Source organism: Ylistrum balloti, unplaced genomic scaffold (genome assembly GCF_031769215.1).
Source record: "Ylistrum balloti isolate Yb309-2 unplaced genomic scaffold, AGI_CSIRO_Ybal_v1 Utg370312, whole genome shotgun sequence".
Classification (NCBI taxonomy): Eukaryota; Metazoa; Mollusca; class Bivalvia; order Pectinida; family Pectinidae; genus Ylistrum; species Ylistrum balloti.
Genome location: NW_026782231.1, coordinates 898,299 through 953,979, shown reverse-complemented (window position 1 = coordinate 953,979; position 55,681 = coordinate 898,299). Strand labels below are relative to the sequence as shown.

At 34.9% G+C, this 55,681-nt stretch overlaps 3 protein-coding genes across 3 annotated transcripts; all 3 read left to right on the top strand.

Annotated features, from left to right (window-relative positions):
• Positions 1-6,743: 6,743 nt before the first annotated feature.
• On the top strand, positions 6,744-24,169 carry LOC132553211 (ralA-binding protein 1-like). Its single transcript, XM_060217442.1, has 13 exons — positions 6,744-6,798; positions 8,012-8,159; positions 8,411-8,533; positions 9,293-9,496; positions 10,609-10,727; positions 11,495-11,625; positions 12,404-12,602; positions 13,113-13,542; positions 14,246-14,560; positions 14,954-15,235; positions 18,577-18,651; positions 21,674-21,876; positions 22,485-24,169. Exons 1-13 carry the CDS (start codon positions 6,751-6,753, stop codon positions 22,632-22,634), a joined length of 2,427 nt encoding a protein of 808 aa, XP_060073425.1. The 5' UTR covers positions 6,744-6,750; the 3' UTR covers positions 22,635-24,169.
• Positions 24,170-25,736: 1,567 nt separating this feature from the next.
• On the top strand, positions 25,737-35,366 carry LOC132553236 (uncharacterized). Its single transcript, XM_060217465.1, has 12 exons — positions 25,737-25,744; positions 27,897-27,967; positions 28,543-28,575; positions 30,090-30,169; positions 30,820-30,885; positions 31,008-31,059; positions 32,481-32,573; positions 33,058-33,140; positions 33,571-33,642; positions 34,072-34,207; positions 34,390-34,545; positions 35,167-35,366. Exons 1-12 carry the CDS (start codon positions 25,737-25,739, stop codon positions 35,364-35,366), a joined length of 1,050 nt encoding a protein of 349 aa, XP_060073448.1.
• Positions 35,367-38,147: 2,781 nt separating this feature from the next.
• Positions 38,148-51,623, top strand: LOC132553235 (uncharacterized). The gene is made up of 13 exons (XM_060217464.1): positions 38,148-38,184; positions 40,254-40,336; positions 41,009-41,080; positions 42,284-42,377; positions 42,618-42,700; positions 43,403-43,474; positions 43,704-43,854; positions 44,561-44,716; positions 45,291-45,326; positions 49,041-49,151; positions 50,029-50,046; positions 51,011-51,194; positions 51,572-51,623. The coding sequence occupies exons 1-13, from the start codon at positions 38,148-38,150 to the stop codon at positions 51,621-51,623; spliced, it is 1,149 nt and encodes a 382-aa protein (XP_060073447.1).
• The last annotated feature ends 4,058 nt before the right edge of the window (positions 51,624-55,681 follow it).

Genomic DNA, 55,681 nt, shown 5'->3' with positions numbered 1-55,681 from the left:
TGTGTCACACAGTTTCACATTGATACAGTAAATAGAGGGTAACACACTGATACAAAACACTGATACAGTAACACAAGTCAGGTGGCAGAAATAATGGAATGAATTCTGATACAGTAAATAGAGGGTAACACACTGATACAGTAAATAGAGAGTAACACACTGATACAGTAAATAGAGGGTAACACACTGATACAGTAAATAGAGGGTAACACACAGATACAGTAAATAGAGGGTAACACATTGATACAGTAAATAGAGGGTAACACACTGATACAGTAAATAGAGGGTAACACACTGATACAGTAAATAGAGGGTAACACACTGATACAGTAAATAGAGCTAACCTGAAGGCATTGCAAAATAGATAGTCTGTAGATTAAAAATAGTAACAGGGGATTTCCATGATATGAGGTTATTGTAGAAAATTGATAACTCAGACTAAAAATAAACTGATTGTTAGTAATTATGTGAACATCTTAAATGTCATGTGATCTAACAAAACAGTTATCTATTTTTTTAAAATTAGTTTGCTGTCTCAGGGAATACGACCCTTTTCAGGTAGACAGATATATCCTTTCAGTAACGTACAAAAAAAGGCAATAATTGTATAGGATTGCCTCTACAACTCTATGTTTGTGTTCATGTAAATGTCAAATTACATTGTACAGATAAAATTAACATACTTTTTAAAATAAAGTGAAATTTATTTTTAAAATAGTTTACATTAAATTTAAATATGTAATAGAAAAAAAGTATATAGTTTAGTATAAATAAAAAAGATGGAGATGTATGGAAGAATAGTATAATGTATATTCAAAATTGAATTTAAATTTATGTGAAGTGATGTGTGATGTTTAAACGCCACAACAGGAAGACCCTGTTGTGTACAGCTATATGAAGTACACCAGCTGTTGGTCGTGAAACATCTGTTACCAGTCAGTTAAAAGTCTAGTCGTCTTAACACTTCTTGTATGTTTACACTTATATTACTTCAGAATGTTATAATCAAATACTAAATTTACATAGATCTAGTATTAATTTTAATTATTATCACTTGTCAAAAATTAACAATGCATTTCTAGAAAATTGTAAGACACATATTGGTTGTTATGATTTATATTAGATTAAATTTCAGGTTAAGCTGACAAATCTTTGTATTACTGAGATATTGAGTACACTATTAGTTTTGTCAGTTTGTGTATAAATTAAAACATGTCACTAGAGCTGGCCTTCTCTGGTTGTATATTATTCAGACTATCAGTGAGTATACAATGCTAGTTTGTTGATATATTTGATTATATTTGATTTTTATCCATGTTTTCATTTACCCGGTACATGACGTTTTTATGATTTTTGTTTTACATCAGTCCTGATCAACATAGCTAATCAGTATCACATAGTGAGTAGTTCGATGTAAAATCTGTATCTCAGTATTAGGGGCAAGTCAGTTAGAAAATAGGAAAACCAGGTTAATTTATTTACATCCAGATGTGTTTATATGGAACTATATGTGCTGTGTAATATATGTGACACTATACAGATAAAGTCGTACAGATATTTGTAAGGAAGCATGGTGTATAGTGTATATATCTTAATATCCTGTATCACATGTCAATCAGGTATATAAATCAGAAAAAATAAGTTTATCTCAAACCTCGACTTATTTGTCCGATATGATTATGTCAGACACTGTTATTAGATAGTAGCCCTAATTGTTGTGGATAACGTTACTGACTACAATACACACAGACTGCTTTGTCACAGTATTAGTGTGTTTCAGGATAAAAGGGTTATTATACTGAAATCAAAGTACTGAAAGTACTAAGAGGCTAAACGTATTGAAAAATGTTCACAAATAACCGCTAAGCTATATTACTTTCACCATACTCCTACATTTTGGAATGCAAAAATTACTAAAATAAGAGAACCAGAGGCTATTTTTCTTAATTTTAAGCGATTTTATATCTTCTTTAATTCTTATTTCAAATTTGACGACAGTGATGTGAACAAATCAAAATAGGTAAAAAAAAAAACAACAAAATACACACAACCATATATTTATCGCCAACAAGCCAAATGATAAATAGCTCTATGATGAAGTTGACTAAATAAAACATTTGAAATACCCAAGATGTTGCAATTACTATCCTATCAATATGAGGATTTAGACAAATCGAAAGGACTTTATACCTACTTCTTTATTTTTAATGTATTGCAAGGTAATAGTTCTTACTTATTATAATTATATTTGTTGTTGAAGAAAGTAGATAAGGTATACACAGTATTTCAGATAGATTAAAGTGTAAGTAATTACATTAAATGTATTTACATGCCTATCTTCCTTGAAGTATCATGGTTAGAGTTTTCTTCCAGTAATTATATCTATAAAGACATAGTTCTATGAGATTAAACCAGACTTCCATATATATACAAAATTTACAATATTTTCACTATAGCTACTACTATTTCTGATCTCCAATGCATTAGATAATGTCACCATGACATGCAAAATGAATAAATATGTTATGGAAATATATTTTGTTATAGTTAACTGATGATTATAAACATGAATATTTTGGGAATTTTTTTATACGCACTTTGTTTGAAGGAATATTTTCATTTCAAGGAACTCTGATACACATTAACAAACATAGAGAAATCAGCACAATCAACCTTCATCAAATAAAACTAAAAGACAACAAAGTCAACATCGTGATCAGTACAGTATTAAAAATATATCATTCATAAATCATGAGCACCAAATGTACCTTGCCTACGAAGCGCAAACTCTTTATCTTCAAAAACTTGAAAAAGTGTCTTAGCGGTGGGTGTGAAAATCCTGAAAATGTGCGCGTAGGACGTACAGTGCAATTTTGTGACGTCTAATGAGGTAAAGTGATGTTATATATTAAGACGATCTTGCCACAACGACAAGGATTAAAGCAAAATTGATGTTCTGTTTGTAAGTTTTGTTTGTTTATAAGTGTTGTTAGTTGATAATTCAAACCAAGCCCCAAACTAGTTTCTTATCAACTCGCATGTACAGTGTTCTGTATGCTTACGTCATGTCGAGAATTCCGTAAAATATATTGTTCAAAATTTATCAATAGTTCAACCACACTGTGCTTCTATTTTTATATCTATAGTAATCGTATTGTTATAAAAAAAATAAACTAATTTTGGATGCTTTTAAAATAGCGATTTGAAAAATCGCGATATTATTTACGCAGAAAATTGCCACTAGAGGCTCTAAGTCTTTTCGATATTTCAGCCAATGAGAAGGCCAGGATCGGTAAATTTTGTCTGAAAGGCCGTTGCTATGCGTACTGAGTATGTTTAGCCTAAAAACCGTCTGATCTGTAAAAACATTTTGTATCAAGTCAGTGTTAAATTGGATGGTAGGTATAGAGTGTATGTAGGAACTTAATTTAGCATTAATGTCAGAGAGTAAAAGTCCACTGGAAAAATCATAACACAAGCTTTATAGGAAATCAAAAGGAAGGATTTCATAAAGTTAGTATATAAACATTTGAAACACTTTAACAAAAAAAATGAGAACAAACGCTCAGTGGAATATCTTCTAAAAGTGGTGGACGTCTTCCATGGATTCCAATAGATGTTGTCTGGTCATATCTACTGTTAACTTAGATGTTGTCTGGTCATATCTACCGTTAACTTAGATGTTGTCTGGTCATATCTACAGTTAACTTAGATGTTGTCTGGTCATATCTACTGTTAACTTAGATGTTGTCTGGTCATATCTACCGTTAACTTCTATGTTGTCTGGTCATATCTACTGTTAACTTCTATGTTGTTTGGTCATATCTACCGTTAACTTAGATGTTGTCTGGTCATATCTACTGTTAACTTCTATGTTGTCTGGTCATATCTACTGTTAACTTCTATGTTGTCTGGTCATATCTACCGTTAACTTAGATGTTGTCTGGTCATATCTACTGTTAACTTAGATGTTGTCTGGTCATATCTACTGTTAACTTAGATGTTGTCTGGTCATATCTACTGTTAACTTAGATGTTGTCTGGTCATATCTACTGTTAACTTCTATGTTGTCTGGTCATATCTACCGTTAACTTCTATGTTGTCTGGTCATATCTACCGTTAACTTCTATGTTGTCTGGTCATATCTACTGTTAACTTCTATGTTGTCTGGTCATATCTACCGTTAACTTCTATGTTGTCTGGTCATATCTACCGTTAACTTCTATGTTGTCTGGTCATATCTACCGTTAACTTAGATGTTGTCTGGTCATATCTACTGTTAACTTCTATGTTGTCTGGTCATATCTACCGTTAACTTCTATGTTGTCTGGTCATATCTACTGTTAACTTAGATGTTGTCTGGTCATATCTACTGTTAACTTAGATGTTGTCTGGTCATATCTACTGTTAACTTAGATGTTGTCTGGTCATATCTACTGTTAACTTAGATGTTGTCTGGTCATATCTACTGTTAACTTAGATGTTGTCTGGTCATATCTACTGTTAACTTCTATGTTGTCTGGTCATATCTACCGTTAACTTCTATGTTGTCTGGTCATATCTACTGTTAACTTAGATGTAGTCTGGTCATATCTACTGTTAACTTCTATGTTGTCTGGTCATATCTACCATTAACTTCTATGTTGTCTGGTCATATCTACTGTTAACTTAGATGTAGTCTGGTCATATCTACTGTTAACCTAGATGTTGTCTGTTCATATCTACTGTTAACTTCTATGTTGTCTGGTCATATCTACTGTTAACTTAGATGTTGTCTGGTCATATCTACCGTTAACTTAGATGTTGTCTGGTCATATCTACTGTTAACTTAGATGTTGTCTGGTCATATCTACTGTTAACTTAGATGTTGTCTGGTCATATCTACTGTTAACTTAGATGTTGTCTGGTCATATCTACCGTTAACTTCTATGTTGTCTGGTCATATCTACCGTTAACTTCTATGTTGTCTGGTCATATCTACCGTTAACTTCTATGTTGTCTGGTCATATCTACTGTTAACTTCTATGTTGTCTGGTCATATCTACCGTTAACTTCTATGTTGTCTGGTCATATCTACTGTTAACTTCTATGTTGTCTGGTCATATCTACTGTTAACTTAGATGCAGTCTGGTCATATCTACTGTTAACTTAGATGTTGTCTGGTCATATCTACTGTTAACTTAGATGGTGTCTGGTCATATCTACTGTTAACTTAGATGTTGTCTGTTCATATCTACTCTTAACTTCTATGTTGTCTGGTCATATCTACTGTTAACTTAGATGTTGTCTGGTCATATCTACTGTTAACTTCTATGTTGTCTGGTCATATCTACTGTTAACTTAGATGTTGTCTGGTCATATCTACCGTTAACTTAGATGTTACACACTTTTGTTACATATTTCCACTAGGTGTTAACTAATACCTCACTAATAGCTTTTTGAGAGACTTATAGAATTAAAAATAGTATAAATCACAAGATTTTTAATTAAAGATTACACACTGAAAGAATTTGATGAAACATTTTTTGAAATGTTGACAAATTATTTGTGTGATATTCACGTAAATAAATTATACATTTTTTAATCTCTCCTAAACAATTTCAAGGAAATGTTTGATGATTTTTTTTATCAAGATTGATGTAATAAAATGTTTTTGACTCCATTCATAAACTGAAGTAGATACGACATAATAATAGTTAGTAATCTCTGACTGTATTTTGTTCTCCTCAGTGATGGTACATCATTCTTTGTGTTAGAAGTCCTATTTCCTGTACCAGACACACACATGTACATTGATCTCTGTATCCTGTATGTCTATATTTCTTTTCTCTGGATATCAAAATTCTGTGAGGAATCAGGAAAAAATTCAGGATAAATTCTACAATTATGACAGATTACAACTATTTTATTCACAGGTATATACAAGTAGTTATCATATATTTAACATTTGGTTTTCTGTGGATGAAGCATTATATTTTAGGGATTCTGAAGTGATTCCAAACAAGGAAAACTTGACACTTAAAATAGTAAAGGACTGTTATATATTTTCACCACAAAATAGTGAGGTCTATTGGTTGGTTTACATAATTATTCTGATGATTGACAAGAAACATCATTGGATTTTTATAAGTATGTATTTTTTCTAATTAGAGAATGATGGGTTTTTATTCATAATTAGGAAAGCAAGGCTTGTTTGAACTAGGAATAGATTTGTTCAGTGATTGACCAATGTTGTAAAGTTTTGTATAAATCCTGAATCCTGTAAAAGACAACAAAGGTCGTGTGTGGAATGTTTCTACGTATTTAGGCAGAGGATTAACATTCTATGTTATTTTGTTATTGACTTGACCATTCTGTTAATACAAAGTATATGTGAAACAGTATAGAATGATTGTAGTGACCACATAACTCAGTCTCTTGACATATGAAGCCACAGGCGGAGGTCTGAGCTGCCTTGTATTATGATCTTCTCGCAGAGGTTTGTGTTTCTCAGGAAGCTGTGAAATGGTCTGGTTTGTGCTAATGTTGTTGTGTCCTTGGACAAGAAACTTTAACTGCTCACAAGAGCATGTGACGGACCTCCTGTATGTTGTTCAGTGAGGTAGTCACCAGCTGTTACAAGGTGACACCACCTAAAAGTGGCCCGTGGCTATTCAAGAAGAGACATCTAACAAACAATTATGATACAAAGAGTTGCCGTACATACATCGATCTTCTATATTTCACTTTTTTTCCAGAAGTCCATCTAAAATGAAAAAGAGTAAAGCGTTCCGATTTTCTGCAAAGAAGAAAGAAAAGGTAAGATATACTACCTTGGGAAGAATCAGCATGACTCCAATACATTTTCCTGTAAAGAGAGAAGGAACCTGAAACATCTCTTACACAAGTCCTGGGACGGGTTTACTACAGGATGATGGAATAGTGTTGTTTTTATGCTAAGAGCATTTTCAATGCTCTTCAGCATGTTGTTTAATCTTACTAAACAGAAATAAATATGAATTAGCTTGTTACTGATCTATTGAGGAATGTCTATAGCTCCACAGTTATGAGTGACATCTACTCCTGTTCCCCCATAGTCCCACCTCAAATCTTTAAAGTATTAAGGCACCAACTCCTGTTCCCCCATAGTCCCACCTCAATCTTTAAAGTATTAAGGCACCAACTCCTGTTCCCCCATAGTCCCACCTCAATCTTTAAAGTATTAAGGCACCAATACCTGTTCCCCATAGCCCCACCTCAAATCTTCAAAGTATTAAGGCACCAATACCTGTTCCCCCATAGTCCCACCTCAATCTTTAAAGTATGAAGGCACCAACTCCTGTTTCCCCATAGTCCTACCTCAATCTTTAAAGTATTAAGGCACCAACTCCTTTTCCCCCAGAGTCCCACCCCAAATCTTTAAAGTATTAAGGCACCAATACCTGTTCCCCCAGAGTCCCACCTCAAATCTTTAAAGTATTAAGGCACCAATACCTGTTCCCCCAGAGCCCCACCTCAAATCTTCAAAGTATTAAGGCACCAATACCTGTTCCCCCAGAGTCCCACCTCAAATCTTTAAAGTATTAAGGCACCAATACCTGTTCCTCCAGAGTCCCACCTCAAATCTTTAAAGTACTAAGGCACCTACACCTGCTCACACTGAGTCCCACCCCAAATCTTTAAAATATTAGGCACCTACACCTGTTACCCCAGAGTCCCACCTCAAATCTTTAAGGTTAAGTACACACCTGGGCCACACCCCACCTATTTTGTACACTTAGTTATAATTTGTAGTGGCTGCTGGTTGTAAGGTTTTGGGTTGTGTATTGCAGTTGTATTAAGCAATGATGACAGCAGTGACTTTGACAATACAGATAAATATTATGCCTTTTGTACTCCTAACTCTGTGTTGACTTTTATCAGACTGTATAATGTTTGAGCACAAAGTATTGGTGGAACCAACTGGTTTTAGAAATATAGACACTTGTATGAATCTAAGTGGATGCAGAAAGGTCATTGTTTTGTGTTTCAGGATGAAAAGAAAGAAAAAGAACCGAAAAAAGATGAAAGAGATAAAGAAAAAAAGAAAGACGATAAAGAAGGGAAAAAATTAAAATTGAAAACGAAGAAGAAATCAAAGCATTTACATGTACACGAGGAGCCAACAAAGGAAGCTGCTAGTAAAGATCATTAATTACTGCACATGTATAATGTATGATTGAAAGATTTAAGATAAAAGACACTAACTCGCTACAAGGTTATTGACACGCACTAAATATAGCTTAACTAAAATTTCATATTAAGGTCATTGTTCAATTATATCAACAAAATGATTTGAAAATTTAAAACTGAAACTGAAATATTTTTGGAAAAACTGTTTTTGTTATCTTAAAATGAACCTAATTGTATGACGTTATTTTGTGATTTCTAGTGGAAGTTGAGAAGCCCATATTTGGTGTTCCACTTGCGGTTGCTGTGGAGAGGAACCGTAGCCATGATGGTATAGAGCTGCCAGCTCTATTTAGAGACTGTGTAGATTATATAGAGGAGCATGGTAAGTAATTTCAATTTTAGAAAACTTCAGGAAAAATCCTCGGAAAGAACTTCCAATTCTGCTACATTAAACATATATAGTTGTATATAGACTCTATTTGATCTCCCTCAGTGCAGGCCTCCTGTGTGAGGGTATATACAGGATATCTGGTGTGAAGTCTAATGTATATAGTGACTGATTATATATTTATTTTTTCCCCGTTGCAGGCCTCCTGTGTGAGGGTATATACAGGATATCTGGTGTGTAAGTCTAATGTATATCTTACCTGATTGTATATTTTGTTTTTTTTTCCCGTTGCAGGCCTCCTGTGTGAGGATATATACAGGATATCTGGTGTGAAATCTGATGTATATCTTACCTGATTGTATATTTTATTTTTTTCCCCGTTGCAGGCCTCCTGTGTGAGGATATATACAGGATATCTGGTGTGAAATCTAATGTATATCTTACCAGATTGTATATTTTGTTTTTTTTCCCCGTTGCAGGCCTCCTGTGTGAGGATATATATCTGGTGTGAAATCTAATGTATATCTTACCAGATTGTATATTTTGTTTTTTTTTCCCCGTTGCAGGCCTCCTGTGTGAGGGTATATACAGGATATCTGGTGTGAAATCTAATGTATATCTTACCAGATTGTATATTTTGTTTTTTTTTCCCCATTGCAGGCCTCCTGTGTGAGGGTATATACAGGATATCTGGTGTGAAATCTAATGTATATCTTACCTGATTGTATATTTTGTTTTTTTTCCCCGTTGCAGGCCTCCTGTGTGAGGGTATATACAGGATATCTGGTGTGAAGTCTAAGGTTCAGATGCTGAAGGACTGTTATAACAGACAGAACCCTGTATACCTGGAGGAACATGAACCTAACATTGTAGCGAGCTTACTAAAGACATTCCTACGTGAACTCCCTGAGCCTGTCCTCACCACCAGTCTGATGCCAAAGTTTGAGGAAGCTTCAGGTCAGTTTGTACTCTAAGTGTACAAGTTATACACAGTTTTATGTCTCTATCCAATACAACAGGATTATTTTAGAGAGAACATTTGTCTGGCAGTCCATCTGATAGTCTGTATGTTAGTCTGTCCATTTTGGTTAGATTTTGCATTTAAGTTAAATTCTCAAAAATTTAAATTGTACCATTCATAGATTAAAATCTGCCCATGTTCGACCATATACACTGTAAAGGTTTTGTTTTGATTAAGAAAGACTTGTTTTGACCTAATGTTACCATCATATTTTTTAGGTGTTGACTCAATCTTGATGATAAATTTGGTTTTCCCTCGTAGAAAAAATTTGTGTAACACCACCTTGTCAATTAGACAGGAGAGTCTTGAGGTAGAGATATAGCAGTACATTTGTGTAACACCACCTTGTCAATTAGGCAGGAGAGTCTTGAGGTAGAGATATAGCAGTACATTTAGGTAACACCACCTTGTCAATTAGACAGGAAAGTCTTGAGGTATGGATATAGCAGTACATTTGTGTAACACCACCTTGTCAATTAGACAGGAAAGTCTTGAGGTAGGGATATAGCAGTACATTTGTGTAAACCACCCTGTCAATTAGACAGGAAAGTCTTGAGGTAGGGATATAGCAGTACATTTGTGTAACACCACCTTGTCAATTAGACAGGAAAGTCTTGAGATAGAGGTATAGCAGTACATTTTTGAGAATAAACTATGACTTATAAAACATTTTCCAAGATTACAACTGATGATAGAGATAATTTCCTTAATATTCAATTTGTACTTTACTTAATTGTCCATCAATTTTACCAATTTTTCTGTATTTCTGATCACAATATAGCTTACAATACTGTATACCGGGATATTTTCACCCCTTTACCAGGAACAGAAACAATTTCACCACCTAAAGATTATATAAGAATTGTATACTAAATTTACACTCTTTTCATGTAAAAAAAAAAAAAAAAAACAGGCAAAAATTTAATGAGGGTTAAAGTTTTGTCAATATACAATAATGATACATGTATTTTCATTGTTGCAGCTTCAATTATTAAAAGCTTAAATTTATCAAAATACCTACAGAGATAACATGCTGGTATTGTTACAGTTATAAAGAATGAGCGTCGTCGCCTGGAACAGTTCAGTAAACTGGTATCTGATCTCCCTACATGTAATAGACTCCTCCTATCCTGGGTCATAGTTCACATGATGCATGTCATAGAGCGGGTAAGTAGGTTATTCATAAAACAACCCAAGTAAGAACCTTTCATGAAAAAAGAACATATTGTAGAAAATTAAACATATTTCAAATATCTCCCACGAAAATGGTTCAATCTGATCATTATACACTATGTTATAAAAATCTGACAGTGGCCGGTAAAGGGTCATGTTCAGATGACCTAATTGCTTACAATACATTGGCATATTTTCAGCCAATCAAAACTTGTCTCTCATATGCCTGTTGAGCAGATGTGAGTAATATTTTTAGCCAATCAAAATTTGTCTCTCATATGCCTGTTGAGCAGATGTGAGTAATATTTTCAGCTAATCAAAATTTGTCTCTCATATGCCTGTTGAGCAGATGTGAGCAATATTTTTAGCCAATCAAAATTTGTCTCTCATATGCCTGTTGAGCAGATGTGAGTAATATTTTCAGAGATGTGTCTCTCATATGCCTGTTGAGCATATTTTTAGCCAATCAAAATTTGTCTCTCTCATATGCCTGTTGAGCAGATGTGTGAGCTCTCATATGCCTGTTGAGCAGATGTGAGTAATATTTTTAGCCAATCAAAATTTGTCTCTCATATGCCTGTTGAGCAGGTGTGAGCAGATTGGAGGAAAAACATGAACCAGTGGAATAGGCAATAGGTTTAATGTTGACAATATTTGAAGTGTCATTTTATTAAGATATTTCTCTGTTTAATTGTGTGCTCTTTATACACAGCTTTGTATTCAATTTCCTCCACATTATAAAGATGATGTTGTTATTTCAGCAAAAGGAGAATAAGATGACACTACAGAACGTCTCCATCGTCCTCAGTCCCACCATGCAGATTAGTCATCGAGTTCTCAATGTCCTCTTTTCTCTTGCTAAACAACTCTTCAAGGATGTGCAACTCAAACGGTAGGCAAAGGCAAATTTTCGTATTCTTTTTTTTTATATCCAACATGAAATGCAGCTAAATTTGAATTTTTCAATAACTGCCCTGATTGCTGACTTTAAAATTCAGACTTGTGCAGCCTAAGGGATTTGTATGAACCTGTCGGCAGTAGTTACAGAAGATTTACAATGATTTCACACTCATGATTACTCACCTGTAGCGAAATGACAACTCAGATTGTGAATGTGATATCTGATTTAGTTAAAAGTTTGACTACTGTTTACAAGGGCAGCACATTTCAGTGAACCATTTCCAAATATCAGTCAGAAATATTAACTCCTATATCAAAACTCCTTTCCTCAGTTGTTAGTGCCATCTTTAGGAAGATTATCTGAGGACACAAAGATTATTCTCCAGTCTAATCAGGAGCAAATACAAAATATGTTAAAAGTGTTGTCTGATTACAATATTCTCCACCTACTTGTTTCATTCACATAGAAGAAAGGTGACACACAGTAAATTCTGTTGATGTGACTAGTTCTCCTCAAACTGCTACCTAAACATTACACAGCTAACCTTTTATTGTTTCTCGCGTAGAGCTCATGAAAAGTCGATATATTCTGAAATTTCTGCATTCGGCTCCTACTCTTGATTGTGATTTTAATTTTCAAAAATAATTTAAATAGACATAATTTGAATCAAATATTTGTCCCTTCTTCCTGGTGCCCTACATGTCATCCCCAGTTATCTCCCCTTAACAACTTTGCTGGAAAATATTTTACCAATATTCCTTCCAACTAGGTATAAACCTCCTTTGCGCCCGACAACATCAAAATGGTCGCTGGAACTCCCTGACAACCCTGCTGGTCTGGAAGAAGAGCTAGCTAAACAAGAGTCACTTCTGAATGCCCTTCACCAAGAGGTCGCTGGGGTCAAGGATGCAGACAAAGAGGAACAACTCTGGGAGGTACAACGTGTTGTCACAGAACTGAAAAGAAAGGTAAGAGAGACCTGAGAAGGGAAAGTCAAGGCTATAACAGGTAACAGTAGTTAAACACATGGAAGTTTGAACATTGACATGTTGTGGATTGTACCTCAGCTTAGAGGATGTATAGTAATCTTTTTATGTCTTTGAATAAAAAAGGGTAGTGTACATATTTACTACACCATATACTTAAAATTGAAAACCTGATATTTTAAAATAAAATCATCATTGTCTTTTTAGTGTGCCCAATCATGTATTTGAAATCTTCAGGGTGATAATTAAATACCATATTTACCTGCCATAAGCACAAGACGGATAATAAGCTTACATACCTAGATTGAAGTTAAAGTTGGAAAATGCCAATAATGCTGTATTATTGTCTAGAAGTAGGTCTTTATCAGGTATGTTGAGTTCAGGTTTAACATGTTGGTCAAATGGGCTAATTTCAGCATAACAAAGTTAATACATTGACAAAAATTAACGTAAAAACATTTTTTCATTTAATTAGTGTTTGTGTCTCTGTAGATCAAATTTGCCAAGAAAGCTGTAGATTCTGAGAAGAGAAGACGAGAAAAAGAAGAGTTCAGAAGATCTCACACTGAAAATGATGACATGGTTTTAAGACTGGAACTGAGGGAGGCTCCTGTAAAGAAACAAGCCCCACTTCCTCCAAATGGTGACACAACCAATGAAAATCCTCCATCTGTTGAATCAGCCAGTGAAACGGCTCATGTACCTAAGGGAGAAATCCAGATTTGTCCATCACCGCCTACAGCAGAGAAAACTACCAATAAAAAAGGAGAAAACCAGGAAAAAGATGGACAAACTGTGGTCAGTGATGAGTCTGGTGCCACATTAGAGAGCGGAGCCCCACAGGATACCAAACCTAAGGAAGAGGAGGAGGAAGGCGATGGCTGTGTTACACCAGTCAATGTTATTGATACACCACAAACAGGTATTATATATACTGTAATCTTTAAATTGGACATAGTGTCTCACAGTCTGTGGCATTCTGGGGTATGGTTAACACACAGAAATACCACATACTGGGGGCTGTCATATCTCAGTGTCATACTACCACATACTGGGGGCTGTCATATCTCAGTGTCATACTACCACATACTGGGGACTGTCATATCTCAGTGTCATTCATGGATATGGTTTACACACAGAACTACCACATACTGGGGGTGTCGTATCTCAGTGTCATACTATCACATACTGGGGGCTGTCATATCTTAGTGTCATACTACCCCATACTGGGGGCTGTCATATCTCAGTGTCTTACTACCCCATACTGGGGGCTGTCATATCTTAGTGTCATACTACCATATACTGGGGACCGTCATATCTCAGTGTCATGCTACCACATACTGGGGACTGTCATATCTCAGTGTCATTCTGGGATATGGTTTACACACAGAACTACAACATATTGGAGGCTGTCATAGCTCAGATGCAAGCCTGGTTCATTCCTTACCTGGGACAGTTTTCAAAGACCTCCAGCATGGTATTCACAGTGGTAGATACCAGGTGCTACCTGATCTTTCGGTCACTATTCACACACTCTACTGCTTGATTAAGATCTAAAAATCTTATTTTGTGTGTGCCCTATAAAAGTTTGGTATTAGTAAGTAAGTTATTTATTTTGATAACAGATACAGGTGTGACTGCAACACAGGAGAGTAACACCAAGGGAGACAACTTTCCTTCAGTTTCTGCAGAGGTTGAACATCATGAAGATGAAGATACTTTTGAACAACAAGTAGAAGACATTTTAGAACGGGAAAAGGGAGAAACGGATAAAGGTTCCAGTGATGAAGAAATGACATCATTAAAACAAACAAGTGACATTGTTAAAACTTCTGAGGTCTCAGGTCATGAGGGCACTGTTGGTAATGTTGAGGATCAGAATAAAATAGATTCAAGGGATGGAGATCAAAAGGTCTCCGACGCTGATGTTGATGACACAGGTAAGGGTACAATAAATGTATTCTGTAACAGTCTTCCTCTCTACCAATCAAGCTATATATTAAAACCTGCAACACTTTACCCTTAACACCACATCAACCATAGTTCTTTAGCTCACAGAAAATCCTTTCAGTCTCCTCTTGCATGTACTTTGATAGTCTATAGGTCCAAATGTTTCAGGAAATTAGTAGTTTGTCTCTGCAGGGGGTGAAAGACTCAAATCAATAATCATCGTAGATTTAAAAAATGAATAAGAATAAAAACTAAACAGATGATTGTGGAAAATCTTTTAGGTAGGAATATCTAGTTGTCATACATACAAGACAGTAATTTATACATGGACAGCCTTTACCTATGTGAAATATTATCATAGTTATACAAACTATCCATAACAGGTATGGAGGATTCAGGTGTACTGACCCCAACAATGCACGAAGAAAAAGATATGGAAGTAGAAGATGACAAAAGTAAAGGTGTGATAACGAGGACAGGTGAGGATGTCCTGGAGGAGAATAGAACAATGACTGAACCTATTACTGCAACAAAGACTCGGGAAGAGATTGAAAGAGAGGCTGCTGCTCTAGAGGAGGAAATCATAAACCGATGTAAAGAGGATGTTGCAGAATTTGAACAACCAAGGGAGGTAATCCTTTTGGAAGAGGATGTTCTAAGTGAAGGTTTGTGTTGACGATGTAATGTCTACTTCAGGCACTTTCCATCCAATATTATCCCGACTATCCTTTGAATGAGTTATAGTTGAATTAAAAACGTAAAGGTCACTGCTCTATTTATAGAAATTTATTAACTTATTGATGATCTATTTAATGATACAATACACATGACAGCAGTACATTCTTGTAGCTCTATTAATGATACAATACACATGACAGCAGTACATTCTTGTTTATTGACATAATTGATCATGTAATGTATCAATATTGTTATTGTTATGTAAAGTTATACAAGAAAAAATATTTGGATGAAGCCATTTTGCCTTCAACAATCTGATGAAACTTTTAGTCAATAGTGACAGGAAACTGTATTTATATTTTATGATGCATTTCTGTCAGTAATACATTTTATATAACACTGTCTTAAGTCAGTATAATTATATACATCTCTGTCTGAAGTACTGTTATTCTGTGTTAGTATAAGTATATACATCTCTGTCTGAAGTACTGTTATTCTGTGTTAGTATAATTATATACATCTCTGTCTGAAGTACTGTTATTCTGTGTTAGTATAATTATATACATCTCTGTCTGACGTACTGTTATTCTGTGTTAGTATAATTATATACAGCTCTGTCTGAAGTACTGTTATTCTGTGTCAGTATAATTATATACAGCTCTGTCTGAAGTACTGTTATTCTGTGTCAGTATAATTATATACAGCTCTGTCTGAAGTACTGTTATTCTGTGTCAGTGTAATTATATACATCTCTGTCTGAAGTACTGTTATTCTGTGTTAGTATAATTATATACACCTCTGTCTGAAGTACTGTTATTCTGTGTCAGTATAATTATATACATGTCTGTCTGAAGTACTGTTATTCTGTGTTATTATAATTATATACATCTCTGTCTGAAGTACTGTTATTCTGTGTCAGTATAATTATATACATGTCTGTCTGAAGTACTGTTATTCTGTGTCAGTATAATTATATACATGTCTGTCTGAAGTACTGTTATTCTGTGTTAGTATAATTATATACATCTCTGTCTGAAGTACTGTTATTCTGTGTCAGTATAATTATATACATGTCTGTCTGAAGTACTGTTATTCTGTGTCAGTATAATTATATACATCTCTGTCTGAAGTACTGTTATTCTGTGTTAGTATAATTATATACAGCTCTGTCTGAAGTACTGTTATTCTGTGTCAGTATAATTATATACATGTCTGTCTGAAGTACTGTTATTCTGTGTCAGTGTAATTATATACATGTCTGTCTGAAGTACTGTTATTCTGTGTTAGTATAATTATATACAGCTCTGTCTGAAGTACTGTTATTCTGTGTCAGTATAATTATATACATGTCTGTCTGAAGTACTGTTATTCTGTGTTATTATAATTATATACATCTCTGTCTGAAGTACTGTTATTCTGTGTCAGTATAATTATATACATGTCTGTCTGAAGTACTGTTATTCTGTGTCAGTATAATTATATACATGTCTGTCTGAAGTACTGTTATTCTGTGTCAGTATAATTATATACATGTCTGTCTGAAGTACTGTTATTCTGTGTCAGTATAATTATATACATGTCTGTCTGAAGTACTGTTATTCTGTGTCAGTATAATTATATACATGTCTGTCTGAAGTACTGTTATTCTGTGTTAGTATAATTATATACAGCTCTGTCTGAAGTACTGTTATTCTGTGTCAGTGTAATTATATACATCTCTGTCTGAAGTACTGTTATTCTGTGTTATTATAATTATATACATCTCTGTCTGAAGTACTGTTATTCTGTGTCAGTATAATTATATACATGTCTGTCTGAAGTACTGTTATTCTGTGTTATTATAATTATATACATCTCTGTCTGAAGTACTGTTATTCTGTGTCAGTATAATTATATACATGTCTGTCTGAAGTACTGTTATTCTGTGTCAGTATAATTATATACATGTCTGTCTGAAGTACTGTTATTCTGTGTCAGTATAATTATATACATGTCTGTCTGAAGTACTGTTATTCTGTGTCAGTATAATTATATACATGTCTGTCTGAAGTACTGTTATTCTGTGTTAGTATAATTATATACAGCTCTGTCTGAAGTACTGTTATTCTGTGTTAGTATAATTATATACAGCTCTGTCTGAAGTACTGTTATTCTGTGTTATTATAATTATATACATCTCTGTCTGAAGTACTGTTATTCTGTGTCAGTATAATTATATACATGTCTGTCTGAAGTACTGTTATTCTGTGTCAGTATAATTATATACATGTCTGTCTGAAGTACTGTTATTCTGTGTCAGTATAATTATATACATGTCTGTCTGAAGTACTGTTATTCTGTGTTAGTATAACTATATACATGTCTGTCTGAAGTACTGTTATTCTGTGTTAGTATAATTATATACATGTCTGTCTGAAGTACTGTTATTCTGTGTCAGTATAATTATATACATGTCTGTCTGAAGTACTGTTATTCTGTGTTAGTATAATTATATACATGTCTGTCTGAAGTACTGTTATTCTGTGTTAGTATAATTATATACATCTCTGTCTGAAGTACTGTTATTCTGTGTTAGTATAATTATATACATCTCTGTCTGAAGTACTGTTATTCTGTGTCAGTATAATTATATACATCTCTGTCTGAAGTACTGTTATTCTGTGTCAGTATAATTATATACATGTCTGTCTGAAGTACTGTTATTCTGTGTCAGTATAATTATATACATGTCTGTCTGAAGTACTGTTATTCTGTGTTAGTATAACTATATACATCTCTGTCTGAAGTACTGTTATTCTGTGTTAGTATAATTATATACAGTGTTAGTATAATTATATACATGTCTGTCTGAAGTACTGTTATTCTGTGTCAGGATAATTATATACATCTCTGTCTGAAGTACTGTTATTCTGTGTTAGTATAATTATATACAGCTCTGTCTGAAGTACTGTTATTCTGTGTTAGTATAATTATATACATGTCTGTCTGAAGTACTGTTATTCTGTGTTAGTATAATTATATACAGCTCTGTCTGAAGTACTGTTATTCTGTGTTAGTATAATTATATACATCTCTGTCTGAAGTACTGTTATTCTGTGTCAGTATAATTATATACATCTCTGTCTGAAGTACTGTTATTCTGTGTCAGTATAATTATATACATGTCTGTCTGAAGTACTGTTATTCTGTGTCAGTATAATTATATACATGTCTGTCTGAAGTACTGTTATTCTGTGTTAGTATAACTATGTATATCTCTGTCTGAAGTACTGTTATTCTGTGTTAGTATAACTATATATATCTCTGTCTGTGTTTTTGTATTTTACAGAAGATGAGGAGATTATCAAGTTACAGGAACAGGACACAGCCCTGAGACTGGAGGAGGAGGAGCTGCTGGCTATAGGTCTGTTTTGTACACTGTAACACTATAAAAAGGAGCCAAACAGCTCAGTCAGTAGGGCAAAGTCAAACAGCTCAGTTAGTAGGGTGTAGTCAAACAGCTCAGTCAGTAGGGCAAAGTCAAACAGCTCAGTCAGTAGGGCAAAGTCAAACAGCTCAGTTAGTAGGGCAAAGTCAAACAGCTCAGTTAGTAGGGTGTAGTCAAACAGCTCAGTTAGTAGGGTGTAATCAAACAGCTCAGTCAGTAGGGCAAAGTCAAACAGCTCAGTTAGTAGGGCAAAGTCAAACAGCTCAGTTAGTAGGGTGTAGTCAAACAGCTCAGTTAGTAGGGTGTAATCAAACAGCTCAGTTAGTAGGGTGTAGTCAAACAGCTCAGTTAGTAGGGTGTAGTCAAACAGCTCAGTCAGTAGGGTGTAGTCAAACAGCTCAGTCAGTAGGGTGTAGTCAAACAGCTCAGTCAGTAGGGTGTAGTCAAACAGCTCAGTCAGTAGGGTGTAGTCAAACAGCTCAGTTAGTAGGGTGTAATCAAACAGCTCAGTTAGTAGGGTGTAGTCAAACAGCTCAGTTAATAGGGCAGAATCAAACAGCTTAGTCAGAAGGGCAAAGTCAAACAGCTCAGTTAATAGGGCAGAATCAAACAGCTCAGTTAATAGGGCAGAATCAAACAGCTTACTCAGAAGGGCATAGTCAAACAGCTCACTTAATAGGGCATAGTTAAACAGCTCAGTTAATAGGGCAGAATCAAACAGCTCAGTTAATAGGGCAGAATCAAACAGCTTAGTCAGAAGGGCATAGTCAAACAGCTCACTTAATAGGGCGTAGTTAAACAGCTCAGTTAATAGGGCAGAATCAAACAGCTCAGTTAATAGGGCAGAATCAAACAGCTTAGTCAGAAGGGCATAGTCAAACAGCTCACTTAATAGGGTGTAGTTAAACAGCTCAGTTAATAGGGCAGAATCAAACAGCTTAGTCAGAAGGGCATAGTCAAACAGCTCACTTAATAGGGCGTAGTTAAACAGCTCAGTTAATAGGGCAGAATCAAACAGCTCAGTTAATAGGGCAGAATCAAACAGCTTAGTCAGAAGGGCATAGTCAAACAGCTCACTTAATAGGGCGTAGTTAATAGGGCAGAATCAAACAGCTCAGTTAATAGGGCAGAATCAAACAGCTTAGTCAGAAGGGCGTAGTCAAACAGCTCGGTTAATAGAGCGAAGTCAAACAGCTCATTCGATAGGGCAAAGTCATATAGCTGAGTTGATAAAGCATTGGACTGTGCAACTTTAGGTGGAGATCTGAGGTGTATGGTTCATGCCTACTGAGGATGATATGTGTTTCTCGGGAAGCTTAGAAACCACTTTGTCTGGGCTGACATGATTGTATCTTTGGACAAGGCACTTCACTTAACTGTTCTGGTTGGCGTGTGCATGCCTCTTTTATGTTGCTCAGTGAGGTTGTAGCCACCAGGTTCTGTACAACACTTAGAAATTATCCTTTGTGTTCAAAGGGTGAAAAAAACCCAGCAAAAAAACGGCAAGCTACAGATAACTTTTTGATATAAAGACACAACACATTGGGGCAAGAATCGTATTATATCCAACTGTTCATAAACTTTATTTCATTCATAGATATGTACATATATATCACACTTGTATAAGAACAATCGCATCTGAATCGGATTCAGAAACAAGTTTTTTTAACTTATATACATCTCTCTCTTTTTCTGAGACACATGAATTAATGTAACCAGCATCAAGTGGAAAAGTGAAGTAGACATTGATTCTCATACTAGAATATGTGAAAAACACAAGACAGAGAAAAAGGAGAGAAAATGAAACAGTGATACTGAAGGAATAAGAGAGTAAAGTTGCTTATGTTGTGGCTAAAATATCATGTTATTTACTGATGACTTTGTTACACCTATGTCTTGTGGAATACATGACAGTATTTGTGTGAAACATGTTAATAGAAGTGTCACAAATCTATAGAAACATTAGACCTGGACAGTATAATCTATTTTTATTTGAAAAGTGAGAAATATTCTATTTCCTTGTGTGATATGAAGCTGGACGTGTTTGATGCTCGTTAGTTTGTCTGTTGGTTCCGTTGTGTGATGTGAAGCTGGACGTGTTTGATGCTCGTTAGTTTGTCTGTTGGTTCCGTTGTGTGATGTGAAGCTGGACGTGTTTGATGCTCGTTAGTTTGTCTGTTGGTTCCGTTGTGTGATATGAAGCTGGACGTGTTTGATGCTCGTTAGTTTGTCTGTTGGTTCCGTTGTGTGATGTGAAGCTGGACGTGTTTGATGCTCGTTAGTTTGTCTGTTGGTTCCGTTTTGTGATATGAAGCTGGACGTGTTTGATGCTCGTTAGTTTGTCTGTTGGTTCCGTTTTGTGATATGAAGCTGGACGTGTTTGATGCTCGTTAGTTTGTCTGTTGGTTCCGTTTTGTGATATGAAGCTGGACGTGTTTGATGCTCGTTAGTTAGTCTGTTGGTTCCGTTGTTGTATACCTTGTTCTATATTGAGAAGGTGACATGACTTACTTGGATTAATCAAGGTTTTCATGGCGGGTGTCATTGATGAAGCAAAAGATGCTAACTCTTCCAGAACACATGGTCTTATTCTCATTGTACTTTCTCAGGAGTCTTTGTGTTAATGTTTCTTTCCTACATACTTTACCGTAGTTTATTGAAATTGAATTATGATTATTGATTATGTCAACAGGTTGGTATTTTTAGGTTGTTTTTGTCAAAGTCATAGTGAATTTTGAAGTTTGGATTATGATGATGTAGACATGTTGGTATTTTCATTGGTTTGTTTAAGAGACATGTTATAAGGTATGCCGGGGACTTTTGTCAGATTTCATGCGACTTTCATCTGTTCAGGACTTTTCCAATTTTGTTGACAAAAAGATGATGGCCCAAAGTTTGATATTTAAATAGAAAAATGTCTTGATGTGATTTAGGGCAAAAACAAGCAGGTCTATTTAAGGACAAAACAATCTGTTGTTGCATTTTGTTAATCTATCAGAGAGTGAATTGAGGAAAAAGATTGAGACGGAGCGAGGTGAGATTGAACGTCTTGACCAGGAGATCACAGAGTTACAATACCTAAGACACGACTCCGATCTCGAGGATATGTCTTCTAGCTCTGACAGTAGTTATGAGAGTGAGGATGAAGAGGACCTACAAGAAATACTCAATCAGCTCATCACAGAAAACGAAGAGCTTGAGGTAAGTTGTTGGACTCTAAGGAAACCCTCAAAAAGCTCATTTCAGGAAGAAATGGTGTTTGAGGTATGTGTAAGTTGATAACATTTTCAAAAAAGAGTTTTCAGAAAATATAGTGTTTGAGGCCGGTATTTCTAAGAAATTTCTTTGTGAGTTTATTGAATTGATTTCCTATCCTTAATCCAAGAATTCTTATGTTGACAAACAGTTAAAATTTGTGTAAGCAGATCTATTGAGCTAGATTTATCCATGAAATCATCCATTGTCCTTGTAATAGTAAATTCTTGTAAAACCATGAAAATTTAGCCCCACAAAAAGTGAGATTTGACAGTATATAGAACTGTCAAGGGACATGATTTAATATTGTTAGTAAATGTTTACAACTAAGGTAGGACAGTATCTGTTACATATTCATATGGTAATTTTCTTCAGTCTTGTTGCTTTGAAAATAAAGTTGTCAAAAATCAATCATATAGTGATCGGAAATTTCACTAAAGAGTAAAAATTATCATTTGTGTAATCTATGTCTATGAATGGTTAGACGTCCATTATTGTTCTATGGGAGAGTGTGTACTTGTTATTGTATATCAATTTATATTTATTCCTTTCAGAAGCAAAATTCAAAAATGTGTTCCCAAATTCATGAAGAAAGAATGATTTGTCTTGAGGTCAAAGTTCAAATTGGGATGATTCAACAGAAACAGCTGGAGAGTTCTATGGGAAGTGAATCTCTTCTGGAGAGAGATCTGCTGTTATTTTAAACTCATGCTAAACTGTAGTATTCCTGTATATGTGGACCAGTTTGGTGTTGGATCACTTTGGATGACAGATAAAACTGACATTAAATAACACGACCAGCATCTGAATCAGGAAAATTAGTTTAAGATTTCAGTCCTGGTCATTTTTTAGTTTCTAGCAGTGACTGGTCAGACCACATTTATCTGTTAATGATGGAGGTTATTAGTATGCTTCCTGGCCAGCCTGGAGAAAAATAATTCAAGGACCTGTTATTAAACCTCAATGTGACATAAAATGTTTCAGGAGTAAGAAAACATACAGTATGTAGAGGAGACATGTATGTTACTCAATCACAGATATCTGTTTAGGTTTAATCCTGTGTCTGGTTACAAACCCACCTGTAGGCACATAAATAGTACCATATTGTTTTTTAATAACCATACCCACCTAATTTGCATTAGAGGTTTTCCAATACAACATCTATTTGGTTTCTTGCGTATTTCTTCTTAGCAAATAATGAACTGAATTCTACAAGTGGTACATTTTACATAAAACTTGAACTAAAGTTTTTTCTGAAATAACTTTAACAAAACCTGAAATCCTCAGGAGGGATAGATGTTTTACTGGAAAAGCACTTAAATGATGTATTAAATTTCTTAGTTTATTACAGGATAAATCCAGCTGAATATTTCCTGATATGAAAACTTTGTTAATTAATTTAAAATCTGGCTGAAGAGATGCTGTTACATGAAATAATAATAACAACAGAATGATCACATGGACACCAGGAATACAGAATATGTTTAAAATACTTAGTTAATTCAGGTAGTAATGCTCAAGGGTACAAGCCACTGAGAATTACACATACTTGTCTCACGTTGATTGTGTCTAGATCTTGCCTATCTGCCGCATTTAATGAGATACAAGAATTTGTCCATGTCTTTCTCATGTCTTCATCAGGGATCTAACCCTGGACCTCTGCTTACAATCAACAAGTTTTATGTTCTACAGACTAGGCTGTTACAGAACTGATTTCATTATTTTCAATATTATTACCCATCTGAACCCCCAAACAGATTGAAATAGTCACATGATAACAATAGCTTCTTAATTCTTGATCCAGAGGTAGGGGGTACTTCATGTACTGTACACCCCCTTGTGTCTATAGAATTCAATAGTTAAAATGCAAGAGACAGGTTTTGTGCCATATGTCACATCACAACAGTCTAGAGTTCCAAACAGGGGAGATAAATTCCCATGTTTTCATTACATTATCCTATATACCAGATGCTTCTGGTATAACTTTGTGCAATAAAAGTTATCATGAATGCTATTTTTGATAGTTTGGTGCGGTCATTAAGCTTAACGCAATACAGATGTAAGACCTAATAACCCAATACAGACGTAAGACCTAATAACCCAATACAGACATAAGACCTAATAACCCAATACAGATGTAAGACCTAATAACCCAATACAGATGTAAGACCCAATAACCCAATACAGATGTAAGACCCAATAACCCAATACAGACGTAAGACCTAATAACCCAATACAGACCTAATAACCCAATACAGACGTAAGACCTAATAACCCAATACAGACGTAAGACCTAATAACCCAATACAGACGTAAGACCTAATAACCCAATACAGACGTAAGACCTAATAACCCAATACAGATGTAAGACCTAATAACCCAATACAGATGTAAGACCTAATAACCCAATACAGATGTAAGACCTAATAACCCAATACAGATGTAAGACCTAATAACCCAATACAGATGTAAGACCTAATAACCCAATACAGATGTAAGACCTAATAACCCAATACAGACGTAAGACCTGATAACCCAATACAGACGTAAGACCTAATAACCCAATACAGATGTAAGACCTAATAACCCAATACAGATGTAAGACCTAATAACCCAATACAGACGTAAGGTGAATAATCGGTTAGTTTCATTTGACCAGTTGTCTGTTTATCATTTAGTGGACATATGATTTTGTCAGATTACCCACAAAATGCTGGGAAACAAAAACTCCACAAAAATTCTGATTTCACAGTACTTTGAAGTCAGTTTTGAAATAAAAAAATCCTTGTGACCAGAAGTTTTTTCAGAAGATCACAAGAACTATCATAAACACATATGACGGCTTTTTCTACATTTCTATGATTTTCTCAACGCTTACCTGATATCAGATATATTGTAATAATGCCTGCATTCAAACTTTCTTGGAGATCTTTCTTCAGAGTTTTGTTTGAACATTTATTTAATTAGTCTGTGTTGTTTTGTGTGTGTGTGTGTGTGTGTGTGTGTGTGTGTGTGTGTGTGTGTGTGTGTGTGTGTGTGTGTGTGTGTGTGAGAGAGAGAGAGAGAGAGAGAGAGAGAGAGAGAGAGAGAGAGAGAGAGAGAGAGAGAGAGAGAGAGAGAGAGAGAGAGAGATAGAGGGGAGAGAGAGACTGAGGTATGTGAATGAGAGGGAGAAAACGTGACTTTTGGCCTCAGAGAAGTTCTATTTCAATATGATTTTTTGGCAAAAAATAGAAAGAGGATGTCCTGTGACCTTTAGACACCTCCATTCTAAGCGTTGTTCCTTGGCTGTAGGCTTGGAAACGGCGAGAGGATGTGACAAAGTTTTCAGGACTTCCCCTTTCATCAACCCTATCAAAGTATTACAGTATATAAAAATATTTACAAACTAGTGTTAATTTATTATCAGTAGTTTCGTATTCTGCTGTTAAAGTATGTGATTTTCTCTAAGTATTGTAAAGTGCTCTTGATGTTGTGAAAAGTAATCTTAGCTATTAAAATGAATATTATTACATGACTGGATCTGTTGTTCATGTCTATTTTCTTTCATCGTACCCCATTTCATTGACGACGAATCATCCTTAACGTTACAAAATTTACAATCGAAATGACGTCACTGACGGATTTTGTCCAGAAAGTATTGGTTGCAAAAGAAAAAAAAATCAATTTTAATTGTGTGGTCAATGAACTAAAAGGGAAACTTCTATATATTTATTATAATCGAACATAGAGGAATGGTAGGATTTTTCTGTTTTAATTTAACGGGCTTAATGTCCGCTATTACGGCCTTTCGGCAGACAAGAAATATGGCGAAGTGAGTATGATAGGAAAAGAATAATAAAGACTGTAAAAATGTTGCATTTTACTACACATTGACTAGCTCTTCAAATACTACATAGCTTGTTTCAAAAGAGTGTCCTTCTGGCGCCATTCTGACAGAAATTAGATACAACTACTCGAATATTTCAAGTTATTTCTGCTCTGAGTTGATGACATCTTCAGGATGTCAGCCCACCTTAGGAATGAAGTGTACTGTCTTATGGAATATACAGCTAAACATTATTGTAATTAAACCAGAGATGAGCAACCCTTTTTAGTGAGGAAATGACTGAAACAACATAACCTGTATTTTAATATGGTTCCACTGAGAATAAAGACGTGGCTTAGATGGTTACGACGGATCCTGAACTTTGAAATAATTCGTCAGTATTTATAAGTTTTGCTAAGGTTTCCTTACTGACATAACACTACATTAATATCTTTCAATATCTGTTGTATTTCACGAGTATCACAAAATAGCAATATTCTCGAGTGAAGTGACCGTACAGTTTTTTTTATAAAAATTATTATCTTATCTCAAACAAATGTACAAGGAAAGTGTGACCAGCTTTTAAAAGTAAAGATTGTTTTAACTGAATGCTTCTCTCATGGAAAACCGAAGTAATATCTAGGTAATGTCACGTAGTCAAAATAAGAACCGGGATTGTTTTAATGAAATCTTTGGTAACCCTAATATCCCTCTATGACCATTAAATCCAGAAAGCGATATGCAAGTATATAAGTTGTAAACCAGAAACTTTGTCATGTTTACTACCTTCGTAATATATATTTCCAAAATGATGGAAAGATTTCATGCAAAAGAAAGACGCTTTACTGTTTGACAAAAAATGGGAAAAAAACTTTCATACGATTAGTGCCCTCCTTTGGAGTCGAATAAAACAAATCACTGAATTTACTCGTTATGCCTCTCCTGGCAATAGAAAGCGTCATTGTTCTACATTTCTTTTTGTATGACATGTTTCCTCATCAACGTGAGACAGAAACAAGGTACTTTTTTGTCTTTACTGCAACTTGGGACGCTTTAATACCAGGGATACGTCTTTAACAGACTCTCTCCGTAAACAAAGCATTACGTAACTCCAATAGCCGATCAAAATCATAGTAACAGACAACAAAGATGGATGATGTAGTAAAACGCCTTTTCAAGCAGAATTCAGTCAAATACCGGTAAACTAATTCGGGTATAGAATCACTTCAATGACTGGTGAAAAGCACACGAGTCAGTAACCCCTTCCAACTAAGATACAGTGTATGGAAGTAACAAATACAGTTTAATCTGAATCATTCTGAGGTTTAGTCTTCCCAGGACTCGACAGTGATGCTAAGGGCCTAAATTCTGAAGCCTATGAGGCGACTGAGAGCAGCCAAATTAGATTGAAAGAAATGTCACAATCTAGATAGGTGCACTATCCCAATAGTTTAATTGATTCCGTAATTTTCACTAACATTGTACATATATCTGATAATTTTAGAAGAACGTCAAATACCTGTGTATATTGTGAACTCTACCACTATTTTTCTAAACGTTATCAACACCAAAAACACTGGGAATTTTGCCGTTATGATTGTTAATACAACCTTGACACTGGCCTGTTCATCGGAAGGCAGAAACCGGTTCAGGCTATACCACACATCATCCTAATCTCAATATGGATAGATTAAAATTCAAGAATAATATGATTCTGAAATACATAATAGAAGTGAATTGTTAACGCGAATAACACCTTTCAATACAGATTTCAAAATCCATACAGTACACTTAATTATCAGATAATGAGGTAAACGTCACGCAGCTGTTTTGTCCGTTCAGGACCACGTGGGATTTGAAATGAATGTGATTTGTTTTATCAAATAAGGTATGTTATAGAGAATAACAAATCTACAAATCACGTGGTAAATTTAGGATACTACATGACTTGTTATTTTTTGCGCTTTTGAAATTTAACATCTGGACGTTTAAAATACAGTCTCCACTAACTTAGCATATTTTATAAAAATAAATCTCTGTCACATTTATATCCACAAGCACCTGTGTAAAGGACCTGTGTCCTGTATATCCACGCTGTTTTGTCGCTGCCTTCGTTTCGACCTGCTGATAAGACTTACCATTATGTATCGGTATATAGTACATACGTGTGTCAGCTACTTCCTGTTAGGCCAGTCTTCATGGAAATCAGCGTTATAACTTACATCCAAGGTAGCTATGTCTGTATTTTGATATAGAATTAATATATTTTACAATAATTCCCTCTGCTCCCTGTGTGTTGATGAACTGAAACATACAGAATAAGTATGAACCACGGAACAGCTGTATGAACATCCTCAATACTCCAGGAGTTACGATCACTTTCCCTCTGCGCCCTTGGTTGTATGTGCGGCTCCTTGTGGATAAAATGAGTATATTAGTTAGATCCTTTAATGTACATGAAATCAATCCCGAGGTCGCTTAACGATATGTTGTAGTGGCTATGAAGGTGGATGTCGCTTTCCTTTTTTCTCTCTTCAAAGGAGCGTAGCAGTCTGTTTTTTCTCCTGAAACCCCATTTAGACCAATGAAATAATTTCGCTTGTGCTTTCAATTTTGCCAAGAAATGTTCTAGCGATGCAAAGAGTGAAACTAACCCTTTAAGTACTGAAGAGGCGATGCGAAAGTCTTTACAGAGAATCTATATATATGTGGATGTTGACTCCGACATGTCAAAGTTTAACTTTAATACTAAGAACTGACTTCGCTGTATGGACTTCTAATTAACAAGCTTTTATCTCTCACAGGATGGGCGAGTATATTAATTGTTGCTGCACAAAGTGAGTATTAAAGTCCAGTCGTGCTGTAATTGAACGCTGTATTTCACCACAATGATTAATACTGTACATCATTCCGTAACAATGACATACGTACTCGGTATTTAATTTTCTCTGAGATAGATAACGTATACTTCAGCGATTAGTTTCGCTCTTGTATCAAAACTGTTCCTTTTTGCTCAGTGTTCAATTTATTTTTCAATACATAGAAAAATACATTTCTTCTTGAAAATGAAACTTTAAATTCATCTTATATTTCCACCTTATTCGCAAAAGAGCGAAACGGGCGAACAGAAAACTACAATATTATCCGTTGTACATATAAAGTACACTGTCAATATTATACAAATGGGTGTTATCACTCTGGTGATTATGTGATAGAACTGTGACGTCATCAAATAGTAAGATTTCATTCTCTGTTGTACAGACGGACCTCTCTGTTTAACTATGACGTCACAGATAGATAGATTTCAGTCTCTGTTGTACAGACGGCCCTCTCTGTTTAACTGTGACGTCACAGATAGATAGATTTCATTCTCTGTTGTACAGACGGCCCTCCCTGTTTAACTGTGACGTCACAGATAGATAGATTTCATTCTCTGTTGTACAGACAAACCTCTCTGTTTAACTGTGACGTCATCAGATAGTTAGATTTCATTTGTTGTTGTACAGACGGCCCTCTCTGTTATAGTTGTGACGTCATCAGATAGTTAGATTTCATTCTCTGTGGTATAGACAGACCTGTCTGTTATAACTTTGACGTCATCAGGTAATTAGATTTCATTCTCTCTTGTACAGACCGTCCTCTCGGTTATAGCTGAGACGTCATCAGATAGTTAAATTTCATTCTCTAATGTACAGACGGACCTCTCTGTTATAGCTGTGACGTCATCATATAGTTAAAACTTCATTATCTGTTGTACAGACGGGCCACTCTGTTATAACTATGACGTCATCAGATAGATTCCATTCTTTGTTGTACAGACGGACCACTCTGTTATAACTATGACGTCATCAGATAGATTCCAATCTTTGTTGTACAGACGGACCACTCTGTTATAACTATGACGTCATCAGATAATTCGATTTCATTCGTTGTTGTACAGACGGACCACTCTGTTTAACTGTGACGTCATCAGATAGATTTAATTCTTTGTTATACAGACGGACCTCTCTGTTATAACTATGACGTCATCAGATAGATTTAATTCTTTGTTGTACAGACGGACCTCTCTGTTATAACTATGACGTCATCAGATAGATTTCATTCTTTGTTGTACAGACGGACCTCTCTGTTTAACTGTGACGTCATCAGATAGATTTAATTCTTTGTTGTACAGACGGACCTCTCTGTTATAACTATGACGTCATCAGATAGATTTCATTCTTTGTTGTACAGACGGACCTCTCTGTTATAACTATGACGTCATCAGATAGATTTCATTCTTTGTTGTACAGACGGACCTCTCTGTTAGAACTGTGACGTCATCAGATAGATTCCATTCTTTGTTGTACAGACGGCCCTCTCTGTTATAACTGTGACAGGCTTCCTAAGCAACGTGATTGTAACACAATCGTCCAGTGCGGACCAAATGAGGTAAGATTGCAATAATGTTCAATAGGTACATAATACAATAAACGACTATTGATAGGATATACAGTGTATCCCAAATTGTAGATAAAACTCCATCAAACAGCTGTTTTTTTACCATACTTCAGAAGTGCTGATAGTTTATAAAACCACAGAGAGGACTACTGCAATTATATCAACAGTAAGATTTATCTGTGAGGTACTCCATTTCATTTAAAGCTCTATTTGTCAATATGGTTTATTGGTTAAGATCAAAATACATTATCACGCCATGTAATAGTTTACTCAAATTCTGTGTGATAATTTTACTAGTTTACTCATTGTAACTTTTATCATGCACTGTCCCTTTTTTATAACTTATTTCGTAAGTTGAATAATGAATATCGAAATAACAGTCACACGAAATACCTGTCAAATAGCAATTGCTTGTCACGTGATATAAACATTGCAGTATGTCCTCAAAAACACATTAGTATTTAATTTAAACATGTTAAGCAATCCTTATTTAACACGTACAAACAAATAATGTTCTTCTCACGGGGAGAGACAAAATGAAAATATAAATGGTAATTATATAGCTTAAACTGCAGTAAAACTGTATATACAACTGAAATCAACTTAAATAGAAATACAAAATCTATTATCTCCACTTTCAGAGTTGCTATGGTGAACATTACCTCGTTTCCGGTGCAATTCAGGTGTTTCGATCAGGATGTACAGCTGTAAGTATTTAAATCTAAACATCCAATGTTTATTGATAATTCAATGTTTTTATTCCTACCTCTATTTTATTTGAAATCAGATTTTTGTCAATACTATCAGAATTTTACATATTTTGTTACAGCATTGCTCTGGTAAAAAGAAGAAATCCGATATAACTCTGTGTAAGTCGTGTTGTAGGTGAGTTACCTATATGTAACCTAAAGAAAGCTTTAGGTGAGTTACCTATATGTAAGTAAAGAAAGTTTTAGGTGAGTTACCTATATGTAAGTAAAGAAAGCTTTAGGTGAGTTACCTATATGTAAGTAAAGAAAGCTTTAGGTGAGTTACCTATATGTAAGTAAAGAAAGCTTTAAGGGAGTTATCTATATGTAAGTACAGAAAAGTTTAGTGTTTGTATTTCATTATATCTACAAGATTAGAAAACATATTTTTGAAAGTACGCCCACACTTAACAATTATACCTTAGAAATTCATGTGTTCTAAGAAACATTGTACACATTTTTGTCTCCCCATATACTGTCGGTGTTGTTCGGGTAGTTTGTATCTGTATTTTTGCTTCTTATATCAGAACTCGGATGTGCTCGGAGTCATGAAATGGACTATGTATTTCTCCAATGGTATTTATTTTCAAAATACCAATTTCATTCCTTCAAAAATAACAACCTTCAACGACTGTTAGGGACAAACAGCTTTGAAATTGAGATGGAAAATAGAGAAAAATGTGATAATATCTTATATTCATTAATTCATAAGGACAGAAAATGCGTATTTTGTGGAGTTTTGCTGCTATTTTTGTAAAAGTCGTTATGTGCAATACAGGGATATTACAAATCTAGACAAATCTAGACGCATTAAGACGCGAGGAGAGACAATCACGAATTCCTAGCGAATATTCGCACAAAAGTAATTCTGAATGACATCCATGTTAGTTCCGTTACCGATAACGGTAGAATCCTTATATCTAATAGCTCATTATTCGCGAATTTTGTATAATTTCTAGGACAGCGTTCGTGAAATCATGTATTCGCGAATATGTCTGAAGAGGTAAGTTCTCGATATCTAAGTGATTTACAGTACACCCTGAACGTGAAAGTTCAAAGTAAATATCAGTAAATACAAACATGTAAAAACACTTTATCTATATGTGTGAATATATAGTGGCTTCTATACCAAACGATTCATGCTACGTCTTATTAGAGTATCTGTCACTTCATACTTTATATATGATGGTTGTCAATTAACATTGTAACACATAATTTGCTTTTTCCTGAATCTCTGTGTAAATCGTTGACAATAAATCTGATTAAAGCTTTTGCCAATATGTTATATTATTTAAGTTACCGTAAAGTCTTTATTCTTGTCTAGTCTTTCCACGATAGAAATACGGAGCTTAAAGTTGATCGCATTGACGTCTGCTTTAATAAATGCCCTGGTATACGCAAATTTACGTGATTCAGAAAGTGTCTGACAAAAACTGTGTGATGATCATTATATGAAAAAATAACATTTGAGTAAATAAACTTCGCGGGGTTATAAGAATAAATAAAGTTAGTCCGGCATTTCAAACCGATGTTATATGTTCATACGTTATAAGTTCAGAAGGCCGCCAAAAGCGAATCCCGCGATCAAGCTGTAGACTCGGTGAAGTGCGATGTCGAACGTGCCGCGCGCTTTTGTAATGTCACAGGTAAAATACAGGTTAACGTCATTCGCGTGGTCGCTGTGTAGTATATGTGTTTACAGTAAATATGGACCTCTCACGGAAACGTCTTCCCGTCTTCGGTTCGTCAACGATCGTAAATGAAGGCATCTTTACAAAATGTGAATTTCAACAGCTTTTATATGAAGAAAAATGAGGATGTCTCAAATACATCTATTTTTAGTGAAGGTTTCATACAGTGAGACATAAATGTTTATATAGAGTGAGTTTTGGGTGATTGTTATGGTAGTCATTGCAAAACATCATCATTCGCTGTTATTTGAACACATTTGTACGTCATTAAACGTGACCACCATTGTTCTTTCTTTGGTTAAGTAATATCATTTATTTTGTCCATTTATGATTCAATAAACATCAAAGAAGTGCTTAAGATAGATAGCTATTGTATGATGTAATTGTCCGGTGATATTGTGAATAAAGACTTATGACGATATTTCTGTAATTGTTTCAGAGTTGGGTAAACGGTGCCTCGCTTGTGATGACGTCATAGATCCGGTAATGTGTACACGTGACATACAATGCGATGGCGACCAGGTATGATATAGATGATGATGGTGTACTGCTATGTACGTTAAACCGTACCCCGATAAAACATTTTACCGAGCAATATGGAAATCTGGTCTGTTTTAGATTTTAATTTTTTTTTACTGCAGTATTTTGATGATGAGGCATTTATAAAGTTTGGCATGAAACAAACCCGGACAGTTTGGGGCTAGATTCCTTTACAATCATTTAATAACACATCACAGAATTTCAAAAAAATATGTCGATATTGTAACGACGAAATCCTTGATGACATATTGTACCACGTGACTATTTTCTGTAAACGATACGGATACCTGTATAAGTTATTGTGTAAATGTTTTAAGACATTGTTTGATATTTGAATTTCCTAATAAGTATATAATCAAAACATACATATTCATGAACTCGGATTGTGTTTGATATTTCTGTTCTATTGTAGATGTGTTATACAGAAGAAATTTATAATGTTAACAAAGAAAAGAGATATCGTCTAGGCTGTGCACCGAAATCGGTACGTACGGAAACAAGGGTCTGGAATAGAAAGGTCAGGGATAGTAATCATAAGTCGTTAGTATATCAAAATATGCAAAAACTGAAGGAGGGAAAAGACACTAATCAAAGCATATAACATTCTATATATAACATATAGCGTAATATACACTACTGTGTCCCAACTAAAAATCTTTATCGAATCTTTCAGTATCCATATCGTATTTAGATATATATTGAAATAAAAATATTTTCCTGCAATATCAGCTCATGAACTGACAACTACACAGCAATCATATTGGCTATAGAAATGGATTTCTCTCTTTATTTTCTCTCTTTATTACAAAATGAAGATGAAAATGATAATAGTATTAAACTTCTTCTGTTCGGCATTCATAGGCTATATAAATACCAAATGTTCAATGTTGAATAAATGAATAATCTTTTTCAGAGCTGTGGATACCTCAATACTTTACAAGTAGGTCGGCGTTACGTGACGAGTAAAAGCCAATCACGGGCGACTTCGTCATACTGTGGGCAGTGTTGTGATACTGGGAGGAACTGTAACAGGGATTTATGTCGGAGAGGTTCGACAGGTTTTTGTATTAACGGCATAAAGTGATGGAATAAAAAAAAGTAGGCTATCATCATTTTATAATTACAGATTGTGGACAATTAATGGAGTAAATTGATTAATACGTTTCATTTTCACTCGACATGTAGTATTTGATAGACGTTTACAATGTATATTTGATTGTTGTATCAACAGACGCCGTTGGGTACGATCTGCTGTTTCCGCCTCCTCTACAGAACTGTTTTGACTATGACAGTTCCCAATGCGCAAGTCTAAAAGCTTCTGATCCATTAGCGTGTAATGATCGGACGGTTCGCTACCTCATGTGTCCCAGGAGCTGTGGTGTCTGTTGTAAGTTTGAAACGCACAAAAACACTTGGTATATCTTTAGAGAGTAGAGTTGGGGTTTTGTTGACAGTTGATGTTTTACCCGTACTTGTTTCTTCCGGTTTTTCACTCAGTGTTGTGGGGCTTACAATCAAATGTAAAAGTCATGTTCTAATCTATTGACAAAATTTAAAAAGCTAAAGCTATATTAAAGAATACCTGACGTAACTGCAGAATATTTGAATCTTATTTTTTATCTATATCTATGACAAAACCCCATTAAACTTATTTTTTTGAAATATCCAAAACTTACATCTAAATCTCGTGTTCGGTATGTTTTCGATGTTGGTTAGTTATGACATGTCTATCTAATGTCACCTTCTATGTATACAGCAGGTGGCGCTGGAATCCCGGGTAAGTCCAATATCAGTAATATGTTTGGATTCTATAGAAAAAGATGTGGGAATAGTCATTCACGTATTCAGTACATTTTTATAACATTGTATACAAACAGAACAAAAATACAACGGTAGTAACTTGATCAGCCATTACAATGAAATGTAATGATTATTTATGTTTTCTTCCATTATTCATTGTGAGTTTGATTGAGAAAGTTGTTCATACATTTTTTTTCTGTGTGCTAAGCGATCACGACCGTCAAACCAAGTACAACAGTGACTCCTACCGGACAGTGTCCGCCAAAATTTGAACTACAACGGTGCCAGGTGATTGATTGTGGTATAGGTCTGTGTGCTAACCCTGTACTAAGACCCCTGTGTGCTGACTACTGTTCAGGATCCTGTCTGGCTATCGATTGTTCAAATACTAAATTTGCGAATACCTAGCATCTATTTTGATCAAAGTTAATGAGTGGTACAGACTACGTCATTGTCCCTTTGTCAGAACTCTACGTTTTCACAATAAAATGTCTTTGATTTCTTTACGTCAACTGCGTTCGTTTGAATGATTTAACAACAAACAGCAAATCTTCAGAACAAAATATTTACACGGCGAGCCTTGAAACAAGGAATTTCAGATCAGGTGTTTAGTAAGGATCTATTTCAACGCCAACATCTGCAATGTAATTCCAAGTAAGTAATGTCAGGTTCTCAAGTGAGAACAATGTTAGCAACAACGAATCCACACATGATACTAATGGAAACGGTCAGAAATATCTTATTTCATCACTTGACATCACTTTCACTGTTTTTAACATGTGATGGTATTGAAGCGCGTTCAAAGGATAACATACGGGCTTGTAAATATGATGGGCATATAAAGCTGTAGAGTTGAGTCCTTAACTGTCTGATAAAACCTTAAATACACACGCTCAAAACATACACTGCACATCTATACATTAATTTTCTTTTTTTATAATGTATGGCAAGTCTTTAATATGTAAGGTCTGGTTTAAGGGTACATATCGCGTAGGAGCATTGTTGATCGAAATCAATGAAAAAGATATAATAAACAAACTGATAACTTGAAAAAAATACAGGAAAATTCAGACATGTGAACATTGTCATAAACCATAATCAAGTTCGATAAAACTAGGGCAAATATGAACAAAAAAAATAGATTTTCATCGACGACACACGCCTTGTAAATCTAGGTCAATCTATTACGTAATATCACGTGATCCAATGATAACAAGGTATACGAAAAAACCAATAGGCAAACTAACGAGCATCGAACACGTCTAGCTTCATAGAACACACACAAATGGTATATTTCTACATTATATCACTAGGACGACTTTAAATCTTCCTTATAGTTTTCAACATGTGTTATAAGTTTGGCCTTCTGTTGGCGATTTTCATGCACGAAAATCATTATAATGGGAATATACTGTTGAATATCGAATCAGCTGCGACATGTAAACACCATAGATTTGTAAGATTCGAAAATTCACAACAAATTTGAATTAATCACGCTTATCAAACAACTTTATGGAAAGCTGTCCGTGTTGGTTTGGTTGTAGGAAAAGCTCGAGATAAGCGGCTGTTATAGAAGGATCTGTCGTGTTCTTGAGCCCCTATTCTGGGCGGTATATACGATACATGTTATTTAATGACGAGACGTCATCATTATATCTAAAAACAAAAGGAACAACTTTGTTACGACTTTGTGACCTGTTTTGATAAGTTCTCTGGTAAATTTAGCCTCGTAGGAAAACAAAAGCATGTCAACCAACAGAGGGCGCCTTTAATTCCTATAGGTATACCATAAGAAATGCTATCACTAAACTCGACATTTCCATGACGTACGCTCCGATGTACTTAGTTCATAATCATATACTTGACCTCAGTTCACCTTTCTTGGAAAAAAACCTCTTATAACAAAGGAATGAATACGTTCGTTTAGTTTAGAATAGGATATCTTAGTGCACAGAGTAGAGAAGTCATATGGTCTTATAGAAACACTGGTGTATAGAATAGGGTGTGGAAGACTGATCAAGAGCCTTTTGGAGGTTTTTCCTGAGCTGACATAATAAAATCACACCGGAATGACTTCATATTGTATAGGTGGGGTTTCATTCGTCAGGAATCAAGCCCATACAGAAAATATAACAATGTAACTGGGGAATATAAAGTTATTGAACGCCTTATCTGCAGGCACAATAACATACCTCTCATGTAAATTTTGAAGTATGGATTTAACATCAGGATCGAGGAAAGCTGACCCGTGTTTTGGATTTTAATTTGCCAATTCATTTAAGAATAAATGACGGGATATACGGTATTTCTGCTTTGCGAGATAGTGGAATTTTAACCTGCAACAAACTTCTGCTATAAAATATTTCTGATGTTAATAACATTCCCTTACTTGCAAACTCCACTTTCATACGTTGGTGAGACGTTAGAGGATCGCGGCCATGTTTATGGACAGCTGAGGTTTTAAAACCTGACTTGTGTCAAATCATTCATTATTTTATGATGTCTAGTTTCTACTGAAGCACCAGGAACTGCATTTACTGCATCCACTTAAGGTTTTCGTAACACATGGAGGACGCAAATATAACGTAGTGATGAACACCTGATAGTGTCTGTAAAGTATCCATTTTTAACGTGATAGTATATCCGCTAGCTTCATTGTAAGTCCGTGGCTATGACAACGTCTGATTTGAGGAGTGAATAAAGCCGTAATGTTAATGTTATTGTATCCAGGACTTAACAAATGTCCTACAAAGCAGTGCCAAGCAGTATTATAGTGTTTCTCACGTTTTCTACATTACGGTGTTTGATCAGTGAAGGCTCATTTTTATATGTCATTTCCCCCCAAAATACGGACACTCATTAACCCTACAGAATGTTCCGGGAGGTTGAAATGTTGATATTAATATTCATTATCTCCACGATCACTGCTGAACGCTGACTATTCTGTTTATCTTAGCGTGTTTTGACCATACTGTGTCATTACTGAGGGAAATACATAAACACAATGTAAATGTATGTCGAAAAAATATGGTTGTGATAACCAGTGACCTATATGTTTGAATGACGTCATAACGGTTTGTTTAGAATTCGTGACGCTGATATATCAGGGTCTAATCATCTCCATAATCAGAAATAGATAAGAATGACCTTTGACCTTTTCGTCGATAACGACAGTCGTTTTAAGCCAATATGGCGTGTCTTGGAGAAGAAACAACGAAGTATTCAGGTACTATAAAAAGTTGCATGTTCTCCTCAAGCGCCCTTTTTTAATGATAACATGTTTGTGCTCGCGTGTGTACAGTTGTGTTTCCAGTTTGGAGTTCTTTGTAGCTGATACATGAATGAAGTTAGAGGCAATGATACCTCGTTATGACTGACATTGATAAAGATATCTGATAGTTCTAAACTATTTTTATTCTTGGTGTTTTATTTTCGTTAATTTCAAGGATTATCACCAATACATCAGTCAGTGAGGTAAACAATGATATATGTTTTTTTAGTAAACATACTTTATTCATAACTATATACATCAGCTAGCGTGAAAACCAGTAAGGTAACCTTCTTCATTTGAAATATATTTTCAGGGTGTAATTGGTCGTTTGTGATATTTTTCTGATTAACTTTTGTTTCTTTTCTGCTTCTCTTTCACAATCGTATTCAGTTAATTGTGGTGTTTGATAAAAAATATACAAATATATGATACACAATATTTTTTTCACATTTTAAATGGTACTATATGTTTCCTATTACTGAGTTCCGGAGAAGCTTTGGCCCTTTTCGTCCTTGAAGCAGGAGGGCGAATTTAAGAATGAGGTGAACATTATAACATAATCTTGAGAGAGAAAAGCACGAGGTAATAAGGCGAAAAAGAGCTTGCCGAGAGTTAGACGGTTGGGAATCTTCCCTGAGGGTAGAGATTTCTTTGTCCAACCCCCTCAATAGAGAAAAGTCCTCTTTCAACCCTTATGTCCACCATTCTAGAAATATATGAATATCGAAACAAATAGATTTGTCTTTTGATATGCTTACCTATTTAGGACGACAATCGGGCAAATAACGACTTTTATTTTATTTTAACGTTTTTGCAATCTAAATTATGCATAGACAATCGTAATGATAACTTGTTGTTATACAACTAGAAATCAAAGATGATTAGTTCTGTCTTACAATAATATTAATCTTATCTTAAAATGCCAGTATCAACCAGTCACGTCTCGAATTCACAATTTCCGGTTTAACACGTGTTTATGTTCTGTGAATGCAGGCTGTCTTACCCCGGCGAGATAGAGATATCATACCCTCACCGGAAGTGTGGATAATTCTGTTCGATGGGGTAGAAAACATACGTGAGACTAGAATATATAGCAAATAAAATATAGTAAGTAGAATGTAGTTATTATAATGACAAGATTACTGAGAACTGATTACATAAATAATACGTCAAAGTTATCGGGCATTATACCCAGTAACAAATAACCCGGATGACGAAGGTCTAGAAACACTACATCTTTTGTCTCTAATTTACAGGTCGAATGCTGGTTGTTTGGTTCCTTGTTATATATGTCTATACCGTCAATGCTGGTACGTACACATAGACAAACAATGTGATGTTGTTGTGTTTACACTTCAAGTTAGTTAATAGGCATTTACTGCTATCTCCTTTGTGTAATTACTGTCTATCGACGTAAACATTTAAATACTTGTAGAGGTATATCTGCTTTAACATTTCATCATTCTTGTTTTGCTTTATTATTTTATAAAACTATTGAACATATGTGAATAGGTATTATTTAAAGTATTTACTACAAAATTTTAAATACCATCATATTTCATTAAAATATTCTGGATATTCATCACATCATTTACGAATTATATACAAGACTGTTACATAAAAAAGGGTTAAATATTCTATAGTTTGCCTCTTTGTATCATGTATATCACACTAGGACTGGCACCGTTACTGCATTATGATTAAGATCTATGCTAGAGTAAAACTGAAGTAAGCGAAAATAGTCTCATTTATATTTACATTTATAATGTTATGGATTTAGCTTACTCAAATTGAAAGCATCTTGTCCTGTTTGTTCATTTTCAAATTGTTACTCCTGATATGATCATGAATTCGGTTGCTTACTAATGTTATTACAATTTTATTTGTCTTATAAGTAATTCCACATGTAATGATTGGTCTGTTTTACGAATATGATCACGTGATCTTTAATCTGATACATTTATATGATTTTATTATATACTTTGTACACAACAAAGAGTGATTTCCATTTCCTATGTCAACAGCACTTGGTCCGTTGTGTTACGAATGTGATCACATGCCACACCAGAGAGACTGTGGAAAGGTCGTACGCTGTGGAAGTCATGAGGTAAACAGGTCTTCATACAACACTGAATGATATCCTTAAATCAGTAAATATTATATCGTGGAAACATTTCAGTAATTCTAGTCACATAACACCGTATGTACTGAATTAAAATATTTCTGGTGGACAGGTCATAATAAAATAAACCTACAGACTTGTCTGTTGTTGTCATGGTTTCATATTCTTCTACAATTGTCACCGATATTTTGACAATTGATTTTGGCCAATTTGAATTTTCTGCAGTAGGCATATTTAAAGTCAGAATCATATTGAGACAGATTTAAACAAATACAAAATAATAAGTAGTCAGCTGTACACAACAGTGCAATGTCATGCATCTTTAATATATCAAACTAATAAGTAGTCAGCTGTACACAACAGTACAATGTCATGCATCTTTAATATATCAAAATAATAACCAGTCAGCTGTACACAACAGTACAATGTCATGCATCTTATCAAAATGATATATATCTTCGTTTATAAGAGGTTTTCTTCTGAAATTTATTTCTTGTGTCTTCTCAGATTATTTGTTACACAATATTTTGACGATCTTTAATAAAGACAATGAAAATACTTTATAAAATGCCATTGAACTTGTGGGGAGGCTTTCGCAAGCTAAAATAACATAGAACACACATAATGATGTTTCCTAACTGTATTTGCCTGTTGTAGAGTTGTTATGGAATGAAGTATGTCACCACAGACTCGATCGTATTCTTCAGGTCCGGGTGTAAGGATACCGGGGTGAGTACAATTAACATCTGATAACTAGAATAATATTCTTTCTAGCGATACAATGTACTTCAGAATACAAAGCCATTTATTTTTGTTTGCGTTTTAGTTTTACATGGTAAAGAGTGCATATCATATCGAATGTTTAGAAATACTCATCACAATTCACACAGGTTTTTAAAAAATAAGGGAGTTTCCCGGTTTCATTAGCGATGAAAGAGAATGATACCGGGTATTCCAGAAGAGTACGCAAAGCATCTTCTGCTTCATCGACGACACCTGCTGTGTACATCTTAGTCAATTCAAGTAGGAAACCTGTTGATAGAAATACAGACATACCACAACACTTTAGGATAAAGAAAATAAAAACAAGATACTGATTGCTTATTAACCCAAGTGCTTACGGATGATTCCTTACACAAGTTATCCCCCCCCCCCCCAAAAAAAAAAAAAAAAAAAAACGAAAGAAATCCGAACTCAAGTATCAAATTAAAGTTTCAAATGGAAATAAAAACAAATGTATATGTTCATTCTGAAATAAAACAGACAAGCTGCACAATACTGGAATTTCCATAGGAAAAGGTGATTTGCATGATGTAAGATATTTCCAATGTAAATAAAAACTAATGGATATTTTCATACTGAAATGTAGCAAACAAGCTGCATAATACACTATATAAAAAGGGGAAACAATCACTCATATAATGTGCAGCACATGATAAGTGTTATACATGTATAGTGTGTGATAAACATCGTACAATTAGTGAACGTAATGTAAAAAGGCATCCTTCATACGCGCTGTGGTAGGACATGGTGAGGATCATGTGTGTCTAACATAATATCTAATAGAAGTTGTTTAGTTTTATTACTAATAACGGGAAACTTGAAAGATTTTATCATAAAGATTAAAGTTGAAAGAGAAATAATTTTTTAGTAATGAATTAAGACGTGTTCAATGGGAAAGTAAGATACCACGATAGATCTTCTGCTCCAGTACAAAACTGGTTGAAAAGCAAAACGTGAAATCAATGGAAAAGTGACTCCAGCATTATGTTCATTTGCTATAAGGTGATATGTATTACAATACAATTACAATAACGACATATCTTCATCAATTCATGATTTGATTGGAAAATTTACATGACAATTCAGAATTAAGTTGAAAAAATACATAACTTTATTTTATTAATTTCTTTATGATTATTTATTCTGTAGTTATGCGGTGTGGGGAAACGTGACGACCGGACTCTTTGTAGCCAGTGTTGTACTGGAGACTTCTGTAACATACAGACATGTGATCAGCAAATCAGTGAGTAATCTATACTTACCAGGCTAAGTCAGTATTTAATCTATACTTACCACAGCAAGTCAGTAAGTCAATAAGTAATCTGTACTTACCAGGACAAGTCAGTAAGTAATCTGTACTTACCATGGCAATCCCGTCTTTTAATACAAAATGTGTTTGAATAATTCAACCTAATAAGAAAAATTATACACGTGGATTTCCGCCGACAAGTAAATATAATTCTACATTTTGTTTTAATTTCAGCACTTCAACATAGATGCTTCGCCTGTGAATTCGTGTTAAATCCAACCGACTGTGATTTGTCTAAACAGTGTGATGTGGACGAGGTACAGTACCTTGTGTATGATATTTAAGTCTTTAACGTTAATAAGTGAATGTTCATACTTTGACCTGACATTGGTGTTAGATGGTACTGAACAGGTATCATTGTTAATGTAATTATCAATCAATGTAGAAATAGGTTTCTAAAAGTTTTAAACTAATCTGAAATCTATTTCTTAAATGGACATTTTCATTTTCCTTTCAAACTTCCTGATATCCATACTTTAGTGTAGTAAAACATCACTATGGAACTTTATGTATATTATTCAATATATTATTTTAATATTTAATCACTTATATTGCGCATACTAAATCTATATCGTATGATGTTGCTCACATGTGTACACGCCTATTTGTACTGAGGGTATATCTACTATGTAATGTAAACTCGTTATTCTATTCAAATGTGACAACCCGTATCTAGGGTTTCAATCTAGACTTACTTGACTTTTGCACAAGAGTTCTCAAATTAATTCTAAACGTTTCAAATAGTCAATTGCGGTTTTCCTACCTCATTTTCCTGATTTCCATACTTAGGACTCTTGCAGCATCAGTGATTGTTGCATAGAATATTATAGAATTATTATAGTATTATGTAGTTAGATATTATTTGGTGGGCATTTAATGTGTATTGTATGATGTTGCGTTCTAGTGGGTTTTTATATATACAGTTTTATATGTAATTAGACTTCCTTAATTATTTACAGATTTGCTACACAGAGGAAGTATACAACGTTAATTTAGAAAAACGATTTCGTTTGGGATGTGCACAAATCTCGGTAAGAATTTCCTCCTTAAACAAGACAAATTATATTGGTTTATCATTGATCAATTATCATCTGTCATTGATTTAACGATTTTAATGTTCTACAAAAAGAATAAATAAATAAATAAAAAATCCCTCAAGCTCAAAAATATTGAAGGATTAAGGAAATACACTTTAACTTGATGAGCATTGAATTAACAAAACTATATCTATGTCATCACAGACCAATACAATGATTTCAGAGATGTAGATCCCCGCCTGTCCTCGCCGTCGGTAAACGTGGTGAAGACGTATCATCCAGACAGACTCGGGTCAGTTCGCTACCATTGACAACATCTTACTGTGCAAAATGCTGTTCAGGAGAAAACTGCAATCGAGACCTGTGTGATGGAAGTAAGTAAGATAATAATATGTGGGGAGATATCAGGGTGTATCTGACTTTTATAAACAGGATATTTTTATCATACTCGTATGCATAGTGTAAAAAGCACAACCAAGAGTACTTAACAGGTAGGAGAACAAATTCCATTAATAACTATTATCTCCTAGAGAAATGATAGTACAAGTCAGTTGAATAGAAAATATTAATACAAGCTTGTGTGCTGAGGATAAATGTTTATTACCTACAACAATCATTTTGTCTGATTCTTAACCATGAAAGTAATTGCTATTCCTAATCTAACTAAATCTACAGACCCCTCAGATCCTCCCAACCAACAAATAGACCACGTATAGCAAATAACTTGATTGAATGAACAGGGAAATAATTGCAGGAACCCTGAATAATATTTTTAAAAAACTGCGATTTTTCCTCGATATTTTTGATAATGAGGTATGATTTGGTTTAATTTTATTCGTCTTGGGACGATATGGAAAGTTTTGAACATCATTTGGTGCTGTACAATATTTTTTAATTGGAATTCAAGACATTTCCGGAACATTGGATCTTGTTATTATACTTATACTCCATTTTAAATGTCTTCGTATAGATCGATCTTTTCTTTCGTATTTTTTCTCGTTGAATATATCTTAAAGTCTGAGTATCTGTTTGTCTGCTCCTGTTGAAAACTCGTGTTAAGCAAGCCTACCTATTTGACAGCTGACTCTGGCACTGACCTGATCGTCCCGCCAGCACTCCTTCTGTGTTTTGACTACGATGAAGACGGCTGTCGTGATCTTATTGGTGATGACGCCGCCCCCTGTTCTGACAAAAAGATTAAGAACATGCTGTGCCCTCGGACGTGTGGAACATGTAGTGAGTAAGATTTCATACAAAAATTGGTAATGAACTTATTACCGTAAGAGTAGATATTTTGCAAATTATATGTTTTCTATTAGCATTAATGTTGATGAACACAATCAAGATAATTGGGAGAAATAGAGTCCATCAAAGCAACAAATATGAGTAATAGTGAATCAGAAACATTACAACAAGATATAAACGTTAGCAGTATGTAAAAATAATGGTCACTCAACTGCGTTGGCTAACACTTTCTCTACTAAAATACGACAAATAAACCACAATGTCTTTTTCTGATAATAAACCTCTTTCAATGGGAAAAGAGCAAACGTGAATCAGTCCGTTATATTAAAAATGACATGTGGTTTAAACTACGCCGATAATATCAATGAACAAATTTAGTCCTCGATTTGACAAAAAGAAACTTAAGAAATGTCATTAAGATTTTTACATCTATTAGAATATTGGATTCTGGATGTCATACCATTCGTGTTTAGCATTTCGGCAAAGTGCCCTAGAAGATGGTGCAAATTTGTTTAAAGGTGTTTGTATTGAGAATTTGTATCTGACCGACTATGTGTTGTTACAGCAGGAGGCAGCCCAAGCATCAATGTTGGATCTACCGGTAAGTGTGTGTTACTATATGATAAAAATAAAGCCAGAATAATATGTCTTTATGTAGTCTACATGTAGGCTTTATACAAGATATATAAGCAAGTGTAATACAACATACTCCACTATATCACTCGTTCTTTTCCTACAACAAAAGCAACAGTTTTATCTTTGACTAACCTGTCTGATAAACATACCGCTGATTCCCTTTTTCTAGATAGCAATATTCATGTTGTTTCCTCAACACACGATGTTTACATTTCACAGTCGATTCAATATTAAAATATTTTCCAAAAATCACGATTTCTTAAATATTTAAATAGCGGGTATAGCTACCACGCTTCTGGTAAGTATCCTTGTGCTCGTTTTCTGATACCATTGATCAAACTCCGATTCTGGTTCTGAGGAAACCTCTGTCACTTCCGAATAAATGCTGCCCGTGACTCACCGATTTTGGATCCGATGTATTAACTTTTTTCCGAGATTGTCCTAGACATGCTAAGATGGATTTATGTCTGGTAACATCGTTGGTCACGGAAGTGTCTCTATCTATCCTTGTTGCCATTCATTAGGTTAGGCAGATGGTAAATGTGCAACAACTAAAGGTCGAAGGATCTGATCACGATACTTCTGACCAACTAAATTTCCACCAGGACATACATGCAAAACTTACAGTTTAAAAAAAATCATCCCCAAATAGTAACACCTCCGCTTTTGTGGCCAGAAATGAATCGCAAGTCCGTGATTCCGATGACATACCGTTTTGTTCTCCAAACATAGATCCGTCTGCTGGCGAAAGTGGAAAGCGGCTTTCATTAGACCAGTAGACTCCTCGCAAAGACCTAACATTTCATGTACGGTGGTCAGAGGTTCCTCACCGTCCTGCTTATTTGTGCCTTTCTGTCAGCAGAGGAGGTTTTGCTGGTTGGCAAGAGCGAAATCGTCTGCTGTTTTTTGACGCTCCGCCGGCCAAAGCGAACACTGATGTTCCACTGCCTTAAGGAGGCATTGTTGAATGAGCATGACATTGCCTTTGTACACAAAGTATTTCTGCTCTCTGCAATGCCCAGTTTGGTTCAGATGCTGATTTACACGAGAAATATCAGAATGGCCGTCCTTTTAACGTACAGCTACTTTCCTGTATAGCTTGTCATCCTCTACCATTCTAGAGAATTTCCATCTTTCAGCATTTGTCAATGTACAATAATACACATAGAAACACTGCTTTCTGTGTCAAAGCAAACTTCCGTCTTGGCGTAGCCCAGTTTGATCTGCTCTCTGCAAAACCAACAAATAATTCGATAAGGTTTATTTTCACAAAAGAAAAAATCAATATTGCTATGATACAGTCTTACTGAATTAATGGTGTATACATAATTAATGTGACATTTTGGATTTCAAGCAATGAAATATTTTCATAGAAAAATAACATACATATATCTAAAGGAGATAACCAAAACAATGTCTCTAGTACATATATATGGATATAACTATATCTGTTGCAGTGGTACCGACAGGATCTGGGACATTGCCGCCACCTGGTAAGGTAGAAAGTGTGTTATATACAAGTTGTTTTTGTTTTGCCGTTTGCAATTTCTATTTTTTTCTTTTTTTTAATCTTTTTATATACGGATATTCACTAAAACAACGAATAACGTACAGAATACAAGTCTAAAGTGGTGTGATAAGAAGCATAGTTGTTGGTATTGGTTTTGGTGAGACAATTTGCAGAATATCAGGCCTAATGATACGAGGCAGATACATGGATACTTTTTCATACTTTCATATTGCCAATTTTGCAAACGTCTCGGTAAAAAATGTATCCCGGCATTCAACCGATGGTGACTGGTGGCTGATTAAAAATGAAAGCAAATACGATAAGAACATTTGTAAATATATATACTGTACCTACCTTTTGGAAGATAACGACTGTATTATTTAGAGTGGAGGTGGTAACAAATGTCCACACATACACTACACACAAGATGCTTCCCACAAGCTTATTTAAAAATTATGTTGACAGTTTAATCATTCATTTTCTTTTCTGTTTTCCTCAGTCGTCTCAGGCAATTTAGGCCTTTAGGATGACTGACTAGAAGAAATCATCTGTATTTTTTCCGCTCTATCTAATTCTAATTGTCTCATTGGGAAGCATTCCATTCCCTTATCGATATTAGGTTGGAGGTGTTTAATGCACATTTGACATGACAGTTGTCGTCTATGTAAGAGAAAACGCTTAGTATTTCAGAAAACCTGGTCCTATTCATCCCGTACTTTTCAGGGGTATTTTGTAAGCCTTTCATTTGTTGACATGTTGGTATTTTCTTGGTTTTTGTTGTGAAAAGTTCTATTTGCTGGAGAGTCTTTTGTAAAATGCCTTTGCTGTGTTTGACCGGATTATTCCTTTTGTTCCTTTTCGGGATCGTTACAAACATCACTGTAGTCTATATGAATTGTTTCGTAGTCCTTGTTTCATACTTATTAACTTCAGTATTCACTTACATCGTTACCGACCGAACTAACTTTCCATCAAGCAATATAATTTGTTGGTATGATAATGACCTTTCCTTTGATAGAAGCTAATGTTCCTGCTTCTACAACATTGATATTGCAATTCATTTTCTATGGCTTGTCGCCAATATCACAATTCACATGAAAGCAGTCAACAGCTGAAAGATAACCCTACAACACAGACGTTTCAAGAGATGTATACTCACTATGGAGAAGTTTAATGGTTACATGTGTGTTGGACAGTCGTGTTATTGTATATAGTTTCTGTATTGAACGTGACATTACTTACCTAGATATACCAGCGTTGGCATTGTCTGTTTCGTCGATGAAGCCGAAGCGTCTTGTACTTGTGAGAGGACATTTTTTATCACATTTGCACTCGTTTTGTAATTTTTTTTAATTTTTTTTTTTTTTTTTTTTTTTTGTAATTCAAGATTGTTTTTCTGCAGTTCTTCAATTCTGCATTATTGAAAGTCAATACATGTAAAATGACATTCTTATAAACAATCCCGCTAGCTTACACATATACCAATAATGTATGCTGTCCAGTCTCCCTTCTTCTCTGTGGTTGTCCAGGAGTTCCACTTCCGATGTTGTTTACCATTCCTGGCTTGTTTCTTGGCGAGGAATGAAATGTCGTCACACTTTCTTAAGCGGAAATTGCGAACAAAATGACATTTGATTTTTCATGGAATTTCACATGACTGATTAGAAGACTCTTTTTTTCGTTGAAGTCTTTGGGTCAGTTAAGTATTATTTATGTTGTGTCTAAGACATTACCACACCAAGCTGATGAAGCGACTCACTATTGCTCATATTTAGACATACGTATATTCTGCATGACTCAATTTTTGCTTTATTGTTTATATCACAATTTACAATCATGTAAATGTATTTTATTTTTAAATCAGGATACCGACAACACTACAGTGTATATAACAGAGTGAAGTATATTAGCGACGTGATATTACAGCATTACATGTGTTTGTTTTATATATTTAATATAATTGTATAATTGTGTAAACTATATGGGGTTGTGTTATGACGCCGCTGACCTTTATGTTATTATACTGTGTAGGATCATGTTATGACGCCGCTGACCGCTATGTTATTATACTGTGTAGGATCATGTTATGACGCCGCTGACCGCTATGTTATTATACTGTGTAGGATCGTGTTATGACGCCGCTGACCGCTATGTTATTATACTGTGTAGGATCGTGTTATGACGACGGTGATCGTTGTGCCATTGATGCCCCCACTACAACATTAATATGCAGTGTACAGCCACAGCTTTGTAAGAAGACATGTGGAATATGTAATGGAGGTAAGTATTTTTGTGTGTTTTTATCTTCCCACCATCAAAGGAGGGTCATTTTTTTCAGAGTTATTGCCCTTGAAGTTAAAAAAGTGTTTAATTTCTTACCTGGACTAGTTTTTGTTGATTAACTCTGTATAAACTGCTGAAACTTGAAATGTTTGAAAATGTTTCTTCAATGAATTCCTCCCTCTGTACCTAGGGGCCCATAAAAAGCATGAGAGACATTAAGGTTGATTGATGACACTATGATATTAGATTTATTTTAAATTAACGATCGTTAAATTAGCGCATTGTCTTTTTGTTGTACGTGTAATGTTAAATAATTTTAAGATATTTTGCAAGTAATCAGCTACACACATCATGATATTGTGTCTTCTGCAGAAATGTTAACGTTATCTTCTGAACTTCAACTATGTGCAGTTGAAAATAAATTGTTTCCTATCAGATATTGTGGCTAATTTCTATATGTCCTTCGTTACTGGATATTTTTGCAATCTTTTGAAATATTTAACAAGTACGTGACATTATTTAACACTGGTATAGAAAGCGGCGTTTCGTTCTTCATTAGAAATAACTACTGTGACCGTTTAACGACTTGGTATGTTCAAGGAAAGATTTCATGACTTCGGTATGATCCAAAATTACCCCTGCTGACCCCAATATGACCCCTAATGACCCCTAATGACCCCTACTGACCTCGATGTCAACTTGGCATATGATAATAAGAAAGGGGATGATCTTAGTGTGTTTTGATATGGCGGTATATCCACTTTGCTCTCGGTTAGTTTGCGATAGTATAATACAGATATACCGTGCAAAACACACCAAAACATTGTCCTCTTTAAAGAAACATAAACTCATAAGTTTTTGATTATTTCTCCAGGATCTACACCACAACCAGGTAATGTGACATTTAATATATTCCGTTACGTGTTAATAATTTACATCTAACCTATTGCACAGGATACTGTCATTTAATTTTTATTTTTATTATATATATATTTGCATGTCAATAGGTTTATTTAAATCACTCAATCGCACTAGCTACAGCCAAATGTATCGTATGACCATATATGGTGTTATTTTATATATTTCACATCACAATGAAATATATCAATTAGATAGAAGTTTGTTTATGTAATCATCATTATCTAAATATGAATATTTTTATCCTCAGCTACCACCCCAAAACCAGGTAAAGTTTATAACCTTCTTATAATTAGTTTTTTCATAGATTGCCGATTGTAAAAAAAACTTACGGAGAGGTTTTGTTTTTCGTCTTACAAAATCTGACGGAAAAAAAACCGATATAGTAATTACTGTGTTTACCGTTTTGCGTTCTTCACAAATCATCATTCTTTCTGTTGAAATACAACACCATAGGTCATTTACCATTCTAAAAGCACTTCGTATCTTACTTTCAACTCACGAATTATTTCATATCATTTTAATGATTTTAAATTGAAATGATTTTAATAATCAGAATATCATGATATATGATGACACTTCTGATGGTGGTTGGATTGCATGTACATGTACATTTTATGTAAAGAGGCGATTGAGACCTTTTTTCAACTGATATCGTGTATAACGTGTTACTGCATGCTGTTTGGTGTCATTGTTATGATAAAACTCAATCTTGAATGATCTGGAAGCAGTTTGTGACTTGATCGTTTTTAAATATAAAAATCTAAATCTTAAAATCATACAACCAAGCAAGATTTTGGAATTGAATAGTAACGGCCTCAATTAATTTCCAGTTCTTTAACCTTAGTTTACTTATACACCATATTCCTACACATTGTTTACCTATACAATGCGTTAACTTTATACATTCTGTTTACTTGTTCACTATGTATAAATAGCTCCGGTCTGTAATGATCCCATCACCACGTGTCAGTGTAAGTACCTGGACGAGCAGCTCCATATCTGTGACGATCGGGATAGAGACGTAAAGATGTTCTGCTGTTACTACTGCAACAAAAAGCAAAACATGTACACCTGTCCTAACAGCACGTGTGATGCTATTGAACAACAAGAGTTTGACAGGTATTTATACTTGTTTAACAGGTGGTTTACAGTTATTTATAGATCTGTTATGTAACAAGAACTGGAGTATACTTATTTGACATGTTTTTGGAAATTATTTAATGACTGTTTATTTAAAGCTACATGTACTTTATCAATAAACTTTGTAACTTTATCAATGAACTACATTGCTTTATAAACTATTGAATTGTATCATTGAACTACATGTACCTGTCTTTGTTTATTTTATCAATAAACTACATAACTTTATAAACTTCGTTATTGTATCAATGAACTAAATATACTTTGTTTATAAACTTCATTATTTGATCGATAAACTTCAATACTTTATCAATAAAATTTAATACATCAATAAACTACAATATTTATTATTCCAGAATCCAGAAGCTTGGCATCAGTATCACTTGCCACAGTGAAATCCATACTTAGGTATCGTTTGTGCCTCGAAAACACGAAATATAACTTATTTTTTTAAACCGGGTCTCCATTGTCATCTTTTCTGTTCTTTCTATGAATTCAGTCTACAACTCTGTTCTACTGCCCAGTACGAACCATGTTTCCTCTTTCAAACTAATTATAAGTACAGCACATGTATGTATGCTCAGTCAAATATACTGTAAAGCTATGGTTTGTGGTTATGGTACTTTCCCCTAATCAGACAATTTCATGACTATTTTGCTCAATCGCCATTCCAAGAACTTATATAGTTCCTGACTCGAAAAAGAACAAGTCTACAGCTATTGATGTTCATGGGTGGAATACGTTCGTGGTTGATAGCACGTGAACATAGCATGTTAATAGTATCATTCTATGTAGTAACTCTGTGATAGTACGGACATATCCTTTTGTAAAATTTTGTAAAAAGAAAAACTTTACCTTTTCGATTAAACCAATTTCTTAATCATTGAAAGGACCTCTTTCACGAACAATGGAATTTTGCCCAGGACCCGATTCAATCCAAACCATGTGGCATTTATAGCACCCCAATACACTCCCCTGAAATAGCACTTAAAGAATTCAAAAGGCCCATGGGGCCTGAATTGTTATAGAATTTGTGACATTTACTGAGGGTATAAGGTAAGGTTCAGAAATGGCTCAATAACAAAGCAAGGGTTCATCGCAAGGCTTCTTATAACCTCTTATTTTGTTCATTGGAATCAATTTGTCATTTTAAGCAAACATTATTTGTCAAATTGAGAATAAAAAAAGTTATGATCAATTAAATATAAAAAAAATGTGATTTTTTCTTGATTTTTAGAACAAAGTTTGATCTTAGGAGGAGTTCTTCAAACTCGTCGAGTTTCGGTGCACCCAAGCGCTTTTAATATAATTTTTAAAAATCGTGACCGGTAAGTTTGTCAATTAGCAGCTTAATTTCGTGGAATCAGAATCTCGAAAGTAACCTCATGTGATTGATATGGTGTTGTGATATATTTCATATTTCATATTTCAGATAAAAAAAGTTTAGAGATGACATTGGATTAAAAAACATCTTTGCAAGTAACATAAGAGGCCTGGAGGGCCCGTATCAGTTCATTAGATTAAGTCTCTTAGTAAACATATTCAGTATGCAAGGTAAAGTTCCACATTTCGTTGCAAGTTGCAAGATTCAATTTAAGGATTGTGGTAAGGCTAGAAAATCATCAAGGAGCCTAGACTCCCCATAAAATCGTTGGCTGAAAAATGTCCTCAAGAAAGATAGGGTGATTGTAGAAGTTGGCAGTAATATTTGTAAGATATGTAACACACAATATCTAAGGAAAAGACACTATCATGAGGAGGAGGAGTGTAGTCAGGAATCGTAGTCCAATAATTGTTCAGTGAATAACGCAATTGATGCGAATTTGCAAAATCACACTAGTATATCTCCAATGCAATCATTCCTTAATATCACTGATATTAAGTATGCTTCATCTTCACATCGCAAATGTTCCATAAGTTTACAGTATGATTTATGTGTTGCTATACCTAAGTCTGTCCGCCATATTTTGCTGATTGAAAAATGCCTATGGTGCCCTCCGCGATGCACGTATCTGCCCGCAACACCTTATTGGCACTTACTTGCATCCGGATACTGAGGTATCTTTAAGTAATCGAGAACCTCTACAAGCAAAATTATGAGATATTTCTGGCCAGTTTATTAATGATTTATTGAAATAATACACAGGATAGGCAAAGATGGAATTGCACCAAAGCTACAGTTCGCAAATCTATCAGATACCGGCTGTATCGCATGGACTGGCTGGACCTTAGAACAGTTGAAGAAAATTCATGAACTGTGCAAATCCGATCTTTCAGTTTTGACTTTCTCTGCCAGTTCACTGGATGTTCTTCTGTTTTTCTGGGTTAAATTAAAAACTAACCTTTCATGGAAGCAGATGACAGCATTGACCAAATAGTCAGAATCTATACTGTCCAGGTGGTGTCACAACGTAGTTGATGTTTTCAACACAACTCTTGTGCCAAAATATCTTGGAACGGGAGAGATATTTCTCGTGATGAAGCCATATCCCACAATACAGTTTTTACAAAGAAATTCTATGGTGACAACGTAAATCTCATCTTGGATGGAACATATATTTATCTAAACAAAAGCAGCCATCATGAGTTTCAAAGGGCATCTCATGTGCATGGGGCAAAAGAAAACCAATTATCTAAAATTCGTGTCAGTTGTGATCTTCTAAGATCATGGTTACGTGAAAATGACAATATGATTGTAGACTGTGACCCTGTATGTAAGAAATGCAGAGGGAGATTCTACAAACACCATGAATCAGTAGAGCATTCTAACAGTGGTTTAGACCATCAGAATGAGACACCTGACTCTAAAAAAATCAAACTTGATATTCCACGAGCTACGCTTACTGAATCGCAATGTTTTGTATGTGGAACGTCCACAGATGAAAAAAGTAAAATGGTGAAACCATGCACGGAAATAAGAGTTAAGATTTTCATTAAGACAGGTGTCTTGATTCCAAACACATCTAGGTGCTGTGCTTCTCATATAGTGGATGGTGATATTCATTTCGATGTTCTTCAGTCACTCACTCCTACTAGTGAAGACTCGAAACTGGATTCATCTGAAATATCAGAAATCCTGCTTTCACTGAGATCACTGGCTTCTAGAAAAAGTTGTTTGGACTTTGATTCACCTGATGGATTAAATGATCAAGAAAGTCACAGGACTTTATATATAAATTTCAGTTTTCCGAGCTTTTACAGTCAGTTAACACATCTCTGTACTATTCACTAAACAGAAGTGCAAGGACTGCATTAGCGGTTCTTGTAAAGTTGAAAACGGGCATGTCCTCAGCAGTAATTTTAGCTACTTTGTTCAATATGACAAAGTAAACGTGTGGAAAATGTATACACTCTGCTCGAAAAGCATTAATGAATCGCTTTGTTCCTTCCCACATTGGCCTGCATCACATCACAAGAGAACAAGTTATCCAAAACCATACTACAATGTTTGCAAAGACAATGTTTGCCTCAGCTGAGGATGTCGCTGTGGTTGTTGCTGATGGCACTTATATTTATGTTGAAAAATCCAGTAATTACACATTCCAACGTCGCTCTCTCTTAATGCACAAGGGACGTCCTCTCTTGAAGCCAATGCTTCTTATAGTTTCTGATGGTTATATCTTGTCTGTTCTTGGTCCGTATTTAGCAGATGGTCGAAACAATGATGCCAATATCACAAAGCACATGCTCAAAACTACCACCGAGAACATCAATGATTTGTTTCAAGATGATGATGTCCTTGTTGTTGACAGAGGCTTTAGAGATGTGACAGATTTTTTGAGGGATTCTGGTATCAAAACAGAAATGCCATTTTTCCTATCGACGGGTCAGAAGCAGCATACCGTCAAAGAAGCAAATGAATCTCGTCTTGTTACAATGGTAAGGTGGGTTGTTGAGTCAGCCAATGGACGGATTAAGCAGTGGGAGACGTTGGGACATGTACTGTCAAACACACTAATTCCCGTTGTAGGAGATTTTGTACGAATTGTTTGTGCAATTTGCAATGCCTTTCGCCCTCCACTTGCTTCCAGTTCTCCCAATGACATTGTTATTGCCGAGAGAATGATGGAAATGTCCAAAACACCTAACAAACTTCAAAATCTTATTGAGGCGGAAGGGTTAACAAGGAAGCGGTCTATTTGGGTAAAGCTTGATGAGGCCAGTTTGCCTGATTTCCAAACGTTATCAGAACCAGAGTTGAGAGATCTTACCATGGGGGTATATCAGCTGAAACAGGCAAAATCCTACACCAAAGAGCACTTAGCTGAAGATGGTCAGTATGAACTTATGCTATGCAGGGAGAAACCTGACTTGATCAAAGTTCAGATTCGTTCACATGTTGCTTCGAAGGTGTACAATCTTTGGATTGAATATTCAAATGGACTGACCCAAATATCAGGCTGGTATTGTCAATATAAGGTTGGTGCCAGAGTAGTCGGCTGCTCTGCCCACATTGCATCTGTCCT

Excerpts from the sequence above, each read along its gene's own strand:
- LOC132553211 (XM_060217442.1), top strand. The coding sequence starts at position 6,751 with ATGAAAAAGAGTAAAGCGTTCCGATTTTCTGCAAAGAAGAAAGAAAAG. Across the intron at positions 12,603-13,112 it reads TCACAGAACTGAAAAGAAAG|ATCAAATTTGCCAAGAAAGC; the intron begins GTAAGAGAGACC and ends GTGTCTCTGTAG. Across the intron at positions 15,236-18,576 it reads AGAGGATGTTCTAAGTGAAG|AAGATGAGGAGATTATCAAG; the intron begins GTTTGTGTTGAC and ends TGTATTTTACAG.
- LOC132553236 (XM_060217465.1), top strand. Across the intron at positions 28,576-30,089 it reads ATTAATTGTTGCTGCACAAA|ACGGCCCTCTCTGTTATAAC; the intron begins GTGAGTATTAAA and ends TTTGTTGTACAG. Across the intron at positions 33,141-33,570 it reads TACAATGCGATGGCGACCAG|ATGTGTTATACAGAAGAAAT; the intron begins GTATGATATAGA and ends GTTCTATTGTAG.
- LOC132553235 (XM_060217464.1), top strand. The coding sequence starts at position 38,148 with ATGGCGTGTCTTGGAGAAGAAACAACGAAGTATTCAG. Across the intron at positions 41,081-42,283 it reads CCGGGTGTAAGGATACCGGG|TTATGCGGTGTGGGGAAACG; the intron begins GTGAGTACAATT and ends TTTATTCTGTAG. Across the intron at positions 42,701-43,402 it reads AACAGTGTGATGTGGACGAG|ATTTGCTACACAGAGGAAGT; the intron begins GTACAGTACCTT and ends AATTATTTACAG.